Source organism: Crinia signifera, chromosome 5 (genome assembly GCF_055691185.1).
Source record: "Crinia signifera chromosome 5, ASM5569118v1, whole genome shotgun sequence".
Classification (NCBI taxonomy): domain Eukaryota; kingdom Metazoa; phylum Chordata; class Amphibia; order Anura; family Myobatrachidae; genus Crinia; species Crinia signifera.
Window position 1 is genome coordinate 258,834,646 of NC_139221.1, and position 72,089 is coordinate 258,906,734.

The 72,089-nt window shown below is 44.5% G+C and overlaps 1 protein-coding gene and 2 pseudogenes across 1 annotated transcript; 1 reads left to right on the forward strand and 2 right to left on the reverse strand.

The window, feature by feature from the left end:
* Positions 1-28,596: 28,596 nt before the first annotated feature.
* LOC146006067 (U2 spliceosomal RNA) lies at positions 28,597-28,732 on the forward strand (annotated as a pseudogene).
* A 4,251-nt stretch (positions 28,733-32,983) lies between these two features.
* Positions 32,984-38,415, reverse strand: BAMBI (BMP and activin membrane bound inhibitor). Its single transcript, XM_083188903.1, has 3 exons — positions 38,062-38,415; positions 34,733-35,008; positions 32,984-33,774 (listed from the first exon to the last, which is right to left on the reverse strand). Exons 1-3 carry the CDS (start codon positions 38,135-38,137, stop codon positions 33,356-33,358), a joined length of 771 nt encoding a protein of 256 aa, XP_083045029.1. The 5' UTR covers positions 38,138-38,415; the 3' UTR covers positions 32,984-33,355.
* An 8,192-nt stretch (positions 38,416-46,607) lies between these two features.
* Positions 46,608-46,725, reverse strand: LOC146005962 (5S ribosomal RNA; annotated as a pseudogene).
* Positions 46,726-72,089: the final 25,364 nt, after the last annotated feature.

Consider the following 72,089-nt stretch of genomic DNA (forward strand, 5'->3'; position numbering starts at 1 on the left):
ACTCCTCGCTTATAACAGGTAGATTGCCCGGGTGCCTTCCTCCGCTGGTTTTGAAGCCAGTGTGTATGGTATATCCAAAATAATAGACGTCACTCCGGGGCTTCGTGCAAAAACAATTTCCTTTACTTAGTGTCTACGGTCAACGCCGTTTCGATTACCACTCGTCATCAGGACCAAACACCAAATATATATATACTTGTAGTTTTGGAGGTGCGGCACTCCCAGTTGAAAGAATAGACAGTACGCTCAATCTGGTTACAACGTTTCAATGTCGTTTATTTCGACATTTTCGTCAGGTATACAAAATAACAATCAGTACATACATACATTTATACCCCCCGCGTGAACGTGATCCAGCGTGTCTTTGGACGCCGGAAGATGACGTCAGGCCCGTAGGTCTGCGTGCTACCATCACCATGGATACAATACACATTACAAAAAGACATACAAACAGCGATCATGACATCTGATTGCGCACTGCTGCACCAATACTCTGTACAAAGAATTTGATATGGCGTCGCAGGCATGCATGATATAATCGAGTATCGCAGATAACAGCAATCACAGGCGGTCAACAGGTGTAAGCCTGTAGATAGAACATATCATCAATATGTATAAAAATAGTATGAAGCATATGAAACATAGACATGTTAATACATATATGAAAGGCACATAGAACATCTTAGATAAACCCAAATTGCGATCACTATATTTTAATGATCACTATACCATATAAACCAGAACAATGTATGAGAAAAAAAAGGAAGAGAAAGATGAAAAAATTATATGTATAAGAAAAAAGAATGAGAAAAAAAAGGAACATAATAGCACAAGAAAAGTAGGCAGCATAGTAGGAGGATAAGGTATTATTTTCTGGTCAAACAACTAATACCCAGGAATTCATTCAAACCCCTGGGAAATATAGTGTCCAACCTATGTATCCACCGGGTTTCACATTTAAGTAACTGTAACCCTCTGTTGCCTCCCCGTATATTCGGGGGCACATGATCGATCATGCGATATTTAAGCGATGGTAATGAATGCTTCATGGCTAAAAAATGTTTAGGGACCGGCAGATCACATTTGCCGCCAGATAGTGCTGCCCGAATAGTGGATCTATGGGTAGTGATCCGCTCCTTAAAGGTTATTTCGGTCTTACCGATATACGATAAGCCACAGGGGCAGATCAATTGGTATACAACATAACGGGATTGTGTGTGTCTTATGGTGTATTTAGTACCCCGATGTGGATGATAAAACAATGCTTTTAATTATCGAATTCACTACGAAGGAATGTGCAGTGTTGAAAAGTAAGATTGACCAATTTGAATTACTCCAAAAACCAACATTGGTTGAAGATACACCGAACAACTGGTATGAAAAATTATCCAGCCAGCTTGTCAATTACAAACGTGAACTTACCAGATTTAAGAAAGAAAAGAGAGAGAAAGTTGATGCCGACTATGAGGCGAATACAGTCTACCAATGGACATCGGTACTTGTGTATTTTGGCGGCGCCCCCGATGTCCGTCGTACGACGAACAGATCGCATCGCATCGCATGCCATGCACCCGATGGCATGCGATGCGATGCGACGCGATTTTGACCCCCTATACGACCAAAAATCGTATAAGCACCCTAAAGGGTGCTTTTGAGCACCCAAATGGGTGCTTACAATGTTAAATGCACCCCCACGCCACCCCCCACTATAAACGTGAACCCGAAGCGTGGCGAGCGCAGCGAGCCCGCGAGGGGCGGCGGTACGCGTCCTACGACCTTTTCATACCCCCACTATCCACGTCGGCGTGGAGTTGAGAATAGAATAGTGTGGCGAGCGCAGCGAGCCACCGAGCCCGAAGCGTGGCGAGCGCAGCGAGCCCCGCGAGGGGACGCGGATACCTTCACAGTTATACGCGTCCCCTCGCGGGCTTCACAGGTGTCCGTGGCGACGCGGACACCTGTGAAGCCCGTGAGGGGACGCGTTTACCTGTGAAGGTATCCGCGTCCCCTCGCGGGGCTCGCTGCGCTCGCCACGCTTCGGGCTCGGTGGCTCGCTTCGCTCGCCACACTATTCTATTCTCAACTCCACGCCGACGTGGATAGTGGGGGTATGAAAAGGTCGTAGGACGCGTACCGCCGCCCCTCGCGGGCTCGCTGCGCTCGCCACGCTTCGGGTTCACGTTTATAGTGGGGGGTGGCGTGGGGGTGCATTTAACATTGTAAGCACCCATTTGGGTGCTTAACATTGTATAAGCACCCATTAGGGTGCTTATACAATGTTTAATCGCATCGCATCGCATCGTATGGCATCGTATGCCATGTACAATGGCATACAATTTCAAAATTGTATGCCATCGTGCACTATCGTACGATATCGCGTCGCATCGCATACCATCGTATGTGTTATGGTATGCGATGCGATGGGCGCCGCCAAAATACACAAGTACCTGGACATCTACCAACAGGAATGAACGCCGGCCGTTTTTTCGGCAAAACAGATATAGGGGATATGTTACATCAGATCACTCTACGGATAATCAATCATCAAATAGTGAGTCTGAACTGGGACCCAAACGTGGAAGGGGGAGAGGTGGTAGACGACAACCCACAGGCCCTTTAGGTGTGACGACGCCCCTACGCGAAGGCGCCGGGATAACCGACGAGGGCACCAGTGGCAGAGGAAGGCAAGTTGGAAAAAAACTGCCTCCGACGGGGAGAACCTAGTCGTTAACCTCTCATCGCAAGTACCATGAAGCATTCATTACCATCGCTTAAATATCGCATGATCGATCATGTGCCCCCGAATATACGGGGAGGCAACAGAGGGTTACAGTTACTTAAATGTGAAACCCGGTGGATACATAGGTTGGACACTATATTTCCCAGGGGTTTGAATGAATTCCTGGGTATTAGTTGTTTGACCAGAAAATAATATCTTATCCTCCTACTATGCTGCCTACTTTTCTTGTGCTATTATGTTCCTTTTTTTTCTCATTCTTTTTTCTTATACATATAATTTTTTCATCTTTCTCTTCCTTTTTTTTCTCATACATTGTTCTGGTTTATATGGTATAGTGATCATTAAAATATAGTGATCGCAATTTGGATTTATCTAAGATGTTCTATGTGCCTTTCATATATGTATTAACATGTCTATGTTTCATATGCTTCATACTATTTTTATACATATTGATGATATGTTCTATCTACAGGCTTACACCTGTTGACCGCCTGTGATTGCTGTTATCTGCGATACTCGATTATATCATGCATGCCTGCGACGCCATATCAAATTCTTTGTACAGAGTATTGGTGCAGCAGTGCGCAATCAGATGTCATGATCGCTGTTTGTATGTCTTTTTGTAATGTGTATTGTATCCATGGTGATGGTAGCACGCAGACCTACGGGCCTGACGTCATCTTCCGGCGTCCAAAGACACGCTGGATCACGTTCACGCGGGGGGTATAAATGTATGTATGTACTGATTGCTATTTTGTATACCTGACGAAAATGTCGAAATAAACGACATTGAAACGTTGTAACCAGATTGAGCGTACTGTCTATTCTTTCAACTGGGAGTGCCGCACCTCCAAAACTACAAGTGTCTACATCTCACAGTGAAGGCACCCGGTTAAGTATTGCTCCGTACAGCGCTGAGGCGCTATCATGTGTGCCGGACTCCCGCTACTCCTATATATATATATATATATATATATATATATATATATATATATTTAATAATATGGTTAGGAACAAGATTTGCTTCTGTTTGTGTTTTTGCCTATTACATTGGCCATAAATAATTTGAATTGTTCTTGGACCACCAAGCCAAGGCACCCATGCAAGGGTCCTGAGGCACCACGGGGTGCCACGGCACACAGTTTGGGAACCACTGGCCTACTGTACCTGCTTATATCATAATGTAAGCACAACTAGAATAGTCATGAACTGTCCTTAAATTGTTGTTGTTTTCTCATGTTCCCCCAGCTCCCATGTATGCCGAGGGCAGTAAGAACAGCCCTGCAGAAGATGGTAAGTACAGCTATAATAACCATGTAACTGTAATAACAGTATCAGTGTATGTACACTTCTGTATAACAGCTGTTGGTGTTTTCTCATGTTCCCCCAGCTCCAATGTATGCAGTAGATACTGACAACAGCCCTGCAGTATATGGTAAGTACAGCTATATAATAACCATGTAACTGTAAGATCAAGGAGGGTACCCTGTGTGCCTTCCAGCCTGTGCTGACATGCCTCAGATATTGGGGGTTACATTTTCTTGAGGGAGGGACAGCTTTAGACGGTGATTTATTCCTATTGGTGGTTTTCAATAAAAGGTAGTTTTAATGCTTACTGTGGTGCAGCTCCTTTGGAGGTGACTGAGCGTGAGTACAGTTTTTAGAATAAGAGCATCACCATTCCAGGTGGGCCTGTAAGCCACTTTAGTTGAGCTGTTGCCTCAAGTTGTGTCATGGTGGGCAGATGTCCCTCTTTTTCTTTTTGTATGGTCATTTTTCCATAACAGCGGTATTATGAGCACTTCCCTTAGGACAACCATGTCCAAACTATGGCCCTCCAGCTGTTGTGAAACTACAATTCCCATCATGCCTTGCCACAGTTCTGCTATTAGGGAATGCTAAAACTTTTGCAAGGCATGCTGGGATGTGTCGTTTCAGGAGTTGGTTGATGGTCATGGATAGTGGCAGAAGGTCGATCCTTGGCCATGAGGGCAGATGGCCTTTATTTCAAAATATGCCGCCCTCCTTTAAGAATATAAAAAGCTGCCCCCTTTGATGCCATACTTTTGTTGTCCAATTTATTATTTTAGTTAAGTTGTATGAATGAGGTACTATGGATACATCTGGCTGTGTAAGGCTTAAAAACAGTATCAGTGTATGTACACTTCTGTATAACAACTGTTGGTGTTTTCTCATTTTGCTCCAGATTCATCCGCAGACGGCTCAATGAAGCATGAAGCATCACAGCAAAGTAAGTTGATTAAATAATCCCTCTTATTACTGAGTATAACACATATTATACAGTACAATTGCAGAGCTGTAATAGCACAGTCCATAAATATAGGACTTATTGAAAGTCATGGATGGAATCAGATTGATTAATGGAGCCCTCCAGCTGTTTTGGAACTATACATTTCAGCATGCCCAGCCACAATTTTGCTATTAGGGGTGTGCTCAAAAATTGACAGGACATGCTGGGATGTGTAGTTCCACAACAGCTGGAGAGCCGCATGTTGAACACCCCTGATCTAAATTAAATGAAAGTCTAGAGATAGCTCCTCAGCGGATTACCTGAGCCCATGTTACAGAGGTGACAGGAAATGGAGCCGCATCTGTGTTACATCCATGGTTGTATAGTTGTAAGGTTGAAGATATCTAATAGCAAAATTACTTTAATGTATTTCTTCTTATGTGTTTCAGAGCCCCCCGGGGATATGAGGTCCTCACTGACATCCGTGATGGACATCGCGCCAGGTAAATAAACAAATGGTTAATAAGAAAATAAGAGAACCTGATGGATTGTGTTCTGTTGTGTTGCACGTATCAGTCATATATCTGTCAGGTCTCTGAGCTAAGCATATAAATTTATCTGCTTCACACAATTTAAAAAAAAGAGGTGACCTAGAGAAATCATGGATTGTTCCCACATCCAGTACCTGTACTAGGGGTACATGCAATAGGGTTTGTGAAAGCAGCAATCATTTGCCAGGTGAAAGCAACCTAGCTTTTGTCTTGTAAAAAGGTGCTGCTTCAAAATACAGACATTCCCACATGAAGGTCTGCTTCTCCTGCTTCACGCACCCTTTTATTTTTACCCCACAGTGTTACAAGTGACAGCTGGGGCCCAACATATATTACTGCATGTATCTTAGTTCTGCTGAAGTATTAGATCAATGCAGGGCCGGCGCAAGGCACCGGAGCGCCCCAGGCGAGTCGGGGTGGGGGCGCCCCGGTGCCGGGGGAGGTGGGGGGGGTACCTGTCCTGCGGCGCTGTGTAGTTAAAGCTGGCGGCGGCGGCAGCAGCGGGGGTCCCTGCCGTCAATAAGAAGAAATAACCAGCGCTATCCGCCGGGCTATGCAGAAGCGCTTCTGTTGTGAAAACCCTGTCCGCACAGCCAATCAACGTGCGGACAGGGTTTTCACAACAGAAGCGCTTCCGCATAGCCCGGCGGATAGCGCTGGTTATTTCTTCTTATTGACGGGAGGGACCCCCCGCTGCCGCCGCCGCCAGCTTTAACTACACAGCGCCGCAGGACAGGTACCCCCGCGGCACGGGGGGGCAAAATGCCGCCCTCCAGTGGCCGGCGCCCTAGGCAAATGCCTAGATTTGCCTAGTGGTGGTGCCGGCCCTGGATCAATGGAAAATCTCTAATTATTCCCCCTGTGGCTTAACATTTGCTCAATAAAAACATTATCACTCTCTATACTGCACACGTCAGACTGAGTTAACATGGGTGATAAAATGCCATTCCAAGCTTTCATCGTGGTGAAGACACACATCCACATATTCTGTCACAAGGTCAAAATATACAAAAGAACGACACAAGCAAAAGGTTGTCATAAGTGTTTTATGATTATTATTTTTAACCTATTTTTGGAATTTTTTTGATACTTTACCATCTCCGAGAGCTACGATTAGGAATGGTAAGTGTGCCGAGTGCAGCAGTAGTGGAGCAGGGTAACTGGCTCGGAGCATGGTGAGCAAAGGGATCCATGCCAGGGTAAACTCATGTCAACATTTTGCTTGTGTCATCCATTTTCCAGTCAACCTTTTGTCGACCTATTGATCAACCCATACACTGTCGACACTATGATCCCTTATGTATCTTTTTAGCCTTTGTTTAAAGTATCATTTTTATGAATTAACAAGTGTTTTTTTTTTACCAATTCAGTTATAAAAGGACTGGAGAAAAGAATGAACATCTTGGAAAAGAGTCTGAAAAAGCAGATGAAAATTAACACAATCATCATTTACTGTGTTATTGGCATTACATCCCTGCTTGCCGCTGCCTGCTTGTTATTCCTTCTATGTTACTGGGTATTCAAAAGGTAAGGATTGTATTATTTCTTTTATTGTCCGTTTTATAAATGTTCAAGCTGAAACTTCATTTATCTCTTTATTTATTAACAGATCAGACGACCGTGACATCGACATAGAAGGTGAGAAAACCTAGTTATCTATATGTGTCGTACAATTGCACAAACTGCCCACATCCAGAAATATAATGTGCTTTGTTTATCTTTCTATCTAGATCCTTGTCGTCACGTGAATTCAACTGCCAACTAAGAGTATGCCGGCCCTGTGTGCGCTGGTTCTACTTGTGAGGTACTGCTGTATGAAAGCGTTCTTGTGTTCGCTATTAGCTGTAGCTAATGCAAGAACCCTTTCTTACAACAGTTCCTTACATCTAGAGTAATAGTGCTGCGTCATCTAAGGTTCTAGTTGAGAGGTATTGCTGTAAGAAAGTGCTCCTGTATTAGCTATTAGCTGTAGTTAATGCAAGAACCCTTTCTTACAGCAATTCCTTAAATCTAGAGCCCTAGCACTTTATCTATATTCCCCAGCGCACACGTGTACCATCTTATCAATATCAAAAGCATCAAGTAACATCCACTCTTGTGTAACATCTGCAGTTGAATAAAAAAAAAAAATAACATCAATGATTGTGTTATTGGTTGATGTAGTGTATTATAGAATGCAATAAATGTACACAGTGGTGCCTGGATAATGGCCCACAATGGTTCAGAAGTTCATAGAACTACAGCCACTAGCGTTAGACTGTGGGGGGGGGGCATCCAGAAAAGGGCAAGGCCACCCACATGCAAGCACTTTGCTACACAGGGAAGCGTTACTACATACTGATATCATCTGCCAGTGCCCCAATCACTGTCTTATCCGAATCAACCCAGTCAGTGTCCATTTCCACTGCCATGTTACCTGGGGTTTGGATTGCCGGGTCACTGGACATGTGTTATTTTTTATTAGAGCCATTTGAGGCCTGAACCAAGTAGACCCAGCAATAATGCAGTTCTTTCAATCAGTGTAAATGTGTAAAACCGCACAGGGATGCGTTACACTTTTTGGTGCTCCATGTTGACCAATGTCGACATAGACACCAAAAACTGCAAAAAAATGTTGACCTTTATCAGTGTGACCATTGGCATGTCAACCTTTAGCTTGTGTTGACCCGTTGCCAATGTCCTTCTAGTGCATGCCGACCTTTTCCATGTGTCGACCTTTTGTCTGTAACCAAATGGGCTTGACCTAGTGACTGTCGACCTAGACACTGTCAACCCATCAACTGAATTCGGTGGCTGGCCAGCACTTCAGAGAGAATGAATGGCTTGTCCCGCCCTGCCTCCCCCAGCCCCAGTAGTGGTAGGAAAGAGACACTGCAGTGATATAATCGCACATATCTGTCTCCTGCTGTGGAGAGAATCCACTTGTACGTAGAAATTAGAATTTGTTATTAGAAGTTCAGAACAGAGGTTACTATGAGTGCTGGTATGGAATATGGCTTATGGAGTTACTTTTTGGTTGTGTGCCTATTACATGCTCAACAATACCTGTGAGTTGCTGTGACTGACCCCATTGTGACTGATCCCATTATCTAGGTGCTGCTGATATATATATATATATATATATATATATATATATATATATATATATATATATATATATATATATATATATGGAGAACTGCCATAAGAGCTAATGTGAATAACAGACAGTACTGCACGGTGTAACATGTATAAAGCACACTGCTGTGCAGTGTAATATGTATAATAGACACTACTGTGAGGTGCAACGTGACTAATGGACACTACTGAGCAGTGTATATGTATAAGGGACACTTCTAGGAGTTGTAACAAGACTTATGGACAATACTGTGCAGGGTAGTGTGTATAAGGGGCACTGCTGTGTGGTGTATAAGAAACACTGCTGTGCAATGAAACACATATAAGGGATACTACTAGGATGTGCAATGTGCAGTGTAATATGAATAATGAACACTACTGTGTGGTGTAACATGTATAAGGGACACTACTAGAGATGTAATGTGTATAAGGGACACTGCTGCGCGGGTAAGATGTATAAGGGACACTACTGTTTGGTTTAATTGTATAATGGACAATGCTGTGCAGGTAACATGTATAAGGGACACTACTGTGCTGTGTAACTTGTATAAAGAACACTACTATGCAGTGCAAAGTGTATAAGGGATGCTGCTGTGCAGTGTAACATGCATAATAGACACTACTAGGAGGAATAATGAGCATAAGGGACACTACTAGGAGGTGTATTGTAAATAAAGACCACTACTAGGAGGTGACATGAATGAGAATGTACTTTTGTGTGGTGTAATTTGAATTAGGCTGGGGGGGGGGGTATTATTGTGAGGTCACACCCCTTCCTCATCTAAATAGAAAGAGGTTCATGTTGCAGTTAATAAACCAAAGAAGCAAGAGAAAACAGTGTACCAGGGCTGGCTGTGTTATATTAAAATAAAAAAGGTTAAGGACAGTTTTCTTACTTAAAAAAAATAGCAGATCATATTAATAATTATTTCTGCTCATTATTCACTGCTGAAAGAGAGGGGAAGGGGCCACAGTTAAGTTGCAAGTATAGTCAGAAAACTGAGGGAGAAACAAATACATTTACACTTACAGAGGAGAAAGTCCTCACAGAACTCTCAAAACTGAAAGTGGATAAATCAATGGGGCCAGATGGGATACATCCAAGGATACTAAAAGAGCTTAACGGGGAGCTGATAAAACCAATAACAGAATTATTCAACCAATCATTAGCTACTGGAGTAATCCCAGAGGACTGGAAAATAGCGAATGTAGTCCCACTGCACAAAAGTGAAAGAAAGGAAGAGGTAAGCAACTATCGACCAGTGAGCCTTACATCATTAGTAGGGAAATTGATGGAAACACTCTTAAAACAAAGAGTTCTAGAATATCTCAAAACCAGCAATTTACAGGATCCGAAACAGCATGGGTTTACTGGGGGGAAATCATGTCAAACAAATCTTATTGACTTTTTTGACTGGGTGACTAAAGTAATAGATCAAGGTGGGGCTGTAGATGTAGCTTATCTATACTTTACTAAGGCTTTTGACACTGTTCCACATCGCAGACTGTTAAATAAACTTGAAAGCTTGGGATTGGATTTTAAGATAGTTGAATGGATAAGAGCGTGGTTGCAGGACAGAAAAAACAGAGTTGTAGTAAACGGAGTACAGTCAAAGGAGGGAAAGGTTACAAGTGGGGTACCCCAGGGATCTGTACTTGGACCAGTGCTTTTTAATATCTTTATTGGTGATATTGCAAATGGAATTGAGGGTAAAATGTGCCTTTTTGCATATGACATAAAGGTATGCAACAGGGTAAACACACCAGGAGGGGTAAAACAAATGATTGATGATCTAGGTAGATTAGAGGAATGGTCAAGAGCATGGCAACCACAGTTTAATGCCAAAAAATGCAAAATCATGCACTTGGGTCTAAAAAATCCAAAGACTAAATATAGTATAAATGGCACTATAATGGAAACTACTGAGTAAGAGAGGGATCTAGGTGTCACTATTTCAGGGGACTTAAAGGCAGGTAGGCAAAGGTAAGAAAGCAATGAAGAAGGCAAGTCAGATGCTTGGTTGCATAGGGAGAGGTATCAGCAGTAGAAAGAAAATAATAATGCCACTGTATAGGTCATTGGTACGACCTCATCTAGAGTACTGTGTTCAGTTCTGGAGGCCATATCTCCAGAAGGATATAAATACATTAGAGACTGTACAAAGAAGGGCAACTAAAATGGTGCATGGCCTACATCACAAAACGTACCAGGAAAGACTAAAAGATCTTAATATGTATACTTTGGAGCAGAGAAGCGAAAGGGGGGACATGATAGAAACTTTAAAATATATCAAGGGCTTTAACAAGGTACAGGTGGGAGACGTTTTTCACAGGAAGAGGAGCAGCAGAACAAGAGGGCATGCACTGAAACTAGAGGGAGAAAGATTCAGGGGAAATTTGAGGAAGAATTACTTCACAGAAAGAGTAGTAGATAAGTGGAATAGCCTCCCATCAGAGGTGGTAGACGCAAATACGGTAGTACAATTTAAACATGCTTGGGATAGGCATATTGATATCATTACAAAAAATAAGGATCAAATATGGTTTGAAGTAACATGTTTAAAAAAAGGGGCAGACTAGATGGGCCAAGTGGTTCTTATCTGCCATCAAATTCTATGTTTCTATGTAATACAATTTATTATCAATCGTAAATCACATAAAAATACTTCTAAATAAATAATTGCAATAATAATAAACAAAAGAGGGTTGGCATTCTTAATAAAATACTTTTTGTGCTCCACCTCGAAATATTTGAGCTTTAATTTGTTTAACAAACGTGTTATCTGTAAAGCAATGCAAAATCAAGGGGGCTATTCAATTAGATGTGAGATTTACCCCACAACTAATTGCTGCGGAGCAGGACCCCGAATTTTGGGAGCCTCCTGGGCCATTCTGGCGGGTAGGCAAATATGTAGCTAATTGATAAAAAAAAGGAATGCTAAATTTATATCATAACATAAATGGGAAAGTACACATTTGCCTAAGGTTTATGCTGCCCATACACTTGTGAGACATTGTATACAATGATTCGATTTTGACCACATCTGGCCGATACATCGAATGATTGTATGCATTTTTAACCCCTTCCCGACGAGGCCTTTTTTGTTAATTTTTTTTTTTTTCCTCCTCGCGTTCAAATAAGCGTAACTTTTTTAATTTTCCGGCTATATAGACACATGAGGGCTTTTTTTTTGCGGGACAAGTTGTACTTTTTAATGGTACCATTTACTATACCGTATAATATTCTGGGGAATCAGGAAATAATTCAATGTGGGGTAAAAAAGAAAAAAAACGCAATTCCACAATTTTGCGCTGGTTACGGTTTTTTTGGAGTTCATAGTTCGTTTAAAATGATGGGTTATCTTTATTCTATGGGTCGTTATGATTCCGGTGATACCAAACTTATATAGTTTTCGTTATGTTTTACCACTAAAAAAATAAATAGAAAATTTTACGGTTTTTCTAATTTGCGTCGCGTCGCCATGTTCTGCGGCTTATAACTTTTTTATTTTTCCACCTACGGACCTGGGTGAGGGCTCATTTTTTGCGGGCTGAAGTGTACTTTTTAATTAATACCATTATGGGATATGGGCGACTTTCTGATCTCTTTTAGTTATTTTTTTTTGGGTAGGCGATGCGACCAAAAAACGTAGTTTTGGCGTTGGGAATTATTTTCCGTTTACGCCTTTAACCGTGCGGGATAACTAATGTTATATTTTAATAGATCGGACTTTTAGGAACGCGGCGATACCAAATATGTTTATTTTTTTTATTTTTTATTTATTTTTATTTGTGAAATGGGGAAAGGGGGGTGATTTGAACTTTTAATATTTTTTTTTTTTTTTTAAACTTATTTTTTTTTTTTTTTTTACTTTTACTACAAGGCCCCCTAGTGTACTTGACCACTAGGGGGCGCGATCGCCTGTACTAGGTTCAGCCATAGAGCTCTATGGCTGAACATAGTGATTTTCAGCACTTTCTATTACATCCTGCCTCAGGCAGGATGTAATAGGAATGCTGACACGGCCAGCACAGGGGTCTACATTAGACCCCTGGCTACCATGGCAACCGATCGGCACCCTCCGATCTCGCCGCGGGGGGCCCCGATCGGCGCCGGAGGGGGGCGCCCCCCCTCCGATCAGCTATTTAAGCACTGCGGGCGCTTTGCCCGCGGTGCTTAAAGGGTTAAACGGCCACGATCGGCGAACTCGCCGCTCGTGGCCGTGAGAGCAGGTACCTGGCTGTAATATACAGCCATTACCTGCTCTCTTTCAAGCCAGCTCACTCCGTGAGCTGGCTTGATTCCCCCGCAACCGACATATGACGTAAATGTACGTCATATGTCGGGAAGGGGTTAAGGGACATTTCGACATGGTGCGTGGGCAGGCCGTCGAATTTTGCTGCACATAATATCTATTGACTTGAAGGAGCAATCGCATGTGGTTTTTAACCACATGCGATCACTCGAATACAATCCGCGGGTGGGGGGCAGAGGGGACGCATTCAGTGGTGTGGAGTTTCGGGAGAGGGGGCCGGAGGGACCGATGGCGGCATACCTGTGTCCCAGATCAGCGGGCGGTGGAGTAGTGTAGCACTAGCAGTAGTGCTTGAGGGCGGCTGGAGAATTGTTTTAAACACTGGGCAGCCCTGGGATTGGTTTAGAGAGCTCAGCCAATCACAGGGCAGCCCAGTTTTTTAAACAAATCTGCCGCCACCGCTGACCCCCCGCCGCCTCCAAGCGCTACGCTACTCTGCCGCCCCCTGCTCGCCCTCTTCCAGCACCCGGTGTTCCATCGGAAGATGGCATGCAACATCGGGTGCTGAAGTTTTGCACCCAAAAAATGCGATTAGATTCGATGGAGATCGTACTTCGATGTTGCATCGAATCCCATCGCATAAGTGTATGGGCAGCATTAGTTTTAGTTATTTTAATTGCATGTTCCATTCTTGTTACTACTTAAATGAACCTAGTGATGCTTCAGTTTCTCCCTTTTACATGCCCTGGAGCCTAATTTGTTGTCTTCACACGTGTATTATTCTGTTTGCACAGTTAAACAAAGACGATTCGGCCATGTGTCTGTGGTCGGGTGCCATGCATTTCCCATTCACATATTCCTATTCTGCTTTGTTTTCAGATTCACCCAGTGATTATAGCAGCTGCAAACAATGGCTGCAGTGGTAACAAAAGGAAAGTACAAGGTTTGTTTATTTTTGGGAGCCGTAATACAGATCTGCAGGAGCCACCAGTCTCTGGCCAGGGAATCAATTTCAGTCTAGCTCTTGCTTTTGTCTGCATTGTTTCTCTGTCAATAGAGGACAGAGCCTAATTACTATGCATTTCTGTCAATTTGCTGACCAGATCAGGAGTCTCTTATGTCTACAGACATTATTTGCATCTCAAAATTTACTGCGGAATCACATTTCAATTTAGAATAAATGTCATTTTTTTCCCAATAATAAATTTGTGAAATTGTGTAGTCATGCAAATTTAATTATACTTGTAGACAACAGCAGTGGCCACAGGTTTGGGGACTCAATATGAGTTGGGAACAAAGCAAAAAAAGAGCAAGTAACTTTGAACCTAGACATATTTATGCTGCAGCGTAAGCATACCTCCAAAGGTTGGAGAGACAGTAAGAGCGCCGAGGTGGGGGTAAGGTAAGGTGAAGAGGGATCGGGAGGGAAGGAAGGAGGATTTCGCTATAATCTAGTAAACTGAACAGAGGAGAAAGAAGGATGACAGAAGATGTAACATTGGTCTGAAGAGTTTAGGCAGTATTCTGGGTTCTGCTGTGTCTGTTTTAATTTTTAATTCTAAATTGCATATAAAATATCAAATTTCCACACAGCATTTTATCATCTGTGAAAACATTAGTCCTCTCATTGGGCCAAGAAACTATGATGGAAAATGCAGACTGTGGACATATACAAAACCGCCCCAGTTGCCACCCCCAAATGGCTGCAGTGGGTTAAAATGCCGTGGCATGGGAGTGCAGAGAGCAGCCTCCCAGAAGGAGACCTGCAGTACTGATTTTGCACATATACAGACCTCGTACCACCTTGTAGTATGAGGTCCTCTCCTCTCATCCATCACCCTACTCCTTCCCTCATACTCTGACCCAGAGGTTGGCTGGCAACTTTCGGCCTGGGGGGCAACACAAGCAAGTGGCCCATCACCATCGCCATCGTTTCACCACCCTATCCTCTCCCCTCTAGTATGCAGCAAGGATTAAACAATCCTTCCCCCCACACACACATACAACAGAAACGGGGAAAGTGCATGCCGAAGGCGCGTTGCAAAAATTTACACTGTAATGCTCATTACACATAAAGCCATCACTGTAATGTTAATAACACATGCCACACACCGTAATGCCCATTACACATAAAGCCATCACAGACGTAATGCCAATTAAACATAATGCCACACCGTAATGCCCAAACATAATGCCACACACTGTAATGCCCATTACACATAATGCCACACACCATAATGCCCATTACACATAATGCCAACACCTTAATGCCCATTACACATAATGCTAACATCATAATGCCCATTACACATAAAGCCATCAACGTAATGCCAATTAAACATAATGTCACACACCATAATGCCCATCAAACATAATGCCACACCGTAATGCCCATTACACATAATGCCACACCGTAATGCCAATTAAATATAATGCCACACACCATAATGCCCATTACACATAATGCCAACACCATAATACTATCACCGTAATGCCCATTACACATAATACCAACAATGTAATGCCCAGAAAACATAATGCCACATGCCATAATGCCCATTACACATAATGCCAATACCGTAATGCCCATTAAACTAAATAATTATACCATATAACTGCTGCTTACCTATATTGCTTGTTGCCAGGGGTTACATGCTTCTTGCCAGGTGTTTCATTCTTGCCATGGGGATTTTTTGCCAGGGGGGAGCCAGGGTACATGCTCGTCACCAAGGGGTTCCATTTAAGTAGCGCGCCAGCGCTACCCGAATCCGCACTTCCGGGTAGCGCTGGCCTTGCTGTTCTCTTCTGACAGACACTAGAGGTATAACAGTACCTCTAGTGTCTGTCTCCTATAATGTGGCGGCCATTTTGGGAGAGGCCATCACCTTACATTCGTGCAGCCAGGAAGCCGCGGGCTTGCTGGACACACAGAGGTGGCCGGCGGCTGCAGCAGCGATGGCTGCCGCAGGGTGTGCAAGATGCACACAGCAGCCCAGCCAGAAGCTAGTCATACCGGCCTGGAGGGCATGTGGCAACCTGCCCCCGGCCCAGCCCGCCTCTGCTCTGACCCTTCCTCTTCTCCATAACCCTGCTCTTTCCTTTACACTCCAGCCCTTCTCCATCACTCTACTCCTTCTCTCACACTCCAGCCCATCCTCTCCTCTGGTACCATACTTTTTCCCTCACATTCTGGCACTTCCTCTCCTTCATCACCCTCCTTACACAGAAAATGTCATAGAGAGTGGGTCTACTCCTCACCTGCCTCCATGACCTCATTTATTCTTGCAGCCTGTGTGGCCACCGTGTGTTTAAGTAGTGCAATGACCCAGCACAAACTAACTGTCACTGCTGCAAAAAGTGGATGAGAGCAGTGCTCTTAGTGCGGCTTACTTTCCTATCAGTGGCACGGGGACCAGGTCACATGGCACTGCAAGGATGAGAGATATAGGGCCCATTTACCATTGACAATGCGATCTGGACTGAATATTACCGCCCAGGGCGATCATTTCACCCCAATGTACTACCGGCCAGGAGGCAGGGACAGGGCTCCGAAAAGAGCCCATACCTGTGATGCCTGGAGCCGGAAGCTGGGGGGTCTGCACATGCGCGGTTACGCGCTGACACAGCACCCCCCCCCACCCCCGTGACCCCGCTGACCGCACTGCCGCTCGGGCAGTGCGATGTGTAGCCATAGCCTACAATGGGCTAGGGGTGTGCAGCCGGGCTGCCCGATGTTGATACATCGGGCAGCTTCGCATCCCCCAAAGAAACCTATGGGGGATGCGGCCGGCGGCGCTGCAGGGGGGATCGCAGCAGGGATCGGAGATATCTGCTGCGGTCCCCTGTGATACATTAGGGGGATACTTAATATTTGCGGTTAACCGCAAATATTATTTGATAAAATTTAGCCGCAAATATTATTTGATAAATGTGGCCCCTCATTCGGCACCAGTGGGAAGTGCGTTGTTCTTACAGTGGCTCAATCCACCACTATTTGTGGCATCAAGATGGAGATGTATCAAGCCCAAATAACCCAATCAACTTCTATCTGTTAGCCAGCACAGTCTTGAAATTTCAGTTAGATGCGGATTGGTTGCTTTGGACATATACTCTACTTTGCGAATCTCCAAGAACTGATACATCTCCCCATGGGACAGATGTCCTTAGCTTGAAAAGTGATAAAATGGAGAGTGATAAACCACCATCCAATTAGCTCATACCTACCATTTTTCAAACACAGCCTGTAACATGACAGGTAGGAACTGATTGGCTGGTGGTTTATCACTCTCCATTTTATCACTTTTCAAGCTTAGTACATCTGGCCCCATATGTGTATCAGTTGTAGTTTTAGGACCAGATGCACTAAGCTTTAAAAGTGATAGAATGGAGAGTGATAAACAACCTGCCAATCAGCTCCTACCTTCCATGTCACAGGCTGTGTTTGAAAATTGTCAGACAAGAGCTGATTGGCTGGTTGTTTATCACTCTCCATTTTATCACTTTTCAAGCTTAGTACATCTGGCCGTTAGTCTTTTAAATAGAGTTTCCCCTAAGAGATTATTAGTTCAAGTCCAGAGCATGGGGCCCCCTGGATTAGTACTACTAAACTGCTTCAGAGAATCTGTAAACTTGTACAGACCGACCATTAAGGTAAACTAATTTAACACTTAAATTAACACCAAATGACTAATGTTTACTTTATCTTCTCATTCTTTCCTAATGTAACACAGCTCAGTGCCCTCACTGTCTGGAGGATAGAGCTGTGTTACAGTATGTGTATGACGGAAAGCTCCCTGACTCTGACTGTTATCACTTTCACACTGAAGCTGGAGTTTCTTTGTGTTGCCCCAATATTATATTTGATGGATATCCCGCACATATATAATAGCCTCTAACAACAGAAGGACTTTTTGACATTTATGTATTAGTATTATTATCATTTATTATTGATATGTAATTTATGTGGTAATAAAAGCCTGTTTAAAAAATTGGTGGCTGGCACTCACCCTCCATTAAATACGAAAAAATAGCATAGAAGACTACAAAACAACGGCTTGTTATGATTCTCCCCGACCTGTTCTTACCCCCACTATCCATGTCGGCGTGGAGATGATTTTATAAAGTGTGGTGAGCGCCATAGGTGTGCGCAGTACATTTTATTAGGGGGTGCATAGCTCCACCTATTGGGCGTGTCTAACAACGCCAATCAGGCGTGTCTTCCATCATCTATTTTCACTCGCTACAATATAAAAAGTCTCTCAGCCACATCAAAATCTCCTGCCTATTTCAGTTTTAATCTTCTAATTACACAGTGTAACAGTACATGCAAATACAGTCATACACATATATGGATGACGCAGGTATTTAGTGATATGACAATGGTCTAGTTCAACTAACAATGCAAACACACATATAATTGATTGATGGGCGCTTATTTAAATGGAATACAGTTCTAAAAAGCAAAAGTCTTAGGTTAAGGGTATTGCTGGTATTGTTAGTGGCAGAGCTGTTTATAAGGGTGGGGCACCGCATTAGGGGGTGCCTGTGGACCCATAACATTCAATGTGTGCACACCTATGGCGAGCGCATTGAGCCACCGAGCCCAAAGCATGGCGAGCGCAGAGAGCCCTGCGAGGGGGTGCGGATTACTTTACATTTATTCTGCGTCCACTCACAGGGCTCGCTGTGCTCGCCGCGCTTCGGGCTCACCACACTTTATAAAAACAACTCCACGCCGACGTGGATAGTGCGGGTATGAACAGGCAGTTGCCAGTATGTAACATGGAGCACTGGCAAATGCATCCTTTTAACACCATCTCCCTGAAGCGGACACGCTCCTGCATCTCAGACAGAAGGAGCGCCTCTCCGCCGGCACCCACATGATCCCCTCTCCGCCGGTGTCCGCCAGCACAGGGGATCTGGCGGTTACCGGCTCTGTGTGAGAGGCGCTCTCTAGGCTAGCCAGGGATGCCGAGGACAGAGCCAGGCTGCCGCAGAGTCACTACGCTAACTATGCTAGGCAGCCATTGGGCTGTCACTACGCTAACTACGCTAGGCAGCCGTTGGGGTGTCACTACGCTAACTACGCTAGGCAGCCGTTTGGCTGTCACTACACTAACTACGCTAGGCAGCCGTTGGGCTGTCACTACGCTAACTACGCTAGGCAGCCATTGGGCTGTCACTACGCTAACTACGCTAGGCAGCCATTGGGCTGTCACTACGCTAACTACGCTAGGCAGCCATTGGGCTGTCACTACGCTAACTATGCTAGGCAGCTAAAAATGTAGCGTAGCCGTGCGCCGTGCTATTATACAAGTACCCTTTGTTTTATCTCATTAGAAGCAATTAGGAAGATGCTTACAGTCCATTTCTATAATAATAAATAATTGTTTATATATTTTATATAATAAATAATCTGACATATTTTATGCTAATATTTTTAATCATTGTCAACCCTGTGCTATGGTATATTAAGGAGGTTGGCTGGATAAATGTTGTTAAGTAGATAATACATGTTGGCCCAGGAGCTTGCAATTTTTTAAAATATATTTTTAAAGCTCTATACAGGATAGGTATAAAAAGTATTTGGAATAAAATAACCATGTATCTGTAATCCCATGAATGAGACATCAGCCTTTGGTGTTTCTTTTTCCCCCTACAAAACAGGATTTACTTTGTTATTACAAAACCGCTACTGCCAGGCTTCTGTTGTGTCGTATTTGGGGGGCTGACTGTTACTGAGAGCCACCCTTCCCATCTACTGATTGCAGAGGCTGGTACTTAGTCTAAACCTCTAGAGCAGCCTCTAATCACCAGCTATTGAAACCAGATTTACAGACTCTTTACATGGGAGCGTTTAGCCATTTCAAAAGCAGACGTTTGGTATTTTAAGGCAAGGTCAAAACCCCTGTGGTCTCGAGTGTAAATAGAAGACGCTCAGATGGTTTCCAGGACCCTTGTTGAAAACTTATACCGGGGAAGATGTTTAGCTTCTAGGTTCAGAATCAAATAAACCTTGTTGACCATAGCGGCACAATTACCTTGTCATTTACAAAAGATGGAAAAAAGTTATGAACATGCCATCATGTTATAACATGACCCAGAATAAACTGTTTCCTGTGTTGTGAATATGGGAGTTCATTACATTTTTTCTATTAACTCCACTACTATTAGAAGGGTTTAAGTGTTTTGCCAGGACCACCCTAGTGAGACTTATTATCCATATTCTTCCTAAAAGGCTGGTATATATTCCAGAAAAGGTCATAGTTAGAGAATAGTCGCTACAAAGCAAATGTAGAATCTCTATAGCAACAACATTTAAAAATTGAAAGAATAAAAAAGTCCCAGGCTAATATAGTTGAAGAGGTTACTGGGACTAAGTAAAAACCGGGCCCGAACAAGACCCCGGAACGCCGGACCAGACCGGTGTTCCGTCCAGGGGGGTGTCTTGTGTGTGTGTGGGGGGAGGGGGGATCAGGGCAGGTGTCAGGGGGGGTCAAAGGGTACACTTGTACCGGGCCTCAAGCTTGTGAGGGGCCCCAAGGTTCTGAGGTACTCAGAGGCTGTAAGCATAGCTGCCGCAGTGCAGTGCCTAGCAATGGTTTATAAAAGCACCCCCTGGTTCCTGTAAGGGTACTTATTCGGACCCTCCTCCGGTATTCGTGGATATTAATTATGTTTCTTTTGTAACAATTAAAAAACACATTCAATATGCAGCATACTAAAAATGCTTTTCTCAAGGGGGCAAGGTTAGGAGGGCCCGCCAGAGATATCAGTGTAACGGGCCCCAAGAGTTCTGTTGCCGGCCCTGGGGGGGATGCCTGTGATAGCTTTCACCAGGTAAATGGGGGAGGGGAGGTTACAGCCTCCCCGTGTGGTCCGGACCGTTCTGGTTTTGGCTACATGCTTGGACCATACAGGGAGGCTTTATTCCTGCCCTCCTCCTCTACCTGGTGACAGCTGTCACAGGCAGCCCCCCGGACAGGACACCCCCGGACAGGAAACCCCCTGGACCAGACACTACAAGCTCCGGAATGCAGAGTTTGATTTCCGGTCCGGCATCTGGGGGTCTTGTCCGGTCCGATTTTTACCCATACCCGAGGTTACTTAACAGAATCTAAGCATGCTTTATTATTGTGTTTGTCAAAAGTGTGTCATGTCCCTGATTCAATTGAAAATATAGTCTAGGCCATCATGAATATGCATGACAGCACAGTGGCTAGTACTGCAGTCTGATAAGGCTGAATTTGACTCTACCCAGACCAGGGTGTTATTGTATATTTGACCTGTGTTTGTGCAAATATCCTCCAGATTCTTCCTACAGTCCAAAATGATACTAGGGAGTTTATTGGCTTCTAAGCAGATTGACTCTAATGCTCATAGTTTATTGTAGCAAAATAAGTTTTATTTACATACCCTCCAACTGTACTTTTTTTGGACGGTACAGTACCATTTTTTTATGGACTGTACTGGCCAAAAACGGCTTTGTGCCGGTTTTCAGGATTTCCCAACTCTATTGATTCTTATGGGAGCACCATGAGTCCACACCCCCTTTACCTGTGTCCAAACACCTTTTGCTAATTTTTACCAGTTTTCTGTCCAGCCGTGTTGGAGGGTATGTATTTGTATGGCACCACAGGGGGTCTGAAGTGCCTTACAAAGTACAGAACAATCATGGCTTCAGGATACTGTCTGCTAAGGATATTTTTCCTAATTTGCTGTAGTTTGGAAGGTATTTCAGTCTACTGTATATTGTGTTTTTGTGTGACACCCCCCCCCCCCCAGAAATCTCAGACCACACCCACTATTGATTATTTATACATTATGTATATAGTGCACATATTGGGCCTGATTAAGATCTGATTTTTGTCAGAAACAAATTAACTAACCTGTATGTCTTTGGATCGTAGGAGGATACCGGAATATCCAGAGGAAACCCATGCAAGAATAAGCAAAATAAACAAACTCCTGATAGTTAGGGCAGGGTTGCCGACCCTCCCGGAATTTGCGGGAGTCTCCCGAAAATCGTGTCCTTCCTCCCGGCCCCCGGAAGGGTGGGCAACCCTCCCGGAATCAGGGGGACCTCCACTGAGCCCCCCGATCGCGGCATTTATATGCCGCAATCCGCGGGTCTCAGGGGAGGGGGCGGAGCTAAAACAGCACAATCGTGACGTTTTAGCCCCGCCCCCTCCTTGGATATCAGTTATTTAGTCTATTTTCCGTAATGGGGGCGGGGCTTAATGACGTCACGGTTAAGCCCCGCCCCAAAAATCGTAATGAAAGCTTCCTCTCTGGGCTTCTCCCGGAGAGGATTTTCTAAAAGTCGGCAACCCTGAGTTAGGGCCTTGGTAGAAATCTAATCCAATAGCCTAATCAGTGGAGGATTCAAGGGAGGGGGGGCACCCGGGCATTATGCACAGCCTGTTGCGCCAAAAGGCATAAGATAATAATAATAATAATAATAATAATAATAATAATTATATTTATATAGCTTTTCTCCCAATAGGACTCATAACAGTGCAAAGACATGGGTTATGTCCTGGGGATTTGCCTCCAGTGTCAGGGTTTGCCCACTGCCGCATACCAGGGCTCGGCAGTTCGCCGCCGGTGAAATCTTAAAGGCTAAGACTATACTGCTGATTCCCGGGTTCCAGCAGCGTTGCATTGCCTAATAGTTCCCAGCATGGGAACTGTGAGTAAAAACAAGGCAGGGGTGGACGGGGGATGGGGATGTGTGGGTGGACGGGGTGGCAAAGGTGGATGCTGACTGTAACAAAAAGGCAGTAGACCAGAGAGGAGTGCACATAACAAAAAACAAAAGCACCACTACAACAAAAATGGGGACAATAAGTTAGAGAAGGGGAACACTGTAAACGACAAGAGGGTAGTGCAAAAATAAGCTCACTGGGTCTGTAGCAGACCTATCTCCACTCACACTGTCACCAAACCTGTCCCTGCACACTCACTCTGTCCCCACTCACACACTGTCACCCACCAAACCTGTTCCCACACATTCACCTGGTCCCTAAACCTGTCCCCCACACCCGGTCCCTAAACCTGTCCCCCACCAGACCTGTCCCCACACACTCAACCTGTCCCTTCACAAACCTGTCCCACACACTCACCAAGTCACCCACTAGAACTGTACCCCATGCCCCACAAGCAATGAAAATGTGGGTGTAATTCGAAGGTTCAGCATTCCCTGTAAGCCCACTCCCTTTGCTTTGAACCCACACCAAAGGCGCATGCAATTTCACCGCCCCCCTCCCACCACCACCTTCACTTATTGTGGTTGCCCCCCTGTCATATTTTTCTGGGTCCACCCCTGGGTCTAAGCAATGTGATACAGCAAAACATTGTGCCTCCATGCTACCTGTTATGATGCAGTCACATCCCTGGTATGTCATAGCCACACCCTCCTTGCCCAGTCAGCTCTGAAGTACCACAGATTAATACTGGTGACTTTGATTTGACCAATGTAAAAGTAATGTACATCTGCTCGAATAACTTTTTGCAAAAAGTCAGGCATAACCAATTACCCAAAGTCAATTACCGCGCGTAATTGCTTCGCTGGAGGCGCCTCAGACCGGTGATACCAAATCCCCAAAACCAGACCTATATTTGAGCGACTAGAGAGCTGTGGCCAACTAAAACACATAGATTTTACAGAACCTGTGTGTTTTCCTGAGAAAATATATTTGTTGTAAAGGCAATATAGGAATGGATGATGATGAAAGGCAAATAATAAAGGCTTGTGCCTTTTATTGGAGAGGTTCTGGAGCGATTAAGTGGCAGAATGCAGCAAACATCATAAGTGACTTGCAATGTTTGCCACTAGTCTCCGCATGCATGAAGAATTTGGCACTTGCGGTAAGAGCCGTCCTTGGTGATTATAGGACTCTTCCAGATTTAGGAAGCGGAATCCTAACTGCATATGCATCTAGTAACTTGCCGTCAGGATGCAGGGAGGGATCCTGTTGGATCTCTCACAACGAGAATCCGCGATAGAAGCCCGTAGGCATTTATGGGCAACGCCGCATCCAAGCCCCGGATGTATTGCTGGCCGCGGCCAAACCCCCGAAAACTGAATTTTCTGAGGTTTGGCCACATATTAGCTTTTATACACCTCACCCAATGAGTTTCTTGAAGACTTCCTAAGATCCTTATATCCTGTATACACATTGGGTTTAGCAGTTTTTAACTAGTGGCTGCAGGACTCCAGCCCCTAAGTAAAATCCGCCACTGGGCTCTCCTAGCAACCCTTAGAAGCTGGGGGCCTGTGCATGTGCAGTACCGAGGACAATACTGCGCATGCACCGGTCCTGCGACCACACCGGGGACCAGCAGGGGCGACAGCAGCGGGGGGAGCGGTAGCGGAGGGGGGGCGCATCGTGCCCAGAGGCAGCTCCCCTCTTACTCAGAGGAAGGGGCCGCCACTGAGTTTGGCCCATTGGCATGTCTATAATGGGTGTGTTTAGGGTTCAGACGGCCCTACACTGCACCTATTTTTTCATTATCTACCCTGCAGAGCCCCGCATTCGCATTCGCAGCAGCATTGCGGAACCCACCGTGACCATTTTAACAGCGTTTGATGCATGTGCAATAAGAAGAGACCTGCACATGCGCACTAGACTGAGACATTGCTGGGTTTCCTAGTGACCATAGTGCCCGCAGTCTGTAGCTCTGCCGGCTACAGAGGAGGGGTGCCGGATGGATACTTCACCCGGGCTCCTCCTCTCTCGACGTGCCCCTGGTTTAGCCAAACAAAACTACTTAGAGAGCAAGTAGAATGTAATGAAACACAGGATTTAATTGATATCTAGGAATAGACAAGTCTTTTCAAAGCAAATAGTAAAGTGGGAATGGGAGAAAGTAGAGCAAGTCCTATTTTTGTTTGCTCCTGTTCGGTCAAGCGTTACACCAGCGCCTCTCATAGAGATTAATGAGCTGTATGCAAGTTCCCATCTCTACTCTGTCCTCCTGTTTAAAATGGAATAGCAAGAGATATTATTAATGTACCCAAGTAGGGATAGCTACCATATTGTAACACTGCTGCAGTAGAAACTGTACGTAGTCTATGTTCATACAGAATTCTGAATGGCCACACAGAGGCCTGTAGGCTGATATGCAGTCTTCAGGCCTCTTATTCATGCACTCACCTATTTGTAAAAGTAACAAATGGCTTGTAATGAGCCAGAGATCCTCCCTTTTGTAGTTAGTGTGTCAGTATTAATCAGGAAGATGGCCCAGTGCATGTAGCACAGTATGCGAGTCCTCTGTGAGGCACCAGGCTGAACCATCAGTGCACCAGGCTCATTTGCCTACCAATAGAAGATGTAAAGAGACTCCAGTGTGTTCTGAGGGAGTAATTAGACCATGAAACATTTAAAATTACCATGAAATGAGCCAGGGACGCAGAGATAACTGCCGCTTCTGTCAGGGCAGCAATAAAAGCACCCAGTATTGTCCCCTAAAATGAAAGGTTAAATGGTTAACATGCCTGATGGCACAATAAAACAATAAGATGTCATGTAGTATTTCAATGTTCTGCAGAATGTCACTTCAAACAAAGCACCGTCCAGCATAAGTTTTATGTACTGTATATAGCCTATATATAGCTCACCAGTCCAACTATGTACATAAGCACTACTATAGTATGATGTAAATGATCTATATAAACTTACACAGGAGTGGTTTATGGACACAATAATGTACTTGGCTACTGCAGTACAAGTGGCACCATTGTAAGATGAACCGTTCTCCTCCCAAAGGAAAGGGATCATCAAGAGGCATGAGTATGTTGCATAACTATCATTTATTTGAATTTTGCTATTTATGCATAGTCTCCAAGTACTAAGCCTTGGAGAGTGATAAGGTGGAGAGAGATAATGTATCAGCTCCGTCCTAACTGCCACTGCATAAGCAGTGTTGAAAAATGATCAGTTAGGAGCTGGTTTGTTACATTATCTCCCTCCACTTTATCGCAATAAAAGGCATAGTACATAGACCTCATAGTACCAGTCATTCTGATCCTACCACCAATTTTCAAAAACAGCTTGTAAAAATGACAGTAAGGAGCTTATTGGTTGATACTTCTACTATCTCTCTCCTCAATCACTCTCTAGAGCTTAGTACATCTTCCCATAATGTTTATTATACAGGATATTAATAAACATTTTCCTATTGCATCCCACCTATTATTTAGAAGAGTCTGTTCCACTGTTGGTTAGACTATACATTTTCCACAGACATGAAGACATTACCTAGGAGCCGCAAACACTTAAATATAGCCCAAAATGTACATGTCCCGCAATAGTACAAGATCCAGGCAATGTAATTATCCCCTTATTCACATCACTGACATCACAGCTGGGTACACATATATACAATTGTCAGGCCGTTCTTTCGTTCTGGGTCGGACAGCCGTTCAATTGTATAGGTGTGTACGCTGTCCCGTACGAGCGATAAACGGCAAAAAACTGTCTTGACCGTCCACACTCGGTCGGTCGACGGTTCTTTGCTGTTTAATTTTCATCCGACAGGACGGCCTCATATCGGTACAAAAGTGCAGTGTGTACGCACGTTCGACCGATATGCTGCCATCCTTGCGACTATACTGCCAAAGCTGGAACGTCCATGTGCGGCCGTAACCAGCACCAGGCTGAAAGAGCCGGGGCTGGTATTAAAAAATCAGGAAACCCGACAAATAAGGCTTCGCTGATTTTTTAAAACCGACTTTCTCGGCTCTTGATTGGTCAGAAATCATTTTGAGCAGAGACGCAGTGGAAGAAGGATCTCTGCGTCTCTAGTATACAGCGGAGCAGAGCGGGAACCAGCAGCCAGGAGCAGCGCGTCTTGAAGTGAAGATGCCGGGGTGGACGCCAGAGGACAGGTGAGTAGGATTTCCTTCCCCAGAACCCCTTTGGATTACTACGGATCCAGGACTCCGGACTCTTCAGCCCTGGAGCCCCGGACCCTGGGACCTACCTACGGGATCAAGATAGGTAAGTATCAGTGTGTTTGTGTAATGTATGTATGTATTAAACTTTTATTTTTCTAATGTGTCAGTGTGTATTTATTTAACTAATTTTTTTACTGTGGAACTACAAGACCCAGCGGGCCCTTTAATGCCCCACAGGCTGGGACTTGTGGTTCTCCAAGTCCCAGCTTGCGGGGAAGGCTTGCTGGGACTCATAGTTCCACAGGAAAAAACAATAGTTTTTTTCATCTATTTTTTTACACAAAGATCAGCTCGATGCCCACCGCCCAGGGGCATCGAGGACAGCACCAGGCTTCAGCCTGGTCAGGTAAGTCCTGGAGGGGGGACCCCTTAATTGGGGGGGTCCCCACTCCCCCAGGACCCCTGGTCAGGCTGACCGGTCAGAGGGCTGAATGCTTTGGCCGGGGGGACTTGTATAAAAAGTCTCCCCCCCGGCTGTGGCATTACCCTGCTGGCTGGTTTGGCCTGGGGCTGGTTCTTAAAATACGGGGGACCCTAGTCATTTTGTCCCCCGTATTTTGGGAACCAGCCCCGGACCTGGAGCCTGGGGCTGGTTTTAAAAAATCAGCGAAGCCCTATTTGTTGGGAGCCTGGTGCTGGTTACGGCTGTGGGGGGGACCCCACGCCGTTTTTTTTTTAATAGGAGGGTGACTGCTATAATTATGCCCTAACCCAGCCCATTATGATAATTTTGGTCACATGTGACATATCACTAGCCCAAATCGAGACAGTGTGTACGGTGGTACAATCTTTTTCTTGCGACTGTTTGGACGGGAGTACATCAGACGTCGCAAGTAAAATTGTACAGGTGTGTACGCGCGTGTCGGCTGTTGTTTGTGGATGGTCCGACGGGAGTACGGTCGGCCGAACGCTTGCAAGAAATAGGGATTGTATATATGTGTACCCAGCTTAAGTACATGTATCTCTGATGAGCTAGCAGCATAATGATCGCTAGATTAGATCCCACAATCCTGTAAGGTCCTATTGTACGAGACAATAGAGATTGTATACAAGCAGGGGCATTAGGGAAGAATTTGCATTGTCTGTCTCTCTGGCTGCCTCTACGGAGGGCTAAGAGAGTTGCTTCACTTTCAGATAAGCCTTCCACGAAGCCTAAAATGCTATAAAGCATTTGATCATTTGTAGGCTATTCATCTACATGTTTTCTCTGCTAGTTGCAATAATTTACTCTTATGTTCATGGGATCTTTTGATGTGTGTCAATTGACATAAGGCCCTTCCTTTCTGTATAAAGCCTGACGCTGACAGAAGAGTCTATGACTCACGCCGTCTACTTTGTACATCTCCCTGTAGCTGACACAATTATGCAAATCAACCCGAGGCATTATATGAAACCCCTGTCATCATGAGTGGATAATTGGGCAGTCCAAAAAAAAAAAAAAGTGATTATACTATGTGGTGAGGTAATAACAATGAACATTTATCTTTAGATTAATATATTTACTGTTTTTCTGCTATTTTATGATTTCAATAAATTGTTGCAGTCTTTTGTTAGAAGTAAAAAAAAAAAAAAACCTAACTATTCCTGTGCAGATCCTCTTTTTGTTGTTAAATTCAATGTTTTAGTTACTTCGTTTTGTTTTCAGTATTAAAATGGTACCTGAAAAGCTAATAGAAGCAATTGGGAATTGGGGAAGCATTGGGGCAGATGTATTAAGCCGTATCGCTTCTCGGCCTTTTGGCTAAGATCAAGTGTAGTATCTGTTCTTATCAGTGGGTATGGATTGGCCTCTGGCAGAGACTAGAAAAAGGCTGGACTGAGTAGCTGCTCTGATGGGCAGAGGGTGTGGGACCCCTCTTTTTTGCCTGGGAGTGGTGAAAAGTCTGGCTGAGTACCTTAACCTTGGGATTGGAGAAACACTGAGACTGAGTAGATTGCTCTTCCGAGGGGGCCTCAACCCCCAAGAGAGTCATTCGAAAAGCCCAGTGGAGTACCCATTCCCATGCCAGGGGCTGGAAAGTGCCCTACGATGGGAGCAGAGAAACACTTGGTCGGACGCTGATCGGTCGGCTGCCTAGGGTCCGAGGCTGCACTGTGCCCCCGGGGAAACTCGGGGGTGCCGAACCTGCACGGGTGATCCCAAAAATCACCTTGCACAAGTAAGCACTTGCACTGCGCACTTCCCTCTAGGTTAGGCTGCACATCCTTACCTTGTCCTTTTGGATGGGGTAGGACACTTTTTCACACCCCCACCCCGGCCTTCTGGCTGGGGTCCTCTTTATTATTTATTTCTCTTCTCACGTTCGTGCAGTTTTCACGTTTTCTGTAGTTTGTCATTTGTTTTTTTTTTGGGTTGTGTGGTTGACCCTTATGGGCCTACCATTCCCCAATGTGCCGAAGCTCTCATCCTTTTGGGGAGAGCTTCGGTCCCCTCGAGGGCGACCCTGAGCTGCAAGGCAGGTCTCTCCAAAGCTTCGGGTGCGGAGGACCCACCATCCTAACCCTTCCGGGGGTTGAGGAAAGAGGGTTCCGCTGAGCTCCGGCAAAGAGGACCCACCGATCCCTTTTTTCCCTCTCTTCTGCCTTATGGCTGAGAGGGGTTAGTGGAAAAATGGGGCCCTTCAACTTTGGGAGAGGGTCCACTCGATCGCACGACCCCCTATGCACATGTTTAGGCACAGCACTGGTGGTAGGGAGCACACCTCGGGCTCCTGAGTTAAAAAAAAAAAAAGCCTTGAATAAGTCTCCCAGCTCTCTTACAGGTATACTGGGGCAGATGTATTAAGCCTTAACAAGAGATAAATTCAAGGGTGATAAGGAGAGATAAACGTCCAGCCAATCAGCTCCTTACTGACTTATTTCAAACACAGCCTGTAACATGGCAGTTAGCAGGTGATTGGCTGGACGTTTATCTCTCGTTATCACCCTTGAATGTATATATTGTTAAGGCTTAATACATTTGCCCCAATGTTCCTACACACATCAACTTCCTGACAGGAATGCATTGATATCTCACTGCTGCGGCATCCCACCATTATAAGCAATGTTACAAATAAAACCACTTTATGGAGAGGGTTGGTTATGGCGCTAGTAATCACTATGTTTGTGGGAGCAGCTATGACTGAGTGGTCAAATCTCATAAATTGCACAATTGTGAAATAAAACCAAAGAAAAAGTAATAGCTCGCACACTGCTACACAAGTGTAAATGGAGTTAAAATAGGGGTTTTCCTAGTTATGGGAACTTTTGCAATATAATTGTGAATGTTTCGAATAGGGTTTTTTTTTTTTTATGAGTAATGCTGTGTCTAGGAGTTAGTCACCCCTGCACAGCAAACAATGGCTTCCTGTAATTGTTTTAGCAGTGGTCAGTTAAATGTTAGAATAGATATCTGTAGGTTTGTAAGCAGGACCCTAAAAACACAGGATTTTTATTGTGCATTTCTGGCATTGCTTACTCCAAAACAGTGACTGATTGCCAGATCCTAATACTGGCCACACATCAGACCAACTTTCCTACAACCATCCAACTAGTTGGTTGGTTGGACCAAAAATCTGTATGGGGGCAAATGCCAATAAGCAATTTGCTCACAAACTTAGGAGAATGGACAAAAACATTCAGTGAAATTGTTTAAATCAAATAGGTCCAACTACAGTGTATTGTCTGAGTGACAGTTGTTGTCCATTTTCAGATTTGGGAAACAAATTACTTAATTAAAAATGACATAATTACAAATTACATTTGCTCCTATCCAGTACCAGGTTTTTATTCCATCCAACCAACTAGTTGGATGGTTGGAGGAAAGTTGGTCAGATGTGTGGCCCGCATTATAATAGCATGCTTCAGGCTTAGATCATCTGCTAGCGCAGCAGTCATCATTCTACAACCTCCCTGTGAGTTTGTGCCTATGCAATACTGGTCATAAATGTATATTCTATAAGAGCAAGAGGATCCGGTTCTCAGGACAATTAGGCCTCATTTACTGGGGTAGTTGCCCCCACGTTATTCCATTCAAGTTGCCATATAATGGGATAAAAAGCTTCCAAGATGAGTCATCAAAATGTAACATTGAAATAATTAGTAAATTTAGACAATAAAAAAAAAAAAGAAGCCAGTTTAGTTTGTATTGGGTATAGAGATATGAGGTCTGTATTTTTTTTTTTAAAGGGTTGAAGTTTGATCCAAGTCATTTTAACAGGCGACATGCTCACTATGGGTCAGACATGTCAAGCTTCGAAGTGATAAAAATGGAGAGTGATAAACAGTCAGTCAATGTGCTCCTAACTGCCATGTCAGAGGCTGGGTTTGAAAAATTACATCTAGGAGCTGATTGGCTGGCTGTTTAGCACTTTCCACTTTATCACTTTGTGAAGCTTGATTTAAAACAGTAAAGGCTTGTCCACACAAGTCATTCCAAATAATAGTTACAGGAAGTAACAGGCGGGCACACTGCACAAACTACATGCTGCAAATATTTGCTACATAAAGAAAATGAAAATATACAAAACTAGTCGCATAAACATTCCGACCAGTACCTGGTACCAGTGATTGGCTGCCGAACATTAGTCTTTTCTAAAGATATTCGTAGATTTTTCTCCTGGGTTACAGGGATAAACAGTCCTCCTTGGCGTCAGTGTGTCAGCATGTGCCGAACCCTAGCACTGCTCCACATAGAAGTATTAATAAAGGGTCCGAATACGCATTTCTATGTGCATTGATAGTTGCAAAAGTTGGGCATGGCTGCAGGTACTAGACCTATTGAGTACACACTACCCATTATTATGGTTTTCATATTTCTTGACCAAACAGATGGATCATTATGGGCCAAAGTAAATACTTCTATCCATTTGCTGTAACAGGTGTGTGTTTGCCAATGGTACAATGCAGAAGGTGTGTTGCTAAACCATAGGGCACTTGAATGTATGTCCCCAGATCTGGAGGAAGTCTCATGTTAAAGATTAGGCAACACCTAGACCTGTAACCTTTCATTTAGCAAATTACCAAGCAAATGACACACAGAACTCTAACCTAGTTCGTGTTCTTAACCATCCAGGGATAAGAAATCCTTAAATTGTGAGGACAATCCTAATGCCTACATTTAAGATCCCCTCCCTCTCTTTTGGGGCTGTAAGCTGAAAGACGACATAGGGTGTGGTCATCACAGTGTAAGCAGCAGTAGCATCACAATGGCAGGCGTGGAAGGGAAATGCAACAATGCAGAGCTAGCAGTCACACAGACTAATGTGCAGTAACAGAGCATTGGTAAGAATGACTAGCGTACACTATTACAAGTTACAGAAAGGGTGAGTAGGTAAAGTCATTTCCACGTTTACTGTGTGGTGCAATGATACATGCAGCTGAAGCATTACAAAACTCAAAGCTTACAGCAAGTCCGTCACATTCAAAACAGAATAAGATATGTATTAGGGGGCTATAGCGCATTAAGTAAAATATCCAAGCATTTTAGCCACATAAAAGTTTCCATTCGTTAATGTATTATTTAGCAATATGCACAATGTTTGAAACTCGTACAAAAATGTGAGTGGGTTTAGAAAAAAAAAAAAAAAATATGAAAATTACAAATCGATTTTGTGAACTGTAAGTTTATCAAGGGACAGAAGAAAAAGGATTGTGGATTAAATCTATTTTAGCCATCTGTTGCAGAATATGCATAATAGCGTGTGTTTATTTTGAAATATGTTCATTCATATCTTCTTTATAAGGCTAATTGTATTTTGGTTAACTGATCTTTAAGGAAAGAGTGCAATTTTCAATAATTATGTGCCCAGCATATAGTAACAGACCCAAATACAATGGGGGAAATTTACAAAGATGTGAGTTTTTTTTTTTAACATGGGATGTTGCAATGGGCAACCAATCAGAATCTATTATTTAATTAGCACCTGCTAGAAGATAATCGATAGCAAGTAGATTCTGATTGGATGCCCATTGCAACATCCCATGCGGTTACAGGTTATAGCCACAGGTATAGATATATGTATTTTACGTGTTGTGACCTTTTCTTCTATTAAAGTAGAACAAAATAAGACATGCTTGCAAGAATTCTCCAAAACCACCAAACCCTCTCAAATAACCACAGGCAAACCATTTCAGACAAAATATATATATTTTAAAAAAATCTTTACATTAAACATATATAGAAACATGTACATTCTGTACAGTTTATTTCAATGACCAATATTAGCTCCCTAAAGTTCAGAAAGCATTGGTGACAGTGTACAACTCCTCAACATCTTGCCTCCTGCAAATAAAACCAAATAATACAAATAGTCCGCAACTCCCAGATCTGTGCAAATAAGACGTCTTTTGGAATCTTTCATAGGAAACAAGAGATTTTCGCTGTGCAAAAGATCCCATCACCCTCCTCTTAGGAAGACAGTTTTTTTTCTTTAATAGAGATAAAGTGCTATTATCCAGCAGAAGAAGGCAGGGCCTACTGGATGATCATCTTCAATGTGGTCATACAAATTCCAGCTTTCCATGTCCACTGTACATCCCCCAATGAACCAGAGAGATTAATTTGTCATTGCTGAGGTCTGTATGCCTCATTTTATCACAGGTCAAACAACAGTTTTCGTGGCCACTAACTGGCACCATGCACTCCAAGTCTAACTTGGCCACTTGTCTTTTTTTCGAATGGTGCCCGTTAAAGCTGTAGTGCAGACGGGAAAGCATCTGTTGTCTCTGATCTTGTAATCTCTTATTCTCACTCCGTAACATGCGGAGTGCAAGCATGATAAGAAGCACCAGAATCAATCCCCCAGCTATAGGCACAGCGATCACAGCTGCTCTGAACCACAGTTCCTTGGAGGAAGTCAGCTCTTGGACCTTCGTAATAAGGTTTCTTGTGCTTTCGTGCTGGTATTTGCCGCCAGCCCCTGGAAATAGAATAAAAAGCAATACGTCAGTGTACACATCGATTACGGAGATTGCTAAAATGTATTACGTCATGAAATTTAAAAACCTAAGAGGTAATTGAGCAGGGAAAATAAATATATAAATTAAAAAAAAAAAAAAAAAAAAAAAAAAAGATAAAAGTTAAAAGATCATGGTGATGAAATTATTATTTATAGTGGGCTATAAAAATATTTCGGGGAGAGAGCATTAATATTTTAAATGGTCATGGGCCTTTTAGTTAGTGAAAGCAACTGTGACACCGCTGTGATAAAAATGTATACTTATCTATGGTACTAGTACGTATAAACCCCCCCCCAGCTAATTGATAATTAATTTAACCCTTTGAGTGCCAAGTGAAATTGTCAATATAGGTGTGAAAATTGCCAAGCAAACATTTTTATTCATCATAATGACTTTTCATTATATATATATATATATATATATATATATATATATATATATATATATATTTTTTTTTATTTGAATTTATATAAGAAATGTGAACGATGCTGGCATTTTTAGTGTATATTTTGAACATCTCAGATGTTGGCACTCAAAGCGTTAAGTTTGGTTACGATAGTGAAGATTGTAGGGAAAACATGGCACTCACTTGTTGGTGTGCTTGTAATATTTAACCTACGGAGACTTTCAAGAGCGAAAAGACATGCAGCTAAAACCTAAGATCTGCAACGTTCACACAAATGGAACATTCTTCTAAACACTGGAAAGAAATTGCTGCAAACAGGGCACTAAAAGCCAGACAGGAGCCAAGCGCTCAGACAGACATCAAAGCTACCTAACAGAAATACATCTTTAACTCTAACCATGCCTTTTCCCACTGGTATCTCTAATTACATTAACAACAAAATCAATACCAGACACACAGGGCCTTGGCAGCCATAGGTTATACATCAAGGAAAGGGACTTTGCTTCCCATACCTGATGTTTCGCTCTTTGGATGAGAGAGAACATCGTGAAGGCCTCTGTAATTGCACATATCTTCATGACAGCACTCGAGCTTCAGACTCTGTTTCTCCTCGACTTTGGTTTTGCAGATATCTGCCGTGTTTGCAATTGAGTCCAGACAGCCATGTGTAATAGGTGAATTACTGTTTTGAGGGTCAAGTAGCCTAGAAAAGCAGGCGTTCAATTCAGATTTGCACATGTATCCAGTGGCAACACAGTGTGGAGCATCACAGTAGCATCTAATTTCACCTGCAAGAAAACAAAGAATTAATACAGACTATAAAAAAAACACAATATAATTTGTAGATTTTCACTAACATTAAATAGATTTCTTTATACAACCAAAACAGGATCAACTTCTATACTAAACTCGAAGGACTCGAAGTGTTGCCTTGGAGATCTAACAAATATACAAAGCTATCTAAGATGCTGTGTATTTAATATAGGCCCAGCAGCAGACGACCCCTGTGGCAGTGGAGGTGTTAACGTAAGAACTGTACGAGCAGACACAGAAGGGCATTTTATTTTACCAAGTCCCACTTAGTGAATGTTATAAAACAGGAATCGTGCAGCTCACAATTACCCGTGTGTTTGCCAAAGTCAATTCCTTTCAGCTGAAATGGAAAGCCATAAAATGGTCAGAACTACAACACTGGTGTCTCTTCCCCTAACTTGCACGCAATGTGCAGTGTGGTCAAATACAAAACAGAAAGGGGAAAAGGCTAAGAACTCAATACCTCAACTGAACATATATCTATATATCTTTCAGGAAACATCAGGGGTAGAGGGGGGGAATGCAGGAGGAAATGATAAAAGGTCTCCTTCAGAAACCTTTCCCTGCAGAGGGCCCCTGAAATGTGAGAAAAAAAAATTGTTCTAGTGCATAAAAGCTAATTAAAATAGCTTTCATTGGCTTTCTAAAGCATCTGCACTTAATGCAGCTGATCTCAAATTAAAAACCTTAGCGTAAATAAACAAATAATTAAAAAAAAAAAAAAAACATGAATAAAGACATTCTACAGAGATTGCAACACAAATGGCACCAAGAATCACTCTGGATAAGCACGGTCCCTACCATTAAATGTTTGTCTCCCTGACCATCTTGGAGCACACAGATTTGGTGTATCAGCATTATCTAAAAAGCCATCCAGTGCACACAATAAAGGCCGAGATGTTGTTACACTGCAGCCCACCTTGAGATCAGATTTCACCTCTGTGCGCCTGGCTGTGCTCCCCTCCTTTAATAGCCTAGTTAATGGAAGCCAAATGACAGGAGTGCCTGGGTAACAGGAGGCATTGCATTAGCACTGACCAGATCTCCCTCAGGCTTTCAAAGGCCAAAGTGCTCCCGGGAATCTCAACTTTTATCCTACTCATTAAAAGACAGAGCAAATCTAGTATCAGCTATAGGTGTATCCATTACAGCCCTGCAATTTAGCATGGGAGGATAGCGGCAATGTAGTTTTTATAGCAGATGTACATTTATTGACACAAATGCAGGCTTATCTACTGCTAGTGACACTTTGACTAATGGCAGAAGGATCACACCAGAGTTGAACCTTTGCAGTCTCCCAGCACTTAATCTATATTTTGCCTATATTTGCGTATAAAGTTTCTTTCAATGTTTTGCAAAGGGCCAAAAGGCTATTTGTACATGGGGAGACTGAACAATGCGGTTTCTGTTCTCCAGCTCCCCCTTCTTGTATTATACTGTTATGTAGCTATTAACCAAAAATGCCTGCTTCTAGTCAGAATGGCTACAGGAGGCTGCTGCAGGGACTTTCTGCCCCAAAAAGCTTTTGAAGTCAACAGCAGCCAGAAGTATGTGAGCTCCTAATTATATCATTATCAGGCACATAGTTTCAGTATCTCTGAGCTCACATCAGTCCTAGTCACTCCCTGATCTGTTCCCCTTTGATGGGGCCAGCAGGCTTGTCTCAGAAGCAGCAAGAGCTGTTATTTGGGATGTCACACCTCCCCCCTCCCTTACCTGTGGTAAGGAATACATATTATGGTTTGTATAAAAAGGTGTGTACACACACACACACACACACACACAATATTGTTAATGATTTTGTCCTTTCACTAATGGTGCCCACACTCTGGGGTAGATTTATTAAGCTCGGTGAAGTGATAAAGTGTCTGTTTTTTATCACCGACCAATCAGTTCCTAACTGTGAAATGACAGGTTTGAAAAATCACAGGTAGGAGCTGATTGGCCGGTGGTGATAAAAAAAAACCAGACACGTTATCACTTCACCGAGCTTAATAAAACTACCCCACGGTGCGTTTTAGGCTTGCGGTGCTCACTCCCACATAACACAAAAAAGTATGTGCTGCACGTACTTTTTGTACTAGATCGCATCTCATCTATAGTTCAGAGCGCACAGTGCTTTAGCACATCGCATGCACTTTGAACTGGATGCGATGTTTTGTTCAGTGACATCACCTGGCGCCCTGCTGAACATGCAGTCATTGATGGTATAAGCGTATGTGACTGCATGTTTAGAAGACAGGGGAGGGGTCAATAATGACCCGCGGAATGAGTACACACTAAACAAAATGCAATAACGATGCAATTAAAAATAGATCTTATAGTGTGTACCCAATTTAAGTGCCCCAATCACAAAAAAATAAACCACACAAACCAACACAAGACAATTTATTTTAACTGGGGGAAAAAAATCCCAGCAGAAATTACAAGAGCCCAGGGATTAAGCAGTAGGTTGGGTAGAATATTTGAAACTAGTTAATGTCAGGAATGTATCTATTGTTATAAACAGAATCCCATCATAGAATAGGAGGATGTTAAAGCTAAGGAAGATGCAGCGCAACACAGGTTTTAAAACTACACTAAAAAGTAATATAACTCTTTGGACAGCCAAAAGCCAGATCCCTGCAGAACATCTTGCAAAGTGGAGCTGTCAATCAACCAAAAGTGAACACATAGCTTGGGGGACGTTCTGTGCAGCCTCAGTAGAAAAGAAACTCATTCATTGACAGTAGTGTAGGGAATGTATAGCCCACTTCATAGACACAGCGCCCCCTAGTGCCAGATTACAGTGAGGAGAAACTTTCTAGGTTTCTAGGTTGCATGTATGCACACTCTATAAAGTCTACTGCAGCACACACAGGTAGCAGAACATTTACGGCTCTGCAGTTTTGGTGCAACTACAAGTCTCACTCTGATCAGTTATCCCTTGGGGACAGTACATACTGGGACTTGTAGTGCATTAATTTGCCGCTGCCCAGGTGTACGGTAACTCCGGGTAACCCATAATGGCATGACATACAGGACGTACCTTTAGTGAGAAGCACGGCCATAGCGCAGAGCTCTAGCTGCAACCACAGGGTGATCAGGCTAGTCTGACGATCCATCTACACGCCCGGCTCTCCCCAGCTCAGCGCTGCTCGTCTTCTGGGGGGCTGCTGTGCACAAGAAGCGTCACCATCCAGCACAGAACCCGGCAGGCTTGTACACTCCACAGTATAAACGGTCCCCCGGGCTCACATCCAAGCCAGAGGCGAAACGTACGCGGTAATCCAAGCGGTATAATCCTACTCCCAGCGGGCGACCCGTCCCGTGCACAAGTGACAGTGACCCGGGCAGCAGACCTGACTCCAGTGAGCTCCCAGAGGCCGGCACTGAGCATAAGAACGCGGACCCCGGAGTTGCACACACCTCGCCCCGCCCTCCTCCACTCAGTCCCCGCCCACCCGCTCGCTGATTGCCAGCAGCAGCGCTTCTCTGCTCAGCCCCGGCTATACACATGCACACAGTTCTGCTGTTGGAGCCGCTGGTCTCAGTGCTACTGTACCCCGGGGCAGGAGAGTTGGGGGCAGGTCTACCACCACAATATGCCTGACTAATGTGCATGTTCCCTAACCTGCTTATTAGTGCTCTGCTGTCTGCAGCCCCTTAGATCTATAGGTGCTTATATAATACAGTATATCCCACCTCCCAGTATTCTGTATTTATATACACTGTATCCACTGTTTTTCAGTGGTTCCCCATGCTACAATTCTCCTTTCGTATTATAGATAGTAATTTTCCAGCGAGGTTATAACAGACTACACCTTACATTAAGATGACTTGTAATAGGGCATGCAGCATTCATACTCATTATGAGCAGACACATAATAATGTTATATACACTATATATAGTCCTGGCTCCAACCATATCCCAGCTCTGCTGTCATACATTATATTCAGACCTATAGCCGTAATACAGCACCACATGTATACACTGTAAAAACTCGTGAAGAAGGGACTACTATATAATGATCTGATCTATCCTATGATATTAGAGCTCTCCATTGTATATGTGTACTACTGTGTGCATGTCAGTGACAGCCGCAGTTCCCTACTGTTCCCTACTGTCCTACATTACTACATTGTGATATAGTGTTGCCAGTACCTTGTGATACAATGTTTCCCCTGCTTCATATACAACCCTGCACATACTGTTTACATTCTATAGTATGTTATTTCCCTAGGCCACTGTCCTGCATTAGAGTGCAGCCTGGTAGTTATTACATATACTTGTCATGTATTGTCTCAGTTACACCCTATAAAATGCATTTACCCTTCCCCAGCTGAAAGCTACAGATAGCTCCCAGGAACCCACAGATCACATTCACTGTGTATGTTGGAATTAGCCCTTGGAAATCCAATGCCATAATGGATACATGAAATAGGGACTCTTAATGACTCTTCATTAAATATCTGCGTTTAAAAGCTTACAGCTAAGTAACGAGTAATAATGGCTCATTACAGTCACTGTGCACCCACCGCCTGCTGTAACCGGAGCATCTCTGTACATACGGCCAGCAGCAGGCATTATACTATGGGGCTGCATTATGGATGAGCTCATTTCTGTTTTATGTCATATTGGCCATGTGTTGGATTATGCTGCCGTACAATAGTATGGAGAGGCAGCTATGTACAGTACCAGTGGTAGTGGCAGAGCCTGTGCTGTGTGTGTGTGTGCCTGGGCTGCTGTGACAGTACAGTGTAATCAGTAGGCTGATCACAGGGCAGAGCATGTCGTTGGACTGGATGGGGAAGGACTCCGAGACCTAGGGCAGACGGTTAGTAAAATTAGCAATCCAAAAACTACATGGCGCCAGTGAGGCGACACAGACAGAGACTGACACTCAATTATCCCTTAACAATACCAGGCAAACACACAGCCCAGCCTGATCAATATCAGAGCAGTGCGATCCCTCTGCTGATATGCTAATTCCCTGCTACAGAGCTGCCGCACAGCATCAAAGAGGGGCTAGACTTATGTATGTATAACATATATATATATATATATATATATATATATATATATATATATATATACATGCATACAGTTCAGCAATGTAGTTGTTGCCAAAACAGACAAACAACTATGTAGTGGGTGATACTGAGGGTGGCTCCCCAGTCTACTGTCCTCTGTCCTACCAGCAGTAGTTTGTTTGTGTCTGCTTATGTCTGTGACAATGAAGTGTTACCATATCATGTCATTTACATGGAGACAGGAAGAAATGTACTGTAAATAGCATAGGCACCTGAGAGGTAAGGACATAAACAAAACTTGCACTAGAATTTGTCAGGTTATTTGTTTCACAAATACCTGCTAACACAACTACCTGCCAACACAACTACAGTACCTGCTAACTAATGTTCACTACTGTGTTGGTGATACAGGAAAAGTTGTGTTAAATAATTAAGCAACAGTTTGTTACTCCTTATTAATACGGAAATTGTAATGGAACAAATGTTACTGATTAGCAGGAACACGATGTCCAAGTAATTAAAATGAATATACTGAATATTGTTTTTATTTCAGCTCATATTATTTCATACATATTATTTTTATTATTATTTGATATATTGCAACAATCAAGGACAATTTAAATTAGGTCTGCCAGGTCAGAACAGTGTATATATAAGCAGTGAATGGCTTTAAAATAAAATAAGTATTAAAAAGTGTTCACAATTTTATTAAACCCAGACATTACAGAAATATAAGCTATGAAGCAAGTGTACGACAGCATGAAAAGGGTTCTAGGATTGCATTAACGCTGGGTTGGCACTATTGCTGGGGTGGCACTATCACTGGGGTGGCACTGTTGTTGCCCATCGGCCCCTTTTTTTTCCCACTAACACCATCTCTTTAATATTTTAATTACATTTCATCATCTTTTTCACTCTCTCTATAGACTGTATAGCTTCGGATTCCTATCACTAATATTTATTAACACTATAGTTTCTTCACTTGTGTGCTGCTCTGGGCATTCTGGCTTTATGCTGTTTTTTGTGGTGCCACACCATGCACCTAGATATAGCGCTAGGGACCCCCAAAATACGGAGAAGCCTTGACAATGGCTTGGGGGCATATCATACATTTGCACAAATATATGTAACCAATATCTCTGAATTCTATTATCATGTAGTGTTCTAGACTGGTTACTTATAACATTCAGTGAACTGAAACAATATATCTGTTAGTAATGTTGCAATTTTTGCAGATGGGCAAAACCATGCTGCACTGCAGATGGGGCAAATGTAACATGTGCTGAGAGAGTTAAGGTGCCCACACACACAGTAAGATTTTTGAAACCATATGGCCCTTTCCAACCGATCAGAACGACCAAATCTTTAAAAACTTACCGTGTATGGGCTTGAAGACAATCTAATGTGGGTGCCCATGGGTCGTTCATTGAGCTGCAACTCTGCCTGCTGCCGCTCCTCCGCGCCCTGGCCTGTGACGGGTAGGAAATTTCAAATCAATAGGATGGCCACTGATAGGCTGAGAGAGCCCTATTCACTTGATATCTCCTGTTTCTGTGCAGGGTAAATATTGGCTGCTTTATTCTTAAGGTCCCCACATGGTTAGATTTTTTAAAGCATATGGCCGTTTCCGATCGTTCAGATCCGTGTGTGGACTTGATGACGGTCCAATGTGGGTGCCCGCAGGTTGTTCATCGAGGGTACAGGGGATGCAAGTGCCATGAAACCCAGCGGCTTGGGGGGCCCCAAGGCAATCCCCTAAAGCCTTTTTTTTTTTTTTTCAAATTGTGCCATCCATCAGTGACTCCCAGCACTGAGAAGCAGGAGCTGGGACCCTGCTCTAGGATGCAGGAGGAGGAGACCCATTGCCAGGTAGATAGTTAGGAGGAGACCTGGGAGCCGGGGGGTGCGGGACGGGTTCCCGACAGTCGGGATACCGACAAGCATTTACCCGACGTCGGGATCCCGACTGTCAAAACGCTGACAGCCGGGTGCCCGACGGACACCCACTATTTTCCCTCGTGGGGGTCCACGACCCCCATAGAGGGAGAATAGAATAGGTGGCTCGCGTAGCGAGCCACCGTGCCCGCAGCGTGGCGAGCGCAGCGAGCCCGCAAGGGGCTTTTTTGCACTCGCCATGCTGTCTGACTCTAGCCAGTCTGGATCCCGACGTCGGGATAATGACTGTCGGGATCCCGACTGTCGGAGTCCCATACCACACCCGTGTCCGGGTAGAAAGTGCAGGAGACCCGGCACTTGGGAGAAGATGGAGGAGGCCCAGCACTTGGTAGAGGAGACCTGGTTCTGGGGAGAGTGTGAAGCAGTCCTGATGCCGGGAAGCAGGAGACCCCTGGGGCCAAATGAGTGTGAGAATCAGAAAGTACAAGATTTTGGAAAGGTTTTACATCAATTACATGGCAACATCAACCTGGTTTTTCTGTGTAAATGATTGCTGCTTTTAAAAAAAAGATAACACTCTCCCAAAACCTCTCACTTTCTGATTCTCACACCCTATTGCCTTTAGCCCATCTATTGCCTTTAGCCCATAAAAATAATTTTGATGGCAGATAAGAACCACTTGGCCCATCTATTCTGCCCTAAATACATTCACACACTTACACACTAGGCATCATTTTTTTATTTCAGGAACAAATAACCTACCAGTATATTTTTTTATTGTAATAGGAAACCAGAGTAACCAGAGGAAGAAAACATGGGAAGAAAATACAAACTCCACACAGTTTAGGCTATGGCAGGAATAGAAGTAATAAAAAGCATTACACCATCCATACTGCCCTCTGTTATCGTTTGCAGTAAGGAAGCATTATCCAGTATGCTACATATAGTTGGAAGTATTTAATTACAGGTATATATTTATTTCAGTTGATTAAACTAGCCATGAACGCTGGGATTTAAGGAGATTGGGGACTATCTGGCTTCATGTGTTATGGCCAATATTAAAAGATCTCTATATCTAGTGGACAATGTAAATGAACCTGCTGGTTGATGTCGGTACAGTGGCAGAACTTGTGGGTGGTGAGCCCAGGTGCAGAATATAATTCGGGGCCCCCTCCTCCACTCCATTCCAAGTTCACAATATAAAACACGGCAGTGGGTGACAAGGAGAGGCAGAGGGTGACAGGAAGAGGCAGGGGGCGGCAGGTAAAAACAGAGGGTGAAAGGGTGGCACTAATGGTAGTGCCACCTCTGTGTCTGGTAGTAACCAAACTTTCCTTCCTCCGTGACAGGTCTGTACCAGAGAACTGGTTTTCTTGGATGTTTATTTCAGGGTTCTCTCAAGACTCAATTGTTTTCAATTTTGTTTGAAACAACCAGATTCTCAGTCAAAACTTCTGTTTGAGCAGCTTAATGGTATATACTACTGTATACTAGTGCCGAGTTATGCACCTGCCCATAGTGCACTGCAATTAAACATTTACACATCTCCAGCCATGCCTTGCAGACTTCTGATTTACTACATAATGATATACTGGTGACATGCTTAGGTGGCAGCATGTAGTAATTGTTCTTAGTGATTTCCATTACATTGGCCAATTATTAGGAACAATGCATGTTCTTGTTGTCTGAACACATTTCTCTGCCACTGGCTGGGAGTGGCTGTAGTTTGTAGAAACATTATTTTGATTGTTATTGAGCCTCAACTTATTTACTGTATTCAGTAGAGAAGGTCAGAGCAGAAGTAGAATATATCCAGTATGTGATCCAATTATATGGACATACGAAGGCTGTGCAGAATCGCTCTGGAGCCTTTGGACATTGGCCAACTCCCACCCAAACTGACTTGCAGGAAGTTCAGCCACAGGGCATTCTATGCTAAGTGGAATTTCAAATATTGTAAATCACCGTAAAAAATTGTGCAAAATAGTATATAATAATATGTCATTTTAAAGGTTTTTTTTTTCAAACAAATGTAAACGATGTGAGAATAATGGTTTATGTGTTTCCGCTTCGCATGCATAGCTCAGGTGCGCCCACTCCCCCACTCCCCCACTCCTCTTCCGTTCACTTGATTTGGCTCTGCTCGTCATCACCTTCATCAGTGCGCGTCTATCTCCACCTATAGGCGTATCCATAGTCACTAAGGGGCAGTGGTGGGTTTAACCTAGTTACTGCAGGTCTACCCCCCCCCCTCCCCCGCCGCCCAGTTACAGTGTCAAAACTAGACATTTTAGTGCCCTGTGCCAGAAAGGGAATCGTTGCGCCCCCCTCCCCAGTGCACGCTGTAGGCACACTACACATTTGTTTAGGGGCGTGGCTTCATGACCACAGGAGTAGCATCCCCCAGTGTCAGCCTTCTCCCCCTTTCATTAGTGTTAGCCCTGTCCTCCTTTTCCCCTAGTGTCAGTCTTGTCCCCCTTTCCACCCATTGTCAGCCCTGACCCCTTCCCATATGTCAGAGCTATGATATCTCCTCCACCCAGGGGCGGATCCAGGATAAAATGACAGGGGGGGCACCATGATAAAAGAGGGTTTGGGTGGGGGAGGGGCGGTGTTAGTGGTGCCAGTGTACATGCTAAGAGAGCGGCAGAGAGAGGGTGGGAATGTGATTAAAAATAGGCCCTGACATTTAAAGTACGCAGGCCCACCATGGTGACAAAAGTGAAGGATGTAGTTGCGCGTGCGCCGAAGGCGCACTCCGAAAAAGGGTGTGTGTTTTTGAGTGTAGTGTACAACACCATATAGAACTTCTACACATTATGCAACAAAATACTAGACCCCATTATACTTGCCCCTTACACATGATGCCAAATGGAATGAGCCAAAATTCAAATAATGTCACGTGGATTTTGTCAACATTCACATAATGCCACACGGATTGAGTCAAAATTTACATAATATCACACGGATTGAGACAAAATTCACATAATGCCAAATGGATTGAGCCAAAATTCCCATAATGCCACACGGATTGAGCCAAATTCATAAAATGCCACATGGATTGAGCCAAAATTCACATAATGCCACACGGATTGAGTCAAAATTCACATAATGCCACACGGATTGAGCCAAATTCATAAAATGCCACATGGATTGAGCCAAAATTCACATAATGTCAGACGGATTGAGACTAAATTCACATAATGCCACACAGATTAAGCCAAAATTCACAATACGCTTCATAAACAGGGACATTGTCCACCAAAGGCACGCATTAAACATTCACACCATAATGTCCATTACACGTTAAGTTACACGCCATTATGTCCATTATGTATTATGCCAAACACCATAATGCCTATTAAAAATGATGCTACATAAGTGCTGCTTTTCTACATGCTCATTGCCAAGGGTTCCATGCTCATTGCCAGAGGTTCCATGCTCGTTGCCATGTGGTATTACATGCTCATTGCCAAGGGGGAATACATACTTGCGGTAAATGGGGGACAGCCGCCGCCAGGCAGAAGTGATAGCCACTGACAGTGACAGAGTCTGGCTATATTCAGAGCACTGCAGGTCCCGGCTATTTGAAATAATACCTCTTTCACACCAGAAAATGCATTGCCAGGTTGGCCCCTTTAACACCAGCCTAGTCCCTGCATTTTCTTGTGTGAGGGGGAGAGAAAACCACCCCTCCCCCCATTTAACCAGTTATCTCATTTAACTGGCTATATCTTCGGAACCAACTGACCCATTTACATGAGACAAGTATCATATTGAAGAACTTTTGAGTGGGCTTTGAATGATTTTGGTCCAGTGAAACTGGAACTTTGGTTCCAGAGTAATCTGCCCTCAAAGAACATGAACAGCCATGAAATTACATTTCAAAAATAAAACAATCGGTTTACACGCAATATCTCAGGAACCGATTGACCGATATGGACCAGCCTGGTATATTATTGAAGGAATTAGCGAGAAGGATTGGCACTGGTTTGACGTGATCAATTGAAATTTATTATAAACAAATAATCGAAAAAAACAACATAATTACTGCTTGTTAGGAAAGATTCTTTGCAGTGTTAGGTTGGTGGTGCTCCCAAAAGGATGTTCAGTGATTAAACTGAAAAAAATGGGGGGGTCACGAAGATGACCACAAGGGAACATACGTGAGGTTTTTGGGGCACACTTGAAAAGATAATGATAACGAGTGAGTGATGTGATGGACAATGAGTGTAATAAAGCTTAACTTTTATTAAGATTGATACTAAAAAAAGACACTGTAAATATACGATAACGATATATAAATCCAAAGGCTAATTGCCAAACAAGGGTCCTTGATTCAATTCGCAAAGTCAGCGCAATGTTCAGATAGATATACAGTGTACCTGTAAAGTCAACGCTTATCAGTGGATATGATTTATTTAATTTACACCGATGTGTGGTATGGTTGATACAGGTATAAATTTAAGGATGCTTGACACACTTCATGAGCAATAATGATTCAAATATACTTAGATAATACCTCCGTCGTATTCAAGTATTGGTGGGTCACAACCTGAAATTTGGGGGAGTGCAAGAGAGTTGAAAGTTTGGAGGGTGTAGAGAATAAAGAGAGAATATAGAAAGCTTGAGATGGGTCCAGAAGGTGATCCCCTGTTTGCCTGATAATTACAACACCAGGTATTCCCAGTTAGTCTTCCCACTGGTACTAACCGGGCCCGTCACCGCTTAGCTACTGAGATCGCGATGGGTTCAGGCGATCCAGTGAGGTATGGTTGTAATATTGGCAGGATAAAGGGGCACCAGCATTGTAGCCCAAGTGAAATAGGGTGCTTCTGCTTTCAGTGGCGTCATCAGTGGCCCGCCCTGTTGCTTGCCTGTATTGCAGGGGGGACAGATTTAATGCGACTGATGAGAGAGCACTTAGATGAGGGTTTAGCATCAAAGAGGGGTTGGTGTCAATGATGTGGACCCTAACTTCTGCTGTCCACCATCTACTGATAGTATCAAATGATGGATGAGAGAGTAAAGGAGCGCTGATATTATTGAAGGCCCAGCGATTTGGAATTGAATGCGGTCAACCACAAGCTTCTGTAATACTATAGGGGGAACTGGCAGCCGTCGGAACCAGGTGGGGGTCGGAATTGACGGGTCCCATATTATCCTATGTGGAAAAAACGTTACAGCTTTGCCAGGCAATATCTCTGGTTCCCGGGGGGCTAGAGACATGGGGCTGGGCTCGTTAGAAAGCCCTGGTCCTCAGCTACAAAATGACATGAGAGGGGGGCACGTGCCTGGGTGCCCCCCCCCTGAATCTGCCACTGCCTCCCCCTCTTGTGTTGGGTCACATGCCAGTGCCCACTTGTTGCTGCAGCTATTCCTAGGCAGTGATATCCCCTCTACACTGCACTCTGTGTCCCATCTGCGCTGCACTCTGTTTTCCAGCCTCTGGGGGCTCCGATTCTTCAGTCAATCATAGCTCCGCCTGCTGAGCAGAGCACTGAGTCTAGGACACAACACATTTGAAAGCATCAGTAAGCATCAGATTAACCCTCTGCTATGTGTCCTAGGCTATGTTCAGCAAGGAAACATACTTTACGCGGGCAACACTCACTATCACTGGCTCTGACGCCATGATAAGGCTGGAGGGCCAGCAAATGTGCCAACAGTGGGCAAGGCACCACTGGCACAAACCTAGCTATTTTTTTTAATTGTTTCTTTATTTGATTTTAAATCACAGTTTGGAAAAATACATATCGAAAATACATTTCATAGACAAAAAAAAAAAAAAAAAAAGTAACATAAATACAGACAAAAAAAAAAAATCTTACATGACATACATACAATATTTGATGAATTGCTGTCCTTCCCTACCGGGACCATCTACATCCCCACCCATGGAACCATTAAACATCCTACCCTTTGAATCGCTCTTTTACAACTTCTAATTAAATCCTTCCAGTCTTCTCCCACCCTGTACCACCTACCCGGGTCCCTCAGTTTAGTTTCCCTTCTCTATTTGGTATCCAGACTGCTGGGTCAAACTGGTTATCTTCTTCCATGCCCAATCCTTTTAATATTGGATTTATATTTAATTTTTGTTGTGTTGCGGAAAACTCTACCGCCTAGTGTATCTTTAAACTATCTCTTGTGTAAACAGTTATGAGCTAAAAAGCATTCGTGAGAATAATCTATATTTAGAGTAGTGTTGACAATATGTGTTTTTTTTTTTTTTTTTTTTTTTTTTTTTTAAATATTAAACCTAAATACAAAAATCCAAGTGAAGAAGTCTTCATTTAATCTATTAATCTGTGTCCACACCTCTTTTAGAGTATGGGGAGAAATACCATTTATCCCATATTACGTGAAATCTACCAATATTATTTCTGGATAGGTACGCAGCTCTCTCATGCTCAAACGTCTGGTTAACCAAACTAACCCAGTCATTAATGTCCGGTGCTTTTTCTGCCATCCAACGTCTGGCAATGCATGTCTTAGCAATCGCCCCGAGATTAATGCCCAGCTGCCTTAAATCAGATATCACCCCAGGCCGGGACCATACCCCCAATAATAGCGCCTTGGGACATATTTCCCCACTAGGGATGCCTACCTTTATCAATACTTCCGCAACTTCCTTCCAAAATTTTTGTAGCGTTGTGCACTGCCATAATAAGTGCCAGTAGTTGCAACCCGTAGCCCTACATTTAGGGCAGGAGTCACTTTTTTCCCTTGCAAATTTTTTAATTTTTGTCGGAGTTATGTAGGTACGATGCAGGATATTGAATTGGATCTGCTGTGTCCTAAGGGACGTAGTAGCTAGCTTGGGTATGGCAAGTGCGCGATCCCAATCCTCCAAAGTGAGCTCAGGGATTTCCCTGGACCATTTTGTCATAAGATCGTGCAGGCCGGATGGCGGCAATATAGATGAAATATACTTATAACATTTAGATACGCCTTTAGAAGGTCCCAAGTTCCGTAGTAGTATTTTGACTGGGTGATCTTTTATAGTACTAGAGGATGTGTGTAGATGTTCTTCCATTGCACTTCTAAGTTGCAAGAAACGAAAAAACATATTGTTTGGGATCTGAAAATCTACTTGCAGTTGGGCAAAAGTTTTTACCCCACTTGGCATAGTCACATGGCCCACATTTCTTATACCAAACCGAGACCAAGCCGCCATTCCCTGATGCCTTCTGATGTTCCCAAAAGACTCCAGGGAAGAGAGACTCGTCTCAGGGTCAGTATCCTTATAGCCTATTATCCTAGAAATCCAAATCCAAATTTTTATTGCTTGGATAAGGATCAGAGGGTATTTCTTACGACATTTATTCGTCAGCAACGCTTGTAGAGGGGAATGACCCGGGATGGTCTTATTTATTAAATTTGATAATTCTACTTTTTTACAGGGATCTACAACCCACTCTCGAAGATGAACCAATTGTGTTGAGAGATAGTACAATTTAAAATTGGGGAGGGAAAGCCCACCAAGATCACGTGGTCTCATAAGTGTAGATAATTTAACTCTCGGTCTTTTATTTCTCCATATAAATGAAGTTATTATTCCGTTTATTTTCTTAAATATTGCTTCGGGGATGTATACAGGGGAGTGTTGCATTAAATAGAGAAGTTTTGGTAGGATCATCATTTTAATAAGATTTACCCTACCGGTCACTGTCAGAGGTAATTTGAGCCAGTTCTTACATTTAGATCTTATCAAGATGATAACTGGATCAATATTATATTTAACGTAATCACTTGTATCCTTGGAAATTACAACTCCGAGATATTCAAATTGTTCTGCCCTTGGTATGTTGATTGCTATATCTGGGTCTACCCATGTATCATTATATATATTATCCACTAATAAGTGGGATTTACTATTATTTATAGTTAATCCTGAATATAGACCGAATTCCTGAAGGACTTGCATCACCAAAGGAAGATAATGCTTGTAGTTTGCCATCCCTACAAGCAAATCATCCGCATAGAGTGAGACAAGGCCGTCCGCCCCCCCATCCAGGTCTCCCCCTCCTAATGTTTTTCTCAGCTTACATGCGAGTGGTTCTATGGCCAAAGAGAACAAAGAGGGGGAGAGCGGACAACCCTGCCTCGTCCCGCGGTATATAAAGAATGGGTCTGATACGAATCCATTAATGGTAATTCGTGCACAGGGATTATAATAAATCATTAAGATCCTTTTGATAAAACATGACCCGAAGCCAAACACCTCCAGGGTGGACCTTAAATATGGCCATTCTAGGGAATCAAAGGCCTTGTTTGTATCAAAAGAGGCCAAGGCAGTCTCTGATCCTGTCATTTTTCTTGCTTGTAGATAAGAGAAAACTCGTCTAACATTTATAGACGTAGATTTCCCCTTTCTAAATCCCGTTTGGTCAACGTGAACTATCTTATCCAAAACCTCTCCTATTCTGTTGGCGAGTATAGTAGCATATACCTTAGCATCCACTGTAAGGAGCGATATAGGTCTATATGACTCTGGCCTTAAAGGGTCCTTGCCTTTCTTAAGAATCACTGTAATGACCGCCTCGGTCATTGATCGGGCTAATTGGCCTTCTTTTTCCATTTCTTGGAAGAAATATAGAAGCCTACCGGACAAAGTATCACAGAAAAGCTTATATATTTCTACCGGTAAGCCATCAATTCCCGGGGCCTTACCAAAAGCCATACTTCTTATTGCCCCCTCCACCTCACCCAAAGTGAACGGTGTTTCCAAAGACTACCTATCTTGATCCGACAGGGTAGGCAAATCGATGGCCTTCAGATAATCTAGGCTATTATTATAATTGGAAGTTAATTTAGAGAGATATATCTCCTTATAATAGTTGACAAACACCTCCGTGATTTTAGAGGTTTCATTAAGCGTTTCTCCTACAGGAGAACAGATTTTCGAAATTATCCTGGAGGGATCATCAGTTTTTGCCATATAGGCCATCAATTTGCCAGCCCTGTCCGTCATTAGGTACCTTTTGTGTGAGTCCTTTAATAGCCGTAGCTTAGCCAATTCCTGTAAATGTGTGACCCAGGCCCGTTGTGCCAATAACCATTCAGTTTTAACAGAATCTGCTTGATTTAGGGTATAAGTTTGTTCTAAGGCTGACATTGTTCTCTCTAAAGTTATGGCTTTGATCTGAAGCTGTTTTCTAGCGAATGCTATTTTTTTAATCAGAATGCCACGTAAATACGCTTTAGATGAATCCCATACATTACCCGCCCTAGCCGAGTCTATATTGACTCCAAAAAAGCCCTCTAGGTCGGTTTTTAAATCATTGATATTTTCAAATTGGGTCAACCATATTGGTTGAAGCTTCCAGTAACTGAAACCTCGGTTTTTATCAGTATCAAGGACCATAACCAGCGGGGAATGGTCCGAAATGCCCCTTGAGTTGTATTCGATATACCGAATTTTATTAGCTAAGTCCCTTGATGTATAAATCATGTCTATTCGAGAAAAATTATTATAAGAAGGGGAGTAACAAGAGTATTGTCGCTGGTTAGGAAACCTCTCTCGCCAAACCTCATACCATCCCAACTCCACCGTGAATCCGGCGAGAGAACTTTCACCAGAAGGAGTACCCTTTCTGGGGCACCACACATCAAGACCATAATTCATTACCATGTTAAAATCCCCCGCACATATAAAGGGATTATCGGATCTAACCGCTATAAACTCTAATGCAGTTCTAAGAATATCAAAGGCAAACGGGGGAGGGATATAAATTGACAATAACGATAGTCTAACGGTGTCAAAAATACCATCAATGAAAACATAACGACCCCTTGGGTCAATCTGAGCGAAAATATGTTCATATACTACAGATCTCTTTATCAAGATTGATACTCCTCGGGAGGCTGATGTGAATGGTGCGTGGAACATATGAGCTATCCAAGGGCGCTTCAGGGAGTCACACCTGTCGCTAGACAAATGCGTCTCCTGTAGACAAATCACATCAGCCTCCAGAGTTTTACAATACTTGAGAACCAAAGCCCTCTTTACCTTATCATTAAGGCCGCGGACATTCCATGTCACAATTTTAACCATATGCTTCAATTAACAACTGGAAGGACAGGGTGCTTTGGAGCACCATAGAAGGGAAGCAAAAATCACAGCCGAAAAAAACAACAACTCCACCAATACATAAAAAGAAAAACCACATAACATATAACACATATCCCCCCCACCCAACCTCCCCCCACCCTGTATAACCTGTCCCCAAAGGCATACCTATACCCAAACCTTCCCCACCAATCACCCCTGAGGAGCCTTTACCTAATGACCACACATAGTACGGGAGGCCCGGCTCCTTAAATACAGACTGTAAACATAACTATATATAACTCTCCATTTTTAACAAGAACACATCAGAACCCCTGCCCTTTCTATACGGACATATACATTCAGTAATCAGGATAGTTTCTGATTCTATTAAACTTCCTCCTCCTCCATAGGCCTTTTTTGCCGTAGGTAAACCCACTACAACATTTATTCTTGAGCGTCCAGTGCCAGTTGTCTAGGGCCCGGATAGAATTTGTCCAGCCACTGCGCGGCCTCCGAAGGGAATGAAAAGAATTTAACTTCTCCATCTGCCAGAACTCGAAGTTTAGAAGGGTACAACATGGAGTATTTTAATTCCAAGTCTCTCATCCTAGACTTCACATTCCGGAATTTGGCCCGGTCTTTTTGGACTTCCTGGGGGAGATCGGGAAAAATGGATACCCTGGTTCCATTATAGCTAAAGTCCGGTTTAGCGCGAGTCAGCCTTAGAATTTGATCCCGATCCCTGTAATGCAGGATTTTCGCTATAAAGGTACGGGGTGGTCCCCCTGGGACAGGGGGTCGGGCAGGAATACGATGAGCCCTTTCAACTGTGAATTGAGCAGTAAAATTCTCCTGGCCAAGTTCTTTCTTGAGCCAGCTCTCTAAAAATTTTTCAGGCTCTCGGCCCTCTACTCTTTCCTCCAACCCCACAATGCGAATGTTATTACGCCGCGAACGGCCCTCCAGGTCTGTGACTTTAGCACGTAGGTCCGTCATTTGGCCCATCATAGCCTTAACCTGAGTCTGTAGAGGGGCCACAATATCATCTGAATCTGAGACTCGCTTTTCCAGTTCCGTCACCCTGTCCCTGGTTTTCTGCGCATCGTCTCTAATTAACATGATGTCTGCCTGGACTTTATTAATCTGCTCAGAGAGCCGAACTTCACAGGTATTAACAGCGTCCAGAACTTGTTGCAAGGTTACTTCAGGGACCTGCACCTGGCTGGGCAGTTTAGAGGGAGTTGTTTGTGGCGTAGCAGGTTGCGAATTATTTGTGGTCCGAGCGTATTTTTCCAGCCGGGCAGCTGCTGTATTCTGACTGGCTTTCCCCATTTTCCCCTCTGAGCTTGGGCTATATATAGAGATGGATTTACAAATAAGAAACTATCTCTCCTGTGTCACTAGCTCAGAAAAAGGAGTTTTACTGGACTCAAACGTTTACTAGCAAATAAAGCTGATACTTCAGTTTTGGCTTAACTGTCTGCGTCTCAGTTTTTTTTTTATTTATTTTTTTTTTTATAGGGGGTTGGTATTCACTGTGTACGGGCGCTTGCACTGCCTCTCACGCAGTATAAACCCTCCAAGCAAAAAGTTGAAATCTCACAGTCCCCTGCCCAATCGCCACAAGGTATAAATATACAGGTGCCGTGAAACCTCCACCCTGAGGCAAATTTTCGAGAGTCAATAAATCAAGTACTGCAGTAACTGCTTATAGCCCAGTTCCACTCTGTGTCTCAGTTATTTAAAGGTAATCAAGTCAGGTATCCTCTAGGGACTTAAATCCGTCCACAGCAGGTAATAGACTCTGAATAAGGGAGCTTGCACTGCCTTTCACGCAGCACAGCCCCTCCAAGCACTCAATTAAAGTCTCACAGGCCCCTGCCAAAAGACCACGAGGTAGAAATATATAGATACCCAGTTACCTCCGGCCTGAAGCAAATATGGAGAGCCAATGGGTTATGTACAGTAGTTACCACATCCAGCCCAGATCAACTGCGTCGTCCCCGTCGTTCCAGGCAGACTTTAGGTGCTCCAGGACTTTATATCAGCAACAGCGCACTCGTTCTAGAGCCTCCACCTCATGCTGGAAAGAATCTCCTTTCCTCCGCACCGCTACGAGTTTCACTGGACCCAACGGAGACCGGGACGTCCACAGCGTCGCGGGAGGATGACACTGCCGCCTGATGCTGCTTGGTAAGGACGGGACTCGCGTCTACTGGTCAGGTGTATAGCTGGGACGCCTCGCGTCCTACGTCTCTTGCAGCCACTCGCTGGGGAGCAAAGGACGCCGGGTTCACACACTCATGCTCTGGATCAGCAGGCACTAAGCTATGCCGGGGGAGAACGGATCTCGTGGAGAGACAAACTGGCGCGCCGGGACTCCCGCTCACGTGACCTCACTCACGTCCTGCCGTGATCACGCTCCTCGGCACAAACCTAGCTATAGTACTGACTTCTTATTGGAAGCACTGTCTGCTAATCACATGCTGTATTGTGATAGGCAGATACAGCTTCCAATGGGAAGCCTTTCTGCGAGCTCTGTTGTGCTTCTAGGGCTGCAGCCAATTCAGTCTGTTAAAACCTCAGGGAAGAAGGGGTCAGGGGTGTGGTTGTGCATATGCATGGTCCCTCTGTCAGCCATAAGGTTCCTCTATGGTCTGCACAGCCCATAGAAATTGGTGCAGATGCACGCCACAGCTCAGCTGTCAGGTTTATTTTCCCACTTGACACTGACTCACATATTTCTGCCTACCCCCATTGAAGTGTTATCAGCCCTCCTCTCCATGTGGGTGGTTGATAACAAGTTATTGTGGAGGGCGTCCCAAATGAGATGTGTTACCAAGCTGTGGATACTGGTAATAGGGGATGTTACTTCCCACAAAACATGGGATAAAGAAAACAGAAGTGTAACAGCGCTAATATACAGTGGAACAAGTGTTGCAATTGAGATATGCAAGATGTAATATTCAAAAGATTGTTCACATATACATAAAAATACATAAAATTAAGATTGTAAAAAGTATCTCTCAAAGCATTGTGTGCCTTGCCATCAGTGTCATTGCATAGTCACCCATATCAAGGTGTCTGGCACCATTATGATGTTCATTACGGGGCGTGGTCTCCCTGTCAGGGGGCATGGCCTACACCAACAGTGCACCCATGAGGCCACACCCCCCTTTTTCACTTCTGTTGGGGGGCATGGCCAACGCCGTGAGAGCTGCTGGCCATGCCCCCATCTTCTTTCTACAGTGAATAGAGTTGGTCTTTTTTTCACCCGTTCAAATGTTATTTTGAATATGTGTATAGTTTTGTAAGGTTGTGCTTTAATGGTGTACATGTGTACTGTGGGTTTAGGTGTGGTCTATGTTACATATGCAATCCCATTTTTCTCTAAATTTCATGTGTTGTTGAGTCTTATTTGGTATGGGTATGGATCATTGGGTCAACAATCATTAGGTCAACACCACTAGGTCGATATGCAGAGCGGTCGACATGACTTACGGTCGACATGACTGAGGGTCGAAATGGGTTAGGTCGACAGGGTGATTAGGTCAACATGGGTAAGATCAACAGTAAAAAAGTCAACATAAACAGTAAAATGTAGCACCGCGTCCCCTCGCATGGCTCGCTGCTCTCACCATACTTCGGACAAGGACAGTTTTGTGTGCCTTAACCAAAAGATTCACCAAACTTATCTCCATCTGTTGTAGTCTAACATAATGTATCCACATAACAAACATGATAAGGCTGAAGGAATCTGAAAACTGTGCCATGAGGAGCTCTTCATGCCAGCATCACTAGTTTGGCCCAAAAGCTGCTATGATGCCAAATGGAGGCAGGAACCAGCAGTTCCCGGGGTAAAACACCCCTCAGTACACCAATTACCTCACCCTAAAGGCCGTCTCAATCAAATACTACCATCAGCAGAGGCCAAGCCAGATTCAGGAACATAAAGATAGACAATCCATCTAACCACCTAACAACAAAGTGTGGCTTATAGTTATAAAATTATGTTTTGCAAATGAAAATTGAGTAAAGCACTCAAAAGGAACTCAAACACGTCTTGTTTTTACTCTTTATTGAAATGTGTTATATTTGTGGGTTATATAGGGAGAGATTCTCTAAAGCGGAAATGCGGTAAAAACCCCGTTATCGGGTTTTTACCGCATTTCTGTATGCTCTCTGGCCCCTCCGCAGTGGCAGCGCTGCGGAGGGAATCGCCAGCAAAAGCTGGCGATTCCCTGCAGAAGCCTATGGGCTTCTTACCACAGCGCTGTTTGAGGGATCCGTCATGGATCCCTCCCAGCATGCCCTGCGGCCGGCGCCGTCGCTCTGCTCATGCGCAGATGGACTCCCGAGTCACAGACCCGGAAGTCCAGTGCCGGCACCGCATCGCAAGGGACAGCTCTAATCGCAAGAGCTGTCCCTTGCGTTAATAACCGCATATGTTACAGCATATGTTGTTATTAAAAATGCGGTGGCCGGTGAAGGGGGCGATAATGGGCAGCGGATGTTACAACATCCCGCCCATGGTATTTTAAGCAAACAGGATATGTGTTCCTTACACATTCATAGGCAAATGCAGGGGGGGGGGGGGGTTCTGGTCGCCCAGAAACCCCATCCTCTTGGTAAGTGGTTCAAATTATGACAAAAGCAATGGTATATAATGCAATTGCTGGAGTTGTCACCACATTATGCAGTGTAAGGGACAGAGTGGAATTGCTGCACATGCCCAGTGGTAGTAACTTCTTCTGCCACGTTTGCTGTGTCCTCAGACAATGCACTGGACCAGAGAGCAGCTGCCAGGAAGAAGAGACAGGAGCCTTACCATGAGGTGGGAGAATGGGAACTTTGAAAGTGCAATACTGGTTCTATTACGTTTGTGTATTTATTCATTATGGTATGTTTAACCTTTTCCTGACAACTTTTTTATATTATTAAAAAATGTTATACATCCAAAACTATGGTATATATGGTTAGTACTGTATTCCATACAGTCTCCAATGTATAAAAAGACTACTGTTTTCAGTACTAGACAAGGTTTATAACCCATACAGACTGCTACTCTCTCTCTCTCTCTCTCTCTCTCTCTCTCTCTCTATTTGTAATATTACATTTTTTACATTCAAAATTTTGAATTATATTTAAACAATACTGTATCTACGATTTTTGATTGCAAAATTCTCATCTGCATACAAAAATCCTTGCCGCATTTAATGCACGTATGGTTATATAAGAAACAAATGGCAAGCGGATACAAGAATAAGCCCCACTGTGATGAATGTATAAATGGTAGCAGTTGGAATGTTGGTAAATAAAATAAAAACATTTATAAAAAAAAAAGACTACTGTGTACATTAATGTCAAGGGTCATTACTAGGTTCTACTAGCGCTACCCCCGGACTCCTGCTCTTGCTCCAATGTTCCAGTGGAAAACTTGTGGACTGCATTTGGAAATAACCCCCCCCCCCCTCCCCCCACTCTAGAAATCCTGTGTTTGCTACTGATATACTATTTGGATACATATGTATACATATGTTGAAAAGGGGTCCTTAACAAACCTATTTATATAAGTACAATTATAAAAACATTATGTATTGTTCTTTATTTCAGAAAAAATGTATGTTATGGAAAACATCTCAAAAAATCACAATGCACACTTCAAAGTACATGCACAACATTAGTAATTATATTGAATAATGTTTATGGAACACATGCTTACACATATGTCAGATGATATTGTGTGGAATTTAAAGAAACAACAAGGTCATTGTAAAAAAAATGATTCATTTTTCATATACATTGCTCTTTGTTGTGCAGACACCACACTACCTGCACAATGTCATTTCTATTACACATAATGGTATCCTGGCTGTGGGAGTGCTGGTGGTCAAGACCGAAACCTGCATCCCAATATGGAGAATTCCGACATGGGCGCTGTTAGGAAGTGAACACTCTCCCCCATCTCCCTTACCCACCTAACCCTCCCTTGCAGCAGCCTAACCATAACCCCTCCTTCCCTCATCCTAACCCTCCTCACTGGTGTCTAACATACCTCCCAACTTTTGAAGTTGGGAGGTCGGGACGTTCGCGCGGCTAAGCCGCGCGCGTCACGAAAAGGGGTCGTGGCCTTGCTAAAATGGGCGTGGCCTCACGGGGTGACGCGAAATCCGGCCACGCCCCCGTTTTCGCCGCTCGTCGTCGCTGAATAGACGCTGTGCGCATGCGCACAGTGTCTATTCTCGGCAAGCTGGGGGGGCTCCCAACTGTCCCCCCCCGGGACAATGGCGGCCCCGGGCGGGACGCGGGAACGTCCCCGAATATCGGGACTTTCCCGCGGTAATCGGGACAGTTGGGAGGTATGGTCTAACTCACTTCTAAGTGCCTATACATACCCCCCATTCCCCAGCCACACATTCAGCCCACCCCAAATACTTACCAATCAGGATACCGGCTGTTGGTATTCTGGCATTGCCATCCTGACCCTTTATAAAGTTCTGATGCCAGTTGGGATGCTGGAGACGGTCTATTCAACATAGCATCCTGACTGATGGGATGCTGACTGCAGCCTGTTTTGCTTATAGCATTTTGTGCTAACAGAGACACTAATACACTAGTGACCTTTTATTAATTATTTGATTAACAATTGTGGGTACTTGTGTATTATAGCGGCGCCCCCGATGTACATCGTACGATGAACGCGTCGCATCGCATCGCATGCCATGTACCGGATGGCATGCGATGCAACGCGATTTTGACCCCCTATACGATTAAAAATCGTATAAGCACCCTAAAGGGTGCTTTTGAGCACCCTAATGGGTACTTACAATGTTAAATGCACCCCCACGCCATCCCCCCACTATAAACGTGAACCCGAAGCGTGGCGAGCGCAGCGAGCCCGCGAGGGGCGGCGGTACGCGTCCTACGACCTTTTCATACCCCCACTATCCATGTCGGCGTGGAGTTGAGAATAGAATAGTGTGGCGAGCGCAGCGAGCCACCGAGCCCGAAGCGTGGCAAGGGGATGCGGATACCTTCACAGGTCCCTTCGCGGACTTCACAGGTATCCGCGTGCGCTCGCCACGCTTCGGGTGCGGTGGCTCGCTGCGCTCGCCACACTATTCTATTCTCAACTCCACGCCGACGTGGATAGTGGGGGTATGAAAAGGTCGTAGGACGCGTACCGCCGCCCCTCGCGGGCTCGCTGCGCTCGCCACGCTTCGGGTTCACGTTTATAGTGGGGGGGTGGCGTGGGGGTGCATTTAACATTGTAAGCACCCATTAGGGTGCTTAACATTGTATAAGCACCCATTAGGGTGCTTATACAATGTTTAATCGCATCGCATCGCATCGTATGGCATTGTATGCCATGTACAATGGCATACAATTTGAAAATTGTATGCCATCGCACAATATCGAACGAAATCGCGTCGTATCGCATACCATCGCATGCGTTATGGTATGCGATGCGATGGGCGCCGCCAAAATACACAAGTACCCAATTGTGATTTGATACAATATTCTTTCTCTAAAATATATTTTTATTATGTCTGATAGTGACCTCTCAACTTTCAGGATTAGTGACTCCTTGGGATGGGAATCATTTGATGTCATTGGAGCATTCAGTTAATTGGTTCCAATGGTTAATGCTGAACCCTTCAATGAAGAGGTTCCAGTGTTTCATTAACATCACTAGGTTTTTCCTTCAAGTTTCCTCTGTATTTTCCAATGGTTTTGTGTGTGTGTGTGTGTGTGTGTGTGTGTGTGTGTTTGTGTGCATTTGTCATTTGGGTACTTGTTTCCTAGAACGGCACCCACAATTTCCATCGTATGGGCTCCTAAAAATTTCATCACATCGCATCCCCCTGGAATATTGCGGCATGCGATGTGATGCAATTCGATTTTTAATTGTACAAGCACCCATGCCATGAGATGTGATGGGTGCTTATAATGAGATATAACCCCCCAGTATCCACGCCATCGCGGGGCTCGCTGTGCTCGCAACGCTTCGGGCTCATATTCCGCGTCCCCTCGCGGGGCTCACTGCACTCGCCATGCTTCGGGCTCGGTGGCTTGCTGCGCTCGCCACACTATCTAGAATCAACTCCACACCGACGTGGATAGTGGGGGTATCAAATGGTCGGAGGATGCGTACTGCCGCCCCTCGCTTCGGGATGGCGTGGATACTGGGGGTTACATCTCATTGCAAGCACCCATAACATCTCATGGCATGGGTGCTTGTACAATTAAAAATCGCATCGCATCCCATTTGCTGGCATGCGATGGTTTGTGATATTTAATTGTACAAGCATCGCATCGCACACCACTAAGGGCGGGATGCTATATAGCAGAAATGCGGTAAAAACCCCGTTTTCGGGGTTTCTACCGCATTTCTATATGCTATATGGCGCCTCCGCAGTGTCAGCGCTGCGGAGGGAATCGCCAGCTAAAGCTGGCGAATCCCTGCAGAAGCCTATGGGCTTCTTACCGCAGCGCTGTTTGAGGGATCCGTCACGGATCCCTCCCAGCGTGCCCTGCGGCCGGCGCCGGGGTCTGCGCATGCGCAGATGGACTCCCGGGTCACAGACCCGGAAGTCCAGCGCCGGCACCGCATCGCAAGGGACAGCTCTTACCGCAAGAGCTGTCCCTTGCATGAATAACGGCATATGTTATAGCATATGCCGTTATTAAAAATGCGATGTCCGGCGATAATGGGCGCGGATGTTACAACATCCCGCCCTTTATAAGGTACACGATGCCATGAGATGGCGCCGTGCTAGGAAACAAGTACCGTCATTTGTCCTGCTGTGCCTCGTGGCTGTGGGTAGACATTACAGCCGCAGTTAATGCAGTTAGTAACTATAAGAGGAAAATTGTTAACGTGAAAAAACATTTTAACAACATTACGAGACTCCTCAAAAGTAAGATAGCTGCTGAGAGAAAGGAGGCCAGATGGACAAGGGGAGGTACCAGTGTGCCCATACATTACACTGCCTATGAGGAGAAGCTAAAGAGAGCCCTTCCGCCTGAGATCCTTCCCAGCTTACACATTGCCGATCAGCCTGCATCATCCCCACAATCTGGTATAAACATATTTATGATAACAAATAACCATTACTACTATATTTTGTACAATGCTATGTACAGTTGATATTGTATGTGCAATATAATGCTACTGTGACACTACACATCCCAGCACAGTAGCGCACGCAGGGGGGGTTTCTGAGTACCCAGAAACCCCCGTAGGAGTCTAAGGGCCCTAGACTGAAAGCTGAGGGTCCCCTCTTTCCATGGGTACAAGAATTTTAAAAATCGGCCCTTGGGAACCAGAGATATCTGACTTCAAAGCAGTGGTCCCCATCCAAGCCTGTTAATTGCTTTTCCCAGTCAGATATTTCAGGTTCTGTCTGACTTAGTTTTTCTGAGGGTATATTCCAAAAGCTGAGACTCTCCCCCTTTGATAGACACTAGTAGCTTATCTCTCCTCTTCCCAGAACCAGTGATATCAGCTTTCCAGCAGCTGGTTACTGCTCCAGCTCCACACACCTGGTATGTAGTTTTATATACTCTTTGGCGGATTGCTCTGCCTCCTGAACTCTGATTCCATAGTCCCCAGTACCATTTGGTAGGTGGAATTCTCTAGTTGTTAATTCCATTAAAATCTAAGAAATCTATTTACGGGAACTGGAGATATCTGCAGTCAAGCAAGCTGTCCTCCCACCAGAAAATTATGATTAATAAGCCCACTCCACTATACACCCTCCTCTGCATATTAAACATCCTCTACCACCCTGGAAGTTATGTATCAGGGCCCCTTCATTTAGCCCAATGCCCCCTTCTCCCACCCCATCTCCCACCATCTGTGCAGTAAAGGGGTAATTAGTAATTATCTAGGCCCTACATGCTGAGTGGTTGATATAATACCCCCTACCACCCGTGGGACATCAAAGCTTCCCCCACCCATACCACTGTATAGGGGCCCCAATACATTGCTATGCCCAGGGGCCTACACTGCTGTTAATGCCCCTGTATGTATATATATGTATGTATATGTGTATATATATATATATATATATATATTTTTTTTTTTTATTATTATTATTATTATTATTTATATACATTTGGTCTATCTATAATACTTTAACTGACCCGGCATATACTGGGTCACCTAAGTGTCCATCTCCGTGCTTTGCTCCGCCCCTCTGGAAACCCCCTTCTGAAAATCCTGCGTTTGCCACTGCAGCAAGGTGGGTTTTTGTGAAGCAAAGCTGGAAAATCTGTGTTTTGTCCTCATACTGGTTGTAGTTCCACAGCAGCATGAGTATTATTAGTCACCAACTTCAATTTGCAATGGTGCCTACAATTGTATTTTTTAAAGTATTGCTGTCACCATTATGTAATACCCAACATGAAGCATGTCTTTACAAAATATTAGTTTTTTTTAACACAAATCAGAATTGAAGCACCATTTTTGGCAAATTATATGGAAAAGTTATTTGCCATGTTGAAAAGTAGTTAACAACCATTTTCACATCAAAATCATCATGCTGGAAACAAATTGTCATAATGCAATGCAATAAAACAGTGTCCTCCTATGTCTTTATAGCTTCACATCTGGGAAATGGGTCCTGGCCCTCAGGGGCCGCAACATGTACTAGTGGATGATCAAGCTGCTGGTGAGTTTTTCCTGTAAAAAGCAAAAAGAAAACTATGTAAACATGACGCTTTCAGGAACATTTTGCATTATTAAAACAAGAACACATCCCTATATTTATTTATGCACATACATTTATAGCTTTAACCTTTTCCATTTTTTTTTTGCAATGCAAACAGTCTGGTTTAATTGTTTAAATTAACTCTGGGAACATGTATATACAGGGCCGGCGCCACCACTAGGCAGCTTTAGGCATTTGCCTAGGGCGCCGGCCACTGCAGGGCGGAAGTTGGAGCAGGGACTCCACTGGATGGGATCAAGGTGAGTGGTGTAGCTTCCCCTTCCCCCATGGAGCGACTTTGCCCAAACCCCCCGCCCCCCTGTGGTGCACCCACACACCTCACCTGCGTCCCCGATCCTGCAGCAGCAGCCCAGCACCCCCGTCTCCCCAGCCGCATCACACCCGGCAGCAGCAGCGGGAAGAGACCAGGCAGCGGCGGCAGCCCGGCACCCCCGTCCCAGGCGCATGGGGGAGAGATCCGGCAGCAGCAGCCCGGCACCCCCGTCTCCCGGCCGCATCAAGGACCCGGCGGCAGCAGCAGCGGGAAGAGACTAGGCAGCGGCGGCAGCCCGGCACCCCCGTCCCAGCCGCAGGGGGGAGAGATCCGGCAGCAGCAGCCCGGAACCCCTGTCTCCCACCCCCCATCGTGGCCGCATCAAACACCCCCATTCCCTGGAGCTGGTGAGCGCCGGGGCGGGCGGGCGGAGGGGATTTGCCTGGGGCGGGGGGTGGGCTTGCACCGGCCCTGTGTATATATGAATACATGTTCCCAGAGACATTCAAACACTTTGGACCTTATTCTAGTTGACACGCAAAGCTGTAAAATTTGCAGCTTCGGGCATCATTTAAAAGCCGCCTGCGCGGCTGCCTGCCCTCCTCACATGTCCTTTCTACCAATGTAGGATGTGCTGCTGTATCAGATAAAATTCACTACAAACATGTTACCTTCATGAACAATTTCTTACATTATATGGTCATGAAAAAACATTAATTTAGGCATAGCCCATACAACATCAAAAATCACATAGATTTGAAAACCTAAATAGATCGATATTTCTAATGAGGGATGGAAAGCAACATATGCTGGGGAAAAAATGAATGTCCCATACTTGAAACAATGTATAAATGTATCAGTCCTGCTATAAGTTGCAACTTAAAGTAATTTGTATCCACAGAGATCCCCTGGATTCCCCCTGCTGCAGCTACTGTATGTATACAATTTGCACAGACCTGCTAGTGAGATTCTCCTTCCTCAGTCTGATGCCCCTTTCCCACTGCAGGCTTTACACGGTAAAATGCCGTTTTTTTAGCCTTTTTAAACGGCTAGAGCTGCAGTGGGAAAGCTCCAGGTTGCTTTACACGGGTAACAAATACCGGTATTTGTTAACCGGGTAAAAAGCAGTGTTTTTACCGTGTAAGAGCCGTTTTTTCGGCAGTGGGAAAGGGGTAGCCCTTTACCCGTTAAAAAAAAAACCGGCATGGGGTCCCCCCCCACTGCCGTAACCAGCACCAGGCTGAAGGAGCCGGGGCTGGTATTAAAAAAATCAGGAAACCCGACAAATAGGGGTTCCCTGATTTTTTACAACCAGCCCCAGGCTCCAGGTCCGGGGCTGGTTCCCAAAATACGGGGGACAAAATGACTAGGGGTCCCCCGTATTTTAAGAACCAGCCCCAGGCACAACCAGCCAGCAGGGTAATGCCACAGCCGGGGGACACTTATTATATAAGTTCCCGCGGCCAAAGCATTAACCCTACCGACCAGTCAGCCTGGCCAGGGGCCCTGGGGGAGTGGGGACCCCCCCAATAAAGGGGTCCCCCCCTCCAGGACTTACCTGACCAGGCTGAAGCCTGGTGCTGTCCTCGATGCCCCTGGGCGGTGGGCATCGAGCTGATGGTATGGTGTAAAAAATAGAATAAAAACCATTGTCTTTTACTGGTGAACTATGAGTCCCAGCAAGCCTCCCCCGCAAGCTGGGACTTGGAGAACCACAAGTCCCAGCCTGCGGGGCATTAAAGGGCCCGCTGGGTCTTGTAGTTCCACAGTAAAAGAAAGAGTTAAATAAACACACTGACACACGTGAAAAATAAAAGTTTAATACATACATAACACATACATACTGATACTTACCTATCTTGAGCCCGTAGGTAGCCCTGGTCCTGATGTCCTGGTCCGTGTCGGCGTCTGTATCCATGTCGGCATCCCTGTCGGCGACGGCGACGGCGGTCCGGAGTCCGAAGAAATCCATTTGGGAAGCTGTGGAAGGAAACCATACTCACCTGTCCCAGCGCGACGTAGTCCAGGTAAGTTCTTTGCAAAAAAACAAACCGAACACCCAGAACCAAGCGGACAGCTGAGAGCCGCACGGTGTTTGTTTACATCGTGCGGCTCCGCCTCCCGAATGCCGCTATGCTTAAACGGATTTTTAATCGGGTAAGTGTGAATGTGACAAAAACAGCTTTTAAACGGTAATTTACCGTTTAAAAGCTGCAGTGGGAAAGAGTCTTTATGGCTCTTGCCCGTTTAAAGACCCGTTTAAAAAAAACGGGTCATTACCCGTGTAGGCAGTGGGAAAGCAGCATGAGGAGCCACAAGTATACGGCAGGTGGAAAAACGCGTATGTGAGCTGTGATTATTTATAACATTCGGATATTGATGCAGTCATTTGTTATGAGGACCCCGCCATTCATAATCTGCACATAATCACACAGTTAGACGGCTACCTGTACATCATTACGGCACTGATCAGCTGTGACCATGGGGAGCCAAATATACTGGCAGGAGAATCGCATCAGCAGGTCTGTGCAACTTGTATGCATAGCTGGAGCAGCAGAAGGGGGATTGAAGAGGATCTCTGGGGCTACACTATGCGATTTAGGCCCGATTTCACACGATTCAGATGGATCGGGCTGTGAAACCGTCCCAAATCGCATGTGCAGACATCTCGGTTGAGCCGATCACTGGCACATAGCAGGTGCTTTCTAGCACCCGCAATGTATTGGGTCTGATCCCAGGTGTGTGCCAGAGGTGAAACGATCGACAGGGTCAAAATGTCAACGGGTCAAAAGGTCGACATGAGTATTTCATGTGTCTATGTTGACATGGTATGGACACCGTCTAAGTGTACAGTGTCGCTTCACATGGCCCGATACACTCGCCATACATCCCACCATGCTGTAGTGGATGGTAGGGTATAAAATATTGCCTGCCAACACATATCAACATTTTCCAAGTCAACCTTTTCCACATCGACCTTTTGACCCTGTCGACCTTTTGACCCTGTCAACCTTTAGACTGTCAACCAGTAGTGGTCGACCCTAGTACTGTCAACCTAGACACTGTAGATCTAATGACTGCATACCGATTTATCACTCTCCATTTTATCCCTTTTTGAAGCTTAGTGCATCTGGCTCTTGGTCCTCTTGGTTTCTAAAATACAGGGGACAAAAGGAGTAGGGTTCCCTCATATTTTGGAAACCAGCACTGGGCTCAAAGAGCCATCAAGGTAATACCACAGCCGAGGACACTTATAATATAAGGTCTTGCGGCCAAAGCATTACCTCTTTAGCTGGTCAGTCCAGGCCGGGTCCCTGGGGGAGAGGGGACCAACTCAATAAATGGGTCCCTTTCCTCCAGGGCGACACCTGCTTGGGCTAAATCCCGAGGCAGTCCCTGGCGCCCCAGGGCAGTGGGCGTCAGGCTGATAATTAATAAAATCATTGGTGGCCAGTGGCCTCATAAAAAAAAAGCATTTACTCATTGGTGGTGCAGTGTTCCCCCCCAAAAAAAGAATTTACTCATTGGTGGTACAGTGTGTGTGTGTGTCCCCCAAAAAGTTGAACCATTGGTGGTACAGTGCCCCCCCCCCCCCCAAAAAAAAAGTTGAATCATTGGTGGTACAGTGTCACCCCCCCCCACACACACACACACACACACACACACACACACAAAAAAGTTGAATAATTGGCGGTACAGTGTCGTCGTCCCCCAAAAAAGTTAATCATTGGTGGTACAGTATCTCCCCCCCCCCCCCCCTCCAAAAAAAAAGTTGAATCATCGGTGGTACAGTGTGTGCCCCCCCCCCCCCTTAAAAAAAGTTATTAGTGGTACAGTGTCCCGTCCAACCCACCCCCCCCCCCGTTCGTGGCACAGTCGCACAGTGTAAAAAAAAATACTTACCAACTCCGGAGTCTTCCAGCGTCGCGTCCTCTCACTGCATCCAACCGACTGCAGAGGGTGGGCACAGCGCGTGGCAGGTCCAGGAGGCGTCTTGGCATCAGCGGGACTTCCAGGCGACATCCTTCAGCGGGGCTACATGCACGGCTTTTGGGAAGGCTGATGATTCTGCTGCAGCCAGGGAGGAGGGAGGGAGTCACTCTGCGTAGTAGAGGCAGGTGACTCTGAGAGGAGTCTGGAGTGCAGCTGCGCTGCCCTGCCCGGAAGCCGGACCGAGCAGCAGCCATTTAGAGAGGAGTGAGTCAGCCGCCCGGCCTCACCGTCTGTGACGCTTGGTGTCAGGGACTGGGCAAGCAGGGCAGGCGCCGGGCAGTGTAGCCGCTGGCGCACGCTGCCCATTTGTACTTTTTAGTATGATACTTGTGCAGGGATCATTTGCGGAGGGGGGGTGGGCCGGTGGCGCCATTCAACCAATCGGCGCCCGGTGGCTCCACCCTCCCTATGCCTCTGTGTGTACGCTGTCCCGATTCCCTCTGTACGATCGATAAACGGACAAAAACAGTCTTCTCCGTCTATACTCGGTCGGTCGAAGGTTCAGTGCTGTATAATATTCATCCGACCGGACGGGCCCATATCGGAACAAAAGTGCAGTGTGTACGCACGTTCAATCGATATGCTGGCCGTTCTGGTGATTATACTGGCAAAATTGGAACGCCCATGTGGCCATTCCATAGCTGCATGATCTCTTCTACAGCACAAGAAGCGTTCACCTCTCCCCATGTATATTTAAATAAATAATCATTGAAATATGTATGGCTTCATTCCCATTATTCTTTATAGCATTTCAATAGGGAGTATATATAAAATATATATATGTACTGTATATCAGCTATGATCTGCCTCAGAAGCCAGTCTCTGGTCCAGCAGCTGTGATTCTTGCTCCTCTTTTTTTTTTATAGACTGCAATGTTGTGGCCATAGCAGCAAGAATGCAAGCACAAACCTTTCTTTTCCTCAAGCTCATGATGAAAGTGGTTGAAACAAACGGAATGAATGAACGTACGTACGTACGTACGTACGTGTTCTCTGCACAGCCAGCACTGATGTAAAAAAGAAGTCACTTTTGTTTAGGTTCTGTACTCACGCCTCTTTGTTTTGGTCTGCCCTTAACCCAGACCATTTTGTTTTTATATGACGTGTCAATAGCCCAAATCGAGAGAGTGTGTACGGTGGTACAATCTTTTTCTTGCGACTGTTTGGACTGGAGTAGATCGGACGTCGCAAGTAAAATTGTACAGGTGTGTATCGGCTGGTGTTTGTGGACAGTCGGCCGCGTGTATGGTCGATCGAACGCTCGCAAGAAAACAGGGATTGTATAGATGTGTACCAAGCTTAACTGTGACAAGCACCGAATGTTTACTTTTGCTGCTTATCTTCCCATAGTGCACTATTGGCCACCTAGCTGCCAACCAGGATTCGATTTTCGGATATCGCATTTTGGTATGAGAAGCGCCGAATGTAAACATTACATTCGGTGCTTGTGACATTTAGTAATTACAAATAAATGTATGCACCTACATCGGGGCCTATTTATTATGAAATATTTGTGGCTAATTCCTTGAAAACGGGACAGCCCCAAATGTTAAGTACCCCTTTATTTATTACGGAGGGACCGCAGCTCCTTCCCTGCTGCGATCCCTCATCCACCACTGACAGCCGCATCACCCATAGGTTTCTAAGGGGGATGAGATGTTGTCCAATGCATCAATATCAGGCAGCATCAAATCGATCCCAATGTAAATGGGCTCCACAGTGTTGGACAACCACACATTTCCTAACTCTTGATACTGGTCTAATACTCTGTCATATAACATCTAGTATTGGTCAGATATGATTCTATTTTTCACAAGTGAGCTGCTGCATGTCACAAGATAATACCAACATGAGGTCATTTAGTTTATAATGTAACTGTTTATTTCTTTAATGGAAAATATGGTTTCGGTCTATTGTTCACTTCTTAGGTTGCCAAGCACGACCTGGACTGAATTGGTTTGACATGTTATTTTAAATCCCTGTGACAAAATCTCACCTTTTCCTTCCTGGTCTCTCAGATTTCCTCCGTTGTTCTGTACTTGCCATGTTGTGAATTGGTCTCTGGTTCCAGCACTCCTGTGGTTTCCTCTGCATCCTGTACACATTCTATTGTCCTTCTGTCCTTCACATACAGCACTTTCTCACTGCTGAACAGATCACCCCAGGTTTATTACAGTATATACCTTACTACGATGTCAGTTACACTAGCACAGACAAAGGACAGGATCTGGATCAGTTAACACACTATGGGTGAAATGTAGTAGGATGAGAGAATCAGAAAGTGAGAGATTTGGTAAGAAATCTCCAGGGTTTTTTTAAAGCGGCAATTATTTACACTGCAAAGCCAGTTTGATTTTGAAGTTTAAATGATCGCAACTTTAAAAAAACTGGAGATTTCTTACCAAATCTCTCAGTTTCTGATTATCTCATCCTATTACATTTCACCCTTTGAGTACCAACTTTGCTGTGAGAGATGCTCAAAATATCCACTAAAAATGCCAGTGTCGCTCACAGCAACTGTTCTTTCAGTATAAATAAATACAATTACAGCCCAGTCAATTAATTGAAGTTTAGTTATATATTGCACCCACATGCCATTTAATTTTGACTAGCTCATCAATGGGCAGTATTCAATGAGGCTGATTCGCCATGTTTATGGCGATTTTGTGCTATTTTTGTGCTGTAAGGCGATTTTTTTGACTAAAACGGTGAATTACCCTATTCAATGACCAGATGGCGAATACATTTCAAGGTTTTTATCGCCATGATTCACTGAGTAGCAATCGCTATCTTTTTATGGTGAAGTGGAATGTGAACTTTTAAAATAAAGTGTTTTGTTTTTTACATTTGGTGTAAAAAAATCAGGAATTTTATTCTGAGGAGGAGCATGCTATTTTTATTCATGTGCTGTAAGCACATGAATATATATTTAATTTAAAAAATATATATATTTTTTTAGTTTTATTTTTTACACAGAGCAGCCAGCAGGGGGCTGGGAGCCGAGCCGCTCATTAGATATTCATATATTCACTGCACCCGATCATTACATATGAACGATCGGGTGTAGTGAATACCCGGTCCCCTGTTCGCTATCCCGGGGGGCAGCCTGTGCTGCCTGGCTCCCGGGGAGCCCACCTCCCCCCCACAAACGTTCTGGGGCAGGCAGGGAGACTTCCATCTCCCTGCCTGCCGCCGTCCTCAGGCTCCCTGCGGCATCACCGCAGGAGTTAAAATTCGCTGGTCAGGGGCAGTGAGCCCCTGACTCGTTGAATACTGGAGCCGGCGAGGCTCCGGAACGCGGCGGGCAGTGGCGAATGTGCAGCGAATCCTAAACAGGATTCGCTGCACATCGTCAAAATTCTCATTGAATACTGCCCAATGACTTCATGTTCAGAGCATTGACAGGGTGACATCATTGAACAATATTGTTAGCATTTCCTCTCAGGCCATATCCTGTCCCTCTTTCTAGTACTGTCCCTCTTGTGGTCGTTTAAGATCTTCATTTATGCAGTTAAGGTGCATACACACTAGGCATTTTTGCCCAGCATGTATGGACCCGCAATGAAGGGGAAATTGCTGGGCTCACAATCGCTCAGTGCATACACACTGAGTAATTTTCGCCCCTTCTGAATGATTTTTGAAGGGGTGGACAGATTTCCATAGCAAGATGCAAAAAAAATGCATTGAAAAACTAGACCCCAAAGAGCACATAATGCCAAAAAAAAGAGGTGCAAGATGGAATTATCCTATGGAATTGCCCTCCCACCCACCCTTATGTTGCGTAAATAGGACATGCAGACGGTCTATAAAAAAACAATAATTTCAGCGACAGGGTCTGCCACACGACTGTGGCTGAAATGATTGGTTTGTTTGGGGCCCCCACAAAAAAAAGAAGCAATTAATCTCTCATTCTATACAAACCAGCTCTACATAGGTAAAATTTCATCCTCATCCTCTGATTCCTCACCCCCTTCAGTGTGTACTTCCTCATCCTCACATATTATTAATTTGTCCCTGCTGGACTCCACAATGACAGGTCCCTCTGTAGTCTTTGGATCCAATTGCTGGTCTTCATTCAAGAATTGATCATTTATTTTGATGAACATCATTGTCACAAACTTGGGGTGCACTACCACTCGGGGATTGGCTAGACCTGACACAGGGGCGCGGAGTCTAACCGTGCCGGGGGTTTTCTGCCAGTGACCCCTCCAAGCGGGATATGGGCTTCTGCGGCACCCGACACGTCGGTCGCGGCCCCCTGGTCAGGTTCCCCGTATGAGTGGTGGTAGCTTGTGGAATATGGAGCGTGGTCGTCAAGCCGGATCAGTAACAGATGAGCAGATACGGTACCAAGGAATGCAGCACACAGGGAGCAGGCAGGAGAATGGTAACAGAACTAGCCAAGGTCATACACTGGATGTCACGGATGTAATACACAAGGAGCAGGCAGGAGAATAGTCAGGAGAAAAGCCGGAATCATACACTGGTAAACACTGGGTACGGTACACGAGGATCAGGCAGGAGAATGGTCAGGAACAAGCCGAGGTCAGATGCAATGATCAGAAGTCTGGAATAGTACAAGGCACTGGAACGCTGGAGCTGGTGTGAACCTATACTCTGGCAGCTTCTGTCTCCCAGAGGCTGCCCTATATAGGAAGCACAGGGAACCCACAGGTGAACTAATCAATGGGCTGAGCATGCTCAGTTTACACTGAACTCTCCTGCAGGAGAGTTACCCAGGTGTAACTAATTAGCTGAGCTCAGATCTCACAGCACAGTTCAACTATACAGAGCTGTCAGCAGCAAGGACTCCTCCAGGTGCTGTAATTAGCAAAGCTCAGGCCACACAGACTTTCCTTGCAGCATGGAGCAGGCTGAACAGACAGGAGAAGCCACAAACCAGGTAAGAAATAAACAACAACTGAATGTTGTGACAATCATCTTCTCCACATTTTGCAGAAGCAACCTCCTTCACCGCTCACTGACCAGCTTCCCAGCTGCACTAAAAACTCTTTAGGAGTACACACTGGAGGCGGGACAACTCAGGTAAAATAGAGCCAGTTTGTACAGGGGCTTCCAAATTGCCTCTTTTTTTCTGCCAGTACAGGT

Bases quoted from the DNA above. Each gene is read 5' to 3' on its own strand.
- BAMBI (XM_083188903.1), bottom strand. From the start codon at position 38,137: ATGGATCGTCAGACTAGCCTGATCACCCTGTGGTTGCAGCTAGAGCTC. The intron at 35,009-38,061 runs GTACGTCCTGTA...GTTTTCTTGCAG, and splicing joins GGCCGTGCTTCTCACTAAAG to GTGAAATTAGATGCTACTGT. The intron at 33,775-34,732 runs GTATGGGAAGCA...TTCTATTTCCAG, and splicing joins TCCAAAGAGCGAAACATCAG to GGGCTGGCGGCAAATACCAG.